A 72,089-nucleotide genomic window follows, 5' to 3' on the forward strand; every position below is an offset into this window, starting at 1 on the left:
CCATCTGATAATGACCAAGCTCTTTGTTGCTTAACTTTTCCGATCTACATAAAGCATTTTGTATCCCCAAGTAGTTACCCCTGTGATAATGACCAAGCTCATTGTTCCATGACTTTGGTGATCTTCATAAAGCATTTGATATTCCCAAGTAGTCACCCATCTGATAATGACAAATACAATGTTGCTTAACTTTGGTGTTCTACATAAAGCATTCGGTATTCACAAGTAGTAAAACATCTGATAAATAGGCAATCCAAACTAGTCACTCATCTGATAATGATCAGGCTACACTTAACTTGATGCTTAACTTTGTTGATCGACATAAATTTTTGGTATTCCCAAGTAGTCACTCATCTGAGAATGACAAAGCTCATTGTTGCCTTACTTTGGTGATCTACATTAAGCATTTTGTATTTCTAAGTAGTCACCCATTTGATAATTACCAAACAATGTTGCTTAAGTTTGGTGATCTTCATAAAGCAGTTGGTATTCACAAGAAGTCACCACTGATAATGGACAAGACAGTGTTGCTTAATTTTGATGATCTATATGAATCATTTACTAGTAATAACTTATCTGATAGTGACCAGGCTATATGTTGCTAAACTTTGGTGATCTTCATAAAGCATTTTGTATTCCCAAGTAGTCACCCATCTGATAATGACCAAGTTCATTGTTGCTTAATTTTTGTGATCTATATAAACCATTTTGTATTCCCCAGTAGTTACCCATCTGATAATGACCAACTTCATTGTTGCTTAACTTTGGTGATCTACATTAATCATATGATATTCCCAAATAGTCACACATCTGATAATGACCATAATCCATGTTGCTTAACTTTGGTGTTCTACATAAATCATTTCGTAATCACAGTTAGTCCCCAATCTGTGAATGACCAATCTCTTTGTTGCTTAACTTTGGTGATCTACATAAACCATTACGTATTCCCGGGTAGTCACCCATCTGATAATGACCAGAATCCATATTGCTAAACTTTGGTGATCTACATAAAGCATTTTGTAATCCAAAGTAGTCACCCATTTGATAATGACTATACTACATGTTCCTTAACTTTGGTGATCTACACAAAGCATTTGATCATCAAAATAGTCACTCATCTGATAATGACTATACTACATGTTCCTTAACTTTGGTGATCTATATAAAGCATTTGATCATCCAAATAGTCACTCATCTGATAATAACTAGGCTACATGTTGCTTAACTTTGGTGATCTACATAAAGCATTTCGTAATCCGAAGTAGTCAGCCTTCTGATAAACACCAAGCTCATTGTCGCTTTACTTTGGTGATCTACATAAAGCATTTTGTATTCCCAAGTAGTCACCCATGTGATAATGACCCCACTCCATGTTTCTTAACTTTCGGGATCTACATAAAACATTAGGTAATGTAAAGTAGTCACCCATCTGATAATGATCAGGCTCCATGTTGCTTAACTTTGGTGTTCGATATACATCTTTTGGTAATTTCAAGTAGTCACTAGTCTGAGAATGACCAAGTTCATTGTTACTTAACTTTGGTGATCTACATGGACAATTTTGTTTTTCCAAGTAGTAACCCATCTGATAATGACCTGACTCCATGTTGCTTAACTGTGATGATCTACATAAAGCATTTAGTAATCCAAAGTAGTCACCCATCTGATAATGACCATGCTACATGTTGCTTGATTTTGTTTATCTACATAAAGCATTCGGTTGTCCAAAGTAGTCAACTATCTGATGATGACCATGCTGTATGTTGCTTAACTTTAGTGATCTACATAAAGCATTTTGTATTCCCAAGTAGCCACCCATCTTATAATGACCAAGCTCATTGTTGCTTAACTTTGATAATCTTCACAAAGCATTTTATATTCCCAAGTAGGTACGAATCTGATAAAGACTAAGCTCATTATTACTTGTGATTTACATACAGCATTTGGTATTTCGAAGCAGTCACACATCTGGTAATGTTGCTTAACTGTGGTGATCTACATGAAGCAATTGATAATCGAAAGTAGTCACCCATCTTATAATGACTAGGCTACATGTTGTTTAACCTTAGGGGTCTGCATAAATCATTTGGTAATCCCAAGTAGTCACCTATTTTGTAATGACCATTCTAATTGTTGCTTAACTTTGGCGATCTATAACAACTATCTGATATTCCCATGTTGTCACCCATCTGATAATGGGCCAGACAATGTTGCTTAATTGTTGTGATCTACAAAAATCATTTAGTAATCCCAAGTGGTCACCCCTCTGATAATGATTAAGCTTATTGTTGCTTAACTTTCGTGATCTACGTAGAGAATTTTTTATTCACAAGTAGGCACCCATCTGATAATTACCGCTAATAAGCTTGACATCCCATGCATAACCTCGCCCTTATTTTCAAGTAACGTTTGTTTCTCTAAAGCTTGACATTCCAGGCATAACCTCTTCTTTATTTTCGAGTAACGTTTGTTTCTCTAAAGCTTGAGGTCCCAGGCATAACCTCCTCCTTATTTTCGAGTAAGGTTTGTTTCTCTAAAGCTTGAGATCACAGGCTAACCTCCTCCTTATTTTCGAGTAACGTGTTACTCTAAAGCTTGAGATCCCAGACATAACCTCTTTTTTTTGAGTAATGATATATAGCGCAAGTATATATATATATAAAGTAAGTATTATATAGCATAATTTATTACCGAACAATATATTCTATAAAAAAGATGCACACACACACACACACACACACACACACACACACACACACACACACATATATATATATATATATATATATATATATATTGAAAAGTTTGACTCATGCCCAAGTAACCTACATCTAAAATTTCAAGTGTTTAGACTAAAATTTGCGGAAGAGTTGGTAGAATATGCAAAGGTCAACTCTTTCAACTCTGACCTCTTGGCAGCCAAATTGTCGCCCAAAAACTGATTAAAAAGCTAGCTACATACTCTTTATGTAAAATTTTAAATGTTTAGACCCAAAATTGGCTGAATAGTTTGCTAGAAACTAAAAAAAGTAAAATCTTTTTAATTTTGACTCCTTAGCAGTCAACATTTCGGCTAAATACTGATTAAAAAGCTTGCAAATTCTCGGCGAAATACCGATTAAAAAGCTTGTAAAAAGTTTGAATACACTTTATGTAAAATTTCAAATGTTTAGACCAAAAATTGTAATTTGTAAAGATCGCAGAGGTAAAGTTGTTTTTAACTTTGACCGAATGTAGACCTCTGAACATTTATGGTTTTGAGCTCAAATCAAATTAAATTTTGAGCCACGTGCAAGTAACCGGCATGTAAAATTTCAAATTTTTAGACCCAAGATTTTCAAAGGTCAAATCGTTGAACTTTGACCCGTTAACGGCCACCTTTCTGGCTGAAAACCGATTAAGTAGATTTTCCCAGATCTCAGTACCTCTTATGTCGAACGTCGAGTCTATAGACTGAAAATTGACAGAGTAATTTTGTAGAGAAATGTACACCCGGAGACGCACGCACACAGACAATTTCATTTTATAGATAGAAAGGTTATAATAATATTCTATAGTTAAAATTGTATGATATTTGATAAAAAAGAACTTATATTTTAAAACCAATAAAATATTCCCAAATTTGCTTACATTTGCAAACATATATAGTTTCCAAGCAGGCAAGCTTTAGTTTTGCTGTTCCTGTTGTCTCCCCTGTAGCATTGCCAGACCGTGTGTGTGTGTGTGTGTCTGTGTGTGCGAGTGTGTGTCTGTGTGTGTGCGTGTGTGTCTGTGTGTGTGTTTAGCAAATTGTGTTTCCTATGTTATAACAATTATTTATATCTTTATAGAACAGAAACTAATGAATTTTTTCGTGTTGTGCTGAAAAGAAATTGAAATGCACATTCCGAAGCCAACCAGTTTCCAACAGCATCGAAGTCAAAAGCGGTTGCTTCTAAAATCGCTTCGCTATCTCCAACCTCCGCTCTCACTTTGCGCGAACGGCTTAGTACATATATCGGTAGTGACATGTAATTGATTTGAAGAAAAAAATCGAAACAGGTATTCACGGCGCAGCATAACCTTCGCCGATCCGCTCCATCTCTTCACTCATGTTCCCTTCCCGCCAGGAGAGTCTGTGTTGGACACGATCTGAATTGTTTCGAGGCTAATATAAGAGGAAACTTACACGTAAAACGAGCGGGTTGAGCCAGAAACCACTGCAGTGCGCGGCGTCGTTTTACATTAAAATAGGCGTAGGTACCTTAAGCTCAATTCATAGACGAGCAAGAAATAAGCATCAACATAGATACATATACAAGGGCACAATACACGATATATTACAGAATAAAATGAAGTGGAGACATCATGTATGAAAAAATAAAACAAAAGGAAAAGAATTACACACAGGAATAAATCATCAAAACGAAAAACTTCCCGGTTTAGTTTTGATCAAATAAAGGTTTTTTTTTTCAGAAGTACTGAAGTATTGAATAACGGTAGCGCATATGAAAAAGAATAAGGTACGATCTGAAAAGAACAGGCAGAATTTTTTTTTTTTTTTTACACGTGCGTACCTATTTGAAAATACATCGTGTGCGAGAAAGACGTTCAGGGAAAAATAAAATAAAAACATTCAAAAGAACAAACGGTAACATGACTGTGAGGCTATGAAAAGGTGTGATTCCACCGAGTTACATATGCGCGTGCAATTCGCGTAATAATATAAATGTGATAATTAAACAATAAAGTATTATTTTTATTTACTATTCATCGAATATTCATTTTATTATGCTGGTTTCTTGATGTTTGAGGAGTAATATAGATAAATAAACGCGGCTCGTAATAACACAGAAACACGTACATACACTCATATATATATATATTTATATATATATATATATATATATATATATATATATATATATATATATATAGTAATTTATAAAATATATATGGCGATTAAGCTACACTGAATATTCTGCGTTTCATCCACTATAGGATTCGTCAGGCTTATGCGCGAATTCTGTGGTTGCTTCTTGTTTTATATATGTTGAGGATTTCTAGTTAGCCAATCAGCTTTCTAGTATCCACCGCGCCCCTTCCTATCAGCCAATGGGCATGTATTTTATCAAACAAAGGATCTGTTTTAGAACTAGGTTAGTGGTTTAAGGTAGATCTTTTCCTTCCTTTATATATATATATATATATATATATATATATATATATATATATATAAATATACCTATGTGTACACACACACATGCACATACATATACATATATACATATATGTGTGATCGTTTATGTATATTCCTGTTTGTTTAATTAATTTATTTGTTTGTTTTCTATTGTTATTGTTAGTTTTATAGCTATTTTGTATCGCTATTCTAGAGTAAGTTTTATTTAGTGAACACAGTTGTTTGCTATTTCTCGTCTACATTTTAATAGATTTTTAGGTTCTTTAAAGTACAGGATAGCAAATTTTTCATGAAGGCATAAATTACATGGGTCGTCTAAATGTCTGCACGTGGATGCTTGTCTCATTATTTTCCAGTTGACTACCGGCGAATGTCCGCTTTCTTTGGGTTCCGAGTATTTATTGGCTAGTGTTGTTTTTATACGGTGTTTTTATTTTTGAATGTACTTTTGTGGTCATAGTACTATTATTTCTGCTAGTGTTGGTTTTATGTCTGTCATTGTGTCTACTTTTTATTTTGTTGTTGTTTACATTGTTTTCATTTAGTATTTTGTTATTATGTGCTTTAATTATCATCTCTAAATTTTCGCAACAACTGTAAGATAACTTCAAGGTATTTTTATTGAAGATTTTGTGTAAGGGGTTGGTTGCGGGAAAGTGTTTTTCAATAAGATCTAGATATTTCTTACCAAGTTTTGTTTTTAACATTTGATTGTATGGGGCCGTATACCAAATTATAGTTCTTTTGCTTCTATTTTTAATTTTATTATAGTTGTTGGTGTTTTGTAGCTTATATTTGATATCGATATTTTTGTATCCACTATTTTTTAGGTCTGTTTCGTAGATATTGGTTGACCTGTTAAATGCATTTTCATCGCTTGATAATAATAATAATAATAATAATAATAATAATAATAATAATAATAATAACAACAAACAAACGCCGGACAAGAACAGCCATACCATAAATAAAAATACTAATAACGAACAAGATAAATGCAATTGTAGACACCGAACACTTTGCCCAGTCCAAAATAAATGTCTAAAAAAAAGTGTAATTTATCAAGCAACAATATTTGCGAAAGAAAACCCGAATAACTAGAAATATTACATAGGCATGACTTCCTTAGATTTCAAAACCCGATAATATGACCACAAAAGTACATTCAAAAATAAAAAAAAACACCGTATAAAAACAACACTAGCGAATACATACTGGGAACTCAAAGAAAGTGGACATTCGCCGGTAGTCGAATGGAAAATAATGAGACAAGCTACCAGGTGAAGACATTTAGACGACCCATGTAAATTATGCCTTCATGAAAAATTTGCTATCCTGTACTTTAAAGAACCTCAAAATCTATTAAACTGTAGACGAGAAATAGCAAACATCTGTGTTCAAAAAATAAAACTTACGCTAGGATAGCGATACAAAATAGCTTTAAAACTAACAATAACAATAGAAAACAAACAAATAAATAAATTAAACAAACATGAATATACATAAACGATCACACATATATGTATATATATATGTATATATATGAGCATGTATGTGTGTACACATAGGCATATTTATATATATATATATATATATATATAAAGGAAGGAAAAGATCTACTTTAAACCAGTAACCTAGTTCTAAAACAGATCCTTTGTTCGATAAAATGCATGCCCATTGGCTGATAGGAAGGGGCGCAGTGGATACTAGAAAGCTGATTGGCTAACTAGGCATCCTCAACATATATAAAAACTAGAAGCAACCACAGAATCCGCGCATAAGCCTGACGAATCCTATAGTGGATGAAACGCAGAATATTCAGTGTAGCTTAATCGCCATATATATTTTATAAATTACTAACTAGCTCTACCTACGTATTGAGCACTTTTGAAGTAAATACTTTAAGTTTACGCATAAATCTATACTTTCGTATATTAAATTCATGTGAGTAAATGAAGTAGTTATATATATATATATATATATATATATATATATACAGGGTTACCCCAGAAAAATGGGCCCCACATCTAATTAGGCCCTGTTTCTTAGTGCTTTGTCCGATTGAAATGAAACTTTGGTCATGACTAGTTTATTATATTCAAAACATCACCTCAAAACACTAGGGTTATTTGCCTTTTTTACTCCGTTCTAAAGCATATTTTCTAGATGGCCTCCAGTTAGCTTTTGTCTTAGTTTGGTCACCCTATATATATATATATATATATATATATATATATATATATATATATATATATATATATATATATATATATATATATATATTACTTTTCATGCTCGCATTTTTTATGTAATATATATATATTTTATTATTCTATTACATAGAATATATATATATATATATATATATATATATATATATATTCATTTCTGAAATATAGACGGCGATTAAGCGACACTGAGTATTCCGCGTCATCCACTCTAGGACTCTTCAGGATCATGCATAAACAAGAGTCCTAGAGTGGATGAACCGTGGAATATTCAGTGTAGCTTAATCGCTATATATATTTTATAAATTACTAACTAGCTCTACCTACGTATTGAGCACTTTTGAAAAGAATAATGCAACATATTCTAGTAAAAACATAACTTAAAATAGTGCAAGATTAAGAAAAAAATCGATTTTACATTATATAATCGAATTGTAATTAATACTGCAATATTTTAAATTATAAAGTTATCATATTTTTTACTAAAAAAATTTGTCTTTTTCTTTTCCAATTTAAACAACTAGTGTGTTTACTTTTCCATGTTTAATATAACCATATTAGTTTTAATGATCACATTTTTCTATGAAATCCATGATTTTTCAAGGATTTTCTTTGAAATAATATTTTCTCTCTGTTTCTAATGTTACATCTCTCTTTCGCTACTTTTGACCTCTCTCTTTTCTCTATCTGGATTGTGGCCTTCATTTCGCAGTCATTTGTTTGCTGGCGAGCAAAGGTTAGGGCTTGAGCACAGCGACGGTAAATTATCAGTGACATACAGCTGAGCGACAGATTAGGACAGCGGTAACATATTCGCGGCAGTTTTTAAAAATATTTTGTTGCGTCATAATCTCTGCCGATCTCAATCGATTTGAAGTAGCGTAACAGATTTGGTTGCTGTGGTAACCAACACCCTATTGGAAAAAACCGTCGCTACATTCCTTACAAATTTGGAGAATTTTTGAACAGTAATTTTATTAGAATTTCTTTTTACTGAACGAAAATTGAATTTTTTCTAAATATAGCTGAGAAGTTGGCCTCTGAACTGTAAAATTATTTGAAATATGGTCGCAAAATGAGAGATCACTGAAGCTTTAAAGCAATTTTAAATGAGTAAAACTAACGCTTAATCATATATTCAAACCGATAGTATATGAATGATATATATATACAGTCATATTTATACTATTCCGAATTTAACTGTGTTTATATATATATATATATATATATATATATATATATATATATAATTAATGTGATTGATAATTTAAAATTTAAAAATCAAATTATAATTAAATTAAAAATCCGTTTCATATGAAGGAACAACAACAAAATCAATTATCTGTACGATCGTTTCGGAAAACAATGCTTTTTATTGTGGTAAACATCAAGTTACGTACAATAATTACATATAGTTTTTTAATAAGCAAGGTCTCCTCGTCAGCAAATTTTGAAGGGTTTTTATTAAATTTAAAAGACACCATAAATAAACCTAGCATTAAAAGTAAGGCAGATGTATCTTTTAATTTTTGTTGAAGTCAGAAACTATGGTTAAAATACTCATTTAGATGTTTGCTATAGCTGTTTACCTTATTGAATATATATATATATATATATATATATATATATATATATATATATATAAGTTAGTTTTAGTATGGGTTTAGAGAGCATGTTTTCGTTTACGTAAATGTTATCAAATGACATTTATCCGTTTAAAAGCTTACTGGAGAAATGTATGTCCGACAATAAATAAATAAAATAACAATCACATCGGTTTTACTACCACATCCCCTTTTTAGTAAGCTGAAACTGCATCTCTTCGACACTAGCTTAACTTTCCAATGACTACAAAATATGACTGTTTTTTCTATATATAGGCAACTTGAATTAAAAACAGAAATAAAGAAAATTAAATGAAGAAAATATTTTTTCAAACTCCTGCTTTTCCACGACTAACTTCAACTGTAATTTCTATCACCCGTTCTCTTTCTCTCAACTGTTTAACAACTATAAACAACCTCGTGCTTCTAACTAGTCGTTTACATAGAAGTTTCTATCCTCCCATACAAATTAATGCCATATGTTTATTACAAACGAAGATCTTTTTTTTTTACTTCCCTTATTCAATCACCAGACAGAATAAAGAGAGTTTGTGTAAGTCTTATTCTTAATTACTTTCACTACGTAATCAATTTCCCTAATGCGATTTTTCAATTCAGCTATACAATATTTAGTAAATAATGCCAACACAATATCACAATACGAGCTCGTCAAACCATTTATCAATAAAAGTAGATATGCAACAATCAAAAATATTACTTAAGAAAATAATAACAAAATTTTAACTGCCTAACGAAGTAAATAATATTGAAGTATTCTTGGTAGTCAAACAGCTTCTTTTTAAATTTTGTATCCGTATTTCATCATAAAATTACTAGCCATTAAAAAAGCTCAACAGTAAAAGATACAATTGTAAACACACCGAGGCTGATGATGGTTTAATGATTGTAATCGATGATTACAGGGTTGGAAGTCCCCTAAGCGAAACCATAACTCACAGAAGCTTGTTTGTTTTTTAGCAGGCATTTTCTTCGACATGTACCTCAATTCAGATGCTATTTATTTCCCTTATGACAAGTTTAGTGCTTCTTCTGGAATCCATTACAAATCATCTATCTTTTCTTTCAATTTATTAAACATACTCTGATTCGATTTTTATTGACTAAGTGCGTTTGTTATCGCCTTTTCCGGGACATTGCGGCAGTTTACGTCAGTTGCCGGTTTTACCCGAACAAACATTTATGGAAATCTGGTATGCTAAATGCAGGAGTACTATTGTAACAATAGGTATTAAAGCCATTCATTTATAAATATTCACAAAACGTTAGTTTCTTTTCCGTATCCAATATGGTTTAAAAAGTCTAATATAGATACACCCTATCATGTAAAAGTCTAAATATATCAGATTGTCATTGATTCATAGTTATGAGGCAAATTTCAGTTTCTTCTGCTTAAGTCTGAAATTTTAGATATTTTCTACAGAGTAGAACGATAATAACAAAATATTATTATTATTATTGCTATTATTATTATTATTATTGCTATTATTAATAATAATAATAATAATAATAATAATAATAATAATAATAATAATAATAATAATAATAATATGTGGTTAAAGGTTTGCACGATTTTTTTTTTTTTTTTTTTACTACACGCCCCCATGATCATTAAAGATCATTCACATCTCATAATCCCGTGTCCAGATCGGCGCATTGCGTTCTCTTTGCGGTCTCTGCATCGGCACCGGTTAATCTTCATCACTCCCTGGCTCAGTACCACCATCCTCATCACCTAAATGGACCACACGCCTTAAATCTAAAACATGTCGTGGCATTCCATTGACACTTAAGTTGTTTGGGGATTGCACTCCTGTTATCACTCCTCTTCCCAACTGCGTTGTGCATCGGGCATTAGGCGATTTCACCCAAACTTCTTCTCCTATTTGGATTCTGGCTGGTCCTTGATCATTAATTTCCGGTGACATGTCTCTAGGATGCCTCCATTGGTAATTAAAGATTGCTCTATGTGGTACTGTGTCATCTCTTTGCCCGACCTTAGGGGACATGTTGTACCAAAATGTGGCCTCTTCAGGCGATATTCTTCCTCTCTCAGCTATTGCTTTCACGGTCCGATGATGTCGCTCCACAATGCCATTTCCTCCAGTTCTGTAGGATGCCCTGTAATAACTTTTTATCTTCCATTTTTTTAGCATCGTCTACAAGATTTCTGAGCGAAAAACAGTGCCATTGTCCATTATCACCTCCCTTACTAGACCTTGTTCAAGCATCACCTTTTCTAATTAAGTTGCAACTGCAGATGCGGCTTCCACTCGCAGTTCCTTCCATATCGCCAGTCTACTTGACCAACAATCAATTATTGATAAGTGCGCTCCCCCTCGGTAGTATGCTATGTCAATAGCTAGTCTCATCCAGTTCGTTAAAACTCCAATTTCCCCAGGATTATGTATATTTGGGGCAGGATCGATCGATTGACACCGAACACAGTTCTTTACTATCATCTGAATTTCTTCCCGTTTTACATTCGGATCCACGTGCCTCACCAAATATAATGTGCTCTCCACTCCCATGTGATGCATGTCATGCAACTCTTTAATTCCTCCAATTCCAAGACAGCATATCGGCGCCTCCTCTTTCTCAATTAACCACTGTTTTTTTATCCGTGTTAGCGCATCTGCCTTGTTTCTTTCAGAAGGCACAAACACTGCTTTTATTTGGAGTTTCAATTCAGACATCAACTCTCTAAGCATCCCTAATCTCCGCTTTATTATCACTTCTCCGGCACCCTTTGTTCGTGTTCTGCCATTCTCCTCCACAGTAGAGTTCACCTAACTGAGTACAGTGGCTGAATCAGTTCTTATTTCAATATTTGTCAGTCTCCATTTGATAGCTAAATTGACACTCTTTAGAACAGCATCTAATTCAGCTATGTTAATGTGATTAAAGTCATCACTTTTCCTCAGCCAAGATGCATCTTCCGCCACCACACCGCCAATGTCGACAACCACGCCAGTTGCAACATTGCTTGCATCACACCACACGACTCCTGTACTCACTTCAGGTATGTGCAAAGCGCCATTAACATGGTCTTCTTTATTCACCTCAGCTAGAACCTCCTGCATCACTTTCATGGTTTTGCAATCAACTTTTCCTTCCCAATCCATTCCATTTGATCTTCTTTTCACATAACTGCATGCTAATCGCAGCCATCCAGTAATTGGATAGTGCCCCAATAATTTACCACAGATCGAAAATAGCTCCCGCCTACTAATTTCTCCTTCCATCTCTGGGATCTCGTTGCCTCTCCTGAACATTAGTGCACCCATCTTATTTTTCATAAGCTTAAGGCCCAATGCCGCTCCTCCGTCCAGGGATTCCGGAGATTTTGCTGCTAACCCAAGCCCCTTCAAATGTTCCACAACTTCCTGTGTCGATATTTTCCTTACGTCTACCATTATATCATCAATGTATGAATCAGTGGCCTCTTTCATCCTACTTCCTTTCTTTAATACTGTTTTTAAAATGGCGGCCATAATCTTTGGTGCGACATTAAGTCCGAATCCTAATCGTGTTAGGCAATAGGTTTTTCCTTTATAACAGACCAGTAGGTACTGCCATAGTTCCTTTGCCACATGTAGTTGTAGGTAGGCAGACTTAAGGCCCACTATTGCGGTCCCTCCTACCAACTGTCTCCACTTTCTTATCTTTTCATCACACACATCTATTATGTCGCTCCCTGTATGACACGCCACAAAACGGTTCAACTCACGAAAGTCGAACACTAGCCTAACTTTCCCTTTTGTGGCCTGAAATACTGCCATCAATGGCAACACGCCTTTTCTTTCTCTTTTCTATGGTAACAGAATACCATCCGATATCCATCTTTCCACCTCTTTCTCGAATTCTAATTTCTTATCGCCTTCCAGAGAGTTTTTAAAATATTGGACTTTGTTCTGCAATACTGGAGGGTCTCCCTTCCATGTCCATCTTACTGTTCATTTATCTCCATCGAAGTTTGCTTCAAAGTCTTTATCCTCGATTTTGCAAACATTCAGCTGATGGGCAGCCACGGCACATTGTATATCTCCAAACTTCACTTTGGCTTTCTTTATAGTTACAATTCCAAGCTCATTAATCACGTCCATTTACATTATGACGTCGACCCCATCAACGATGTGATTCATCAAGATTGCCCTCACCTTTACGTGCATTCCACAGACTTTTATCTCCACTTGTCTGGCTCCTTTACATTCTATATTCCAGTGCATATAGTGCAGTCGGTATCAGTTTGCTGACATCCATTCTCTCTATGTTCGGTAGCTGCTGTAATACCACAGATACATCGTCTGGGAATCCAGTTATGAATGCCAGTTTGGCTGTATGTTCCAGCCCTCTTCCCAGATATCCCGACAGTCCAGCCAATCTTTTGATTTTATTAGCATAAACATCCACCGATTTTCCTGTCCACTTGAATCGTTGCAGTTTTTCGTATGCCCCAAAAGGCCCCTCAGTGAAGGCGGTCACGAGTCTCATCTCTATCAGTTCTGCATCTTCTTGTTCTGCATTATTCATCTCAAGATAGAGAGCGAGTGCATCTCCCTGCAAAAAAGTAGAATAAAACTGGCAAGGTCTAGCACATGTTGAAGCTTAGCCACCAGTTTTACTTTCTTTATCCATCCGACTACATCACCTTCTCCACTAAAAGGTGGTATCACATCTTTTCCCAATCTCAACATTCCAGCTTCCATGATCTGTTGTTAGCCGAAATAGCTTGTGGTTAAAGGTTTGCACGATTTTTTTTTACTACTACTACTACATAATAATAATAATAATAATAATAATAATAATAATAATAATAACAGCACTACAACTTTATTTAAAATCGTTTGTAGAAAAATCAATTCAGGTAACTTGATTATGTGATTATGTAGTAGAGCTGACATATATTCAGTGTAGCCGCCTTCAGCCTCAATCAGTGCATCGACATGGGTCTGGAATTGGAAGCATGCCTTTTCACAAACGCCAGCGGAATTTCGGAGAATAATTGGCGAATACTCGGCGATTACTCGGCGTATAGCAGCGATCAGACTGTTTTTGGTGTTGTGGAACGTAATCTTGGACATGCTCCCGACGTATGAGAAAACAAAGTAGTCTAGCGGGTTAGGTCGAGAGAGGACGGGGGCCAGTAAGAGAAGTGTACAAAGTACCTAGCACTAATTTTGAAGCCAAAATTAGATCTCTTGGGATTTGTGGATCGGCGCCGAGTCCAGCAGCCAACTGATTGCACGAGGGGACTACCACACTCTTCAGAACATCCAGGTACAATTTTATGTTAACTCTCAAGCCGACTTCGAAGATGTGAGGTTGCATGATGTGGCCCCATTTTAAACCACACAAACCCCCATATCTGTGGCCGGAAACCTCGTTGAACTGTTCCCTTAAACGTTGAACCGTCCGGATTTGCATTGTGAGAGTGCTAGCAATGACCGGCTTGTTATAAATAGGGATATGACAACAGCATTTTCTTTTCATTATTTTGACTCTCGAGTGTGTATCCGACACAGTTAGACACAGTTAATCGACCGAGAACCACATCTATATAAAAGCATATAAGATGCCAACGGGTACGCACTCGAGAATCAAAAACAATGAAAATAATATGCTGTGTCCTAACCCTAGTCATAATTTGGATTGAAAGAGAGCATGAGTTTTACAGCGGAACATATCCGATGTAACTCATTGAACATTGTGTCATTTTCGGACATGATAGAAGGCTCATATCCCACTTGGGATTTGTACACAACTATGCATCTAGTTGATGATCGGCAAAGAAAAAGGAAACCCGGTTTTCATCAAACGAAATGGAATCACATCGTCGTTTCTATTGCAACAAGTTTATCGTTCCATCCTGTAGGATCAAAATCGCATTATAAATTTTGATTAAAATTGATACAAGAATCATAGACGAAGGTTCGTAATGACTCAAAAAGCTGGCTCAAATAAAGAAATTTATTTTACCCATTCAGTATATATTCACACACATATACATACACACACACACACACATATATATCTTTCTCTCTCTGTATATGTATTTATGTATATATATATATACATACATATATATATGTATGTATATAATTGGTAAAGGGAAACATCTTCATGTATACCCCCCCCCACACACATATATATATATATATATATATATATATATATTGGTAAAGGGAAAAGTCCTTGCACATGCTTTGAATACCGGTTTCGTTTTTGGATATAAATTATGGTATTCTCATTAGATAGACGTCGTACCGTTAAATTTCATGAGAACATTTAATAGTCACTACGGCTGACTAGTTAACGAAATATATAGATGAGTGCGTAAGTAGGTAAATAGATGAATTAATAGATAGATGGACAGCTAGCTAGCTAGATAGATATATTGATAGGCGTGCTAAGAGACAAATAAGCGATGACGGAGGGACGAGCGAACGAAAAGTGAAATATACAAAGGAGTATAACGATAAAAACAGAAAGAAAGAGAGGAAGGAATTTGCAATAAAAGAGATGTGATTAGACTATTTAGAATGGCTATCCCACAAAGGGGGAGAGAGGGCAGTGGCTATCAATGTTTATAAATGCATTAGAAATATGATTTATTGGCGCCAATTTCATGAATTAAGGGTGGAACTCTCGACTATAAACTAAATGGTTACAGGTTCGATTCCTGATTTGGGATGAGTGCCAGTGTAGCGACTCTGAAGGTGTGTAATACTATGAAACAGACTGTCTGTAGTCGACTGCATACATAATGACATGAAATAATAATCGGATAAACAGAAAAAAAGCTGTATGATTTAGTTTTAGACTAGTTTCAAAGCACAGGGCCTGGGTGTCTAGTGTCCTCTACTATTTCATTAATAGAGGAAGGGGAAATTTAGTAACATATTTTTCCCAATTATATTAAAGTGATTCAGTAGACCTGTAAGTCTGAGGCTAAGAGAGAGAGAGGGAGAGTGAGAGAGACTGTGTGTGTGCATGACTGTGTGTGTGAGTGTACATGTGATTGAAAGAGAGAGACTCAGAAGAGGAAAGAGAAAATGAGAGAGAGAAAGAAAGAAAAAAAAGGAACAGACAGATAGAGGGAGAAATATGTTGCGACTCTGGAATATTGATTGCAATTGTCGCAGCAGAGTACTTTCACCAAGAACAGCATAGTGAATATATTAACACAATTTTATATAGCGGTAGCAGCATCCGAGAGACTGGGAAAACAGGATGAAGCTAACATCTTTTCTAACTTTCTGTGTTTCTGTTCATCCTCTTCTTTCTCTCTGTTTCCTGGTTCTATCTTTCTCTCCTTCCTGCGCGTGCACTCTTTGCATTGTATGTCTGTACGTAGGAATGTGCATAACTCCACGTCTGCATGCGTGCATGTGCATACCCGAACCCATCCCTGCTTTCAATTTTTGTCTCAATCTTCCATTCTTTTTCTCTCTCTCTCTCTCTTTCCATCTATCTCTCTTTCTCTCTCCTTGCAAATCCTCCCACGTAATCTCACGCAGAATAGAGAGGGCGATATCAATAAGAAGGAAATTATTTCGAACTTTACAGTTTCAAGACTAAAAATAAACGGTTAGGATACGCGAAATGTGGCCTTTTATTTACATTATTTCAAGGAATAAACATTATAAATGCAAATTCGAAATGAATAGTTGTGGAATTTTCCTTATATATATATATATATATATATATATATATATATATATATATATGCATGTATATATATGTATGTATATATATATATATACATGTAAACATGTATATATGTGTATGTGTATATATATATATATATATTTATGAACAAGTTGAATGTGATAGACTGGTAGATACGAACATTTTAACAATATTAATATATACTCGTAAATATAGAGATATGTTACTGATTTTTTTTACTTACTCGTATGTGAAGAATTTTATATGCATATATATATATATATATTCATTTCAAAAGAGTGCGATACAAAAGTTGTTATAGATAGAACTGGTATATACGCTCACCCATCCATCCAACACACATACGCTCTCACCTCTTATACCCCCTACACACACACTTTAATAGCGTATTATAACAAATCGTATGATCGATATGTGAAACTACGTATATATAGAAAAGTTTCATCACACACACGCACACGAACACGCACACACACGCATATATATATATATATATATATATATATATATATATATATATATATATATATATATATATATGCAAAATGAGGGGAAGGGACATAGATACAATTAAGTAAGGTTTATTCTATGTCTACAGTTTTGTTTAGCTTCTACTATTAAATAAGTTTTTGAAATCATTGAAATTGTAAATTTCCAGTTTTTCACTTAAACATAATGATCCTCTAAATATGTGCACGCACCATTGTGATGTATTCCACTAGATTATTGGCCTTCTTTGAATGTAGCTATGGCTGCTATAGATTCGTATTAAGATGTGCTGTTTCTATATGGTATTTAATGTTATTTACATGTGTATTGGTTAATAGTGTTGCTCTGTAAACGATCGTTTATGTAAACCAACTATTTAGTAATACACAGCATGCAAGCGTTTTTTAGGTGATTGTTATTATCGCTTGAGTTTTCTTGTACTGATATTGTTCTTCTTCATTTTATTGTTTTGTTTATATGCGTATATATTTTTTCACGTATCTTCTTTTACTCTTCTCTCCTTATGTTTTAAAAAAATAGTGTATTCAATCGCGGTTATGTTTGCAAAAGTGGTACAAGGAAAACAGAACAGGTGAATAAAGTAGCAAAATATATTAATAAGAAAATACAAAAGTAAGGGCTCTTCGTTGACTAGAGGAAAAAGCTTAGCTAGTCCACCGGATTATCGACTGGTTATTTATTTTTTTCCCACGAAACAAAATGTGCCAAAAGGTCGGTTTTAATCTGTAAAAATATGATTGCCTCACTATAGAAAGGTCCCCCCCATTGACCGAGGATAATTAATTTGAGTGTAGCATCTGTGCAGACACCGCACTTCAGTGACCACCCCAGTAGAACTACCGGATTATCGACTGTCGATTTACGTCCTTGTATCCCGGAATTTATTGTGTTTGGATCAATTCATTCGTTGGTAACGCAAGTAGTTTCGCCACAACATGAATGTTACTTGCATTCTCGTAATACAGTCTTTGCTGCTAGAGTTTTTGCTAAACCTACGTTCCAAGGTAACTAGAATATGCTTTCTATTGAGTGGAGTTTAGGGTCAGGTATATTTTGTTGTTGTGTTATTTACATATGATTTGTATGCATTATCATTTTAATTGAACGTGACATAACACAGGCTAGTCTTACGTTAGCCTATACGTCGATCTAAAGGTCTGATGTCTGCAGTTCTCTCTCGATAAGGTTTTGCATTTGACCTTATGGAAATCCCTGATTAATGCTCATCTATCCTTTCCATACACAGTAGAACCCCGGGATACAGCATTAATTTGTTCCAGGCTTGGGATCGTAACGTAAAATCGCAGAAATTTGGCTATTAAGGGGTTAAATTTCAACTAATTGACCATTGTGAAGTCTACAAACCCCTCATACAATTTTTGGTCTAAACACTTGAAATTTTATATATATAGATCACTTGGACATAGATCTAATTTAATAATTTGATTTGAGCCAAAAACAATAAATGTTAAGGGGGCATAATAGGGCCTGAAATGTTAGCATATGTATATAATCAAATAAGATTATGAATAACACCGTAAGGCGGGGTAAATTCTGTAACCAGACGCTGAAAAACACCGTATTCCACATCATCGCCTGAAAAAAACAAACAAACAAACAAAAAAAAACATATCGGAGGGTCACCGTATCCAGAGGTTCTAGTATATGTCGATATTTGCATTACCAAATATATTTGGGGGAGTTTATAGAAATTATAGCTTCGCAAGACCGGATGTCTCTGGAGAGACCGAAGTACCAACCGACAAATGTAAGGGACTTTCTATTTCAAATAAATATTTTACATTTTAATAAAGAGATAGATCGGCGGACTCTAGAGCGACATTAAACGGTTCTTCAGATATAAATGGCTAGAAAGCTACGATATTGAATAATAGAAGGTACATTTAATTTATTTTCGACTTTATTAGACCAGGCAATTATATAAGCGGTGCTAATCCATTTATTAGATCAAATATAATTTCCTATTGCGGGCCTTTTTTAAATTAAGGAAGCAAAAGTAGAAAACAGTCCATATTCTTAATTCCAAGATGTTGTTCCTCTTAACGTTTACTTCTTTAAACATGTTAAAATGTTCAATTCTTGACAGCACATGTGCCGTAAAGTAAGACACAATCATATAATTATTATTTTAATTTTTGAATATTTTCCGCCATGACTCATAGAACAATAACAATTTACTATGAAACAAAATAAAAAGGATATGGACAAAGCTTCTTTCTTAGAACTGCACGCCTCTGAAATTTTTTTTCATTTTCCTGCTTTCTAGCTGACTACAACAATGTTGCCTTCAAGTCCAAAGTAAACAAGTTCTTGATGAGCCGTTCCACTTAAGTTAACAAAATTACCGAATTTCCATTACTAACGATTATCATATTATCCAATTGACTACTAGACACTCTTAACCCTTATCCTCGAGTGGTCTCTGCGCCTTGATAAGAGGTTATGCCTATGTAAAAAAAACATGATTATATAAATTAAAAAAAATGAACATCAGAAAAGTAGTTGCAATTGTGTTTTATGATATTTAGGTCATCTTTGATTTTAATTTTATTTGATTAAAATTTACAACATTTTTTATTATGATTTTAATTTTATTAAAATTTACGGCATTTTTATTATATTTTTCTTAAATGTACGCCATTTTTATTGTAATTTTAATTTGATTAAAATTTACGCCATTTTTATTGTAATTTTAATTTGATTAAAATCAAAGATGACGTTAATATCGTAAAACACAATTGCAACTTTACTTCCGATTTTTTTCCGATTTATGTAATCATAGCCATATTCGTTTTCATTTTCCATTTTTTAGGAAGAATGTCTAATTATTTTTTACAGAAGATGTGGTCAGTAATTTTTGTTTTACTGTTATTTATGACTTCACTTTTGATACTAGGCATATCTAACGTTAACAGAATTAAAAGTGCATCTGTGGGTTGTGTTCTTGTAGAAAATGTTGATCTAGTAATTTAGAATGGTTTACTTATATTAGATTAAACATTTACGGAATATGACACAGTATTCTTCTTTTAAGTGTGTATGAGTTTATTTTTTGTTATTTTCTCGGAAATATATTCAATATTTTAAACACAATATCTCAGACAGCTTTATAGTATTATAGAGCGGACATTTATTTTGAATTCATATTTTAAAAGAAAGGCCAGAAATTCCAAGACTAACATTGAATTACATACAATTACCTAATAGTATATGAGAGTAGCTTAATTTAATTCAATAGATTTATGATTTAGGCTTATGGACGCTGCATGTGCACTAATGTATATATCTAAATAAATGTAAATCTAGACATATTGAATATTCTTTTGTAAGTTTAGAATATATAATAAGCGAAGCGGTGCACTCCTATTGTAACAGAGTGTCGACGAACGACTAAATCAGTAGCAGCCGAAAGATAGCTGACTAGCGAAAATATTAGCGGCAGCAGCCATCTTAGCACATGTGAAAATGAAGCAAGTGTGTATGCACTGACATAACGGGAAAAGAGAGAGAGAGACAGACAGACAGACAGACAGAGACAGAGAGAAAGAAAGAAAGAAAAGACAGCACGTCGTTGGGCAAAAGAAAATCAAGTTGCCTCAACGCGGAAAATGGACTGTGAAGTCGAGGGGAGAAAACGCTGGCTATGACCGCCTTCAGGTGTCGAGGAAAGAGATTTTGAAAAAGTACATGTTATATGACAGCACAAGTTAAATATGTGTGTGCGAAAAGACTTAGAATTTATTGAAATGCGTTATTGTTGGAAGAACCACAAATAAACCAATTTCATTTGAAGTTTAAAAAAAATGCCGAGTTCTATTTTTATTTTGCTTCCTTTCTTTGTTTGATATCTTGTAACGAAGTACTAGACAGCGTGTAAGCCCGAGAAGTTGAAACGGTTAAAGTAGTCACGTTATACATACAGACGCGCGGGCGCTTATATATATATATATATATATATATATATATATATATATATATATATATATATATATATATATATATATATAGTATTTTGTGTACAAGAAGTTGTTAGATAAGATAAGTCATTGGTACCGGCGATTCAAGCCCGATAATTAGGACCGTTTTAAATATCCATAGCAAGCTCCTTTCAGCCAATACACATCTCCCTCACTAACTCACTCTTTCTCTCTCTCTCTCTATATATATATATATAGATATATAGATATATATATAGAGAGAGATAGATAGAGAGAGAGAGAGAGTCATCCATCTACAGTACTGGTTCGTTGTATCATCACTCATCAGTGCGGCTAGACTAGCACCTTTTCCTAGCCGAGAATTGAACCTACAACCATCACATTAATATTCGACAGTTCTAACCATCGGTCTATGGAATGTGTTTGCAAATAATCTTAACAAACGTCCATTTAAATAAACAGTCGCCCACTACTTTTACAGTGCCGGAGTTTGTTATTTATTTACAAACAGCGAGCCTCGCTTCATCTCCATAATATTACCGGGTGAAATACATTTACGACAGTACTGTACCCGAAGAGGGAGGACTTTAATCTCTCTCTCTAGTTATATATATATATATATATATATATATATATATATATATATATATGTATGTGTGTGTGTGTGTGTGTGTAAATGTATATGTATATATATGTAAATTTATATATATATATATTATTAATTAATTTAATCACAAATTAATATACGAAGATACAATTTTATTCATAAAATTTTCAGTATTTACTTAAACAGTGCTCAATGCATGGGTAGGGCTAGGTAGTAAGATACGAAAATATATATGGCAATTTAGCTACAGAGAATATTCCGCGTTTAATTCTCGTGAGAATTCGTCTGGCTTGTATGTATGCATATTGAAATCTATACAAAAACAGAAAGGAAATAGACACGAAACATAGATATAGATTGATAGAAAGATAATAATAGTTTGTGTGAACATATTTAAATGCAATGTTAGAACGTGAATAAAGGCTGACACAAATTGAATTGAAACGACAATGAATATCATGAAAATCAAAGCGAGTGAAAGAACTTCGTTTGTGACATGAATGGAAAATTGTTGAGTGGATTGAAAGAATGTCCAGAAAAAAAGTCAACACAAGTAAAACTTAAGGGAAAATAAAGTCGGAAATAAGCGTAAAGTGAGATAGTGATAGTGAGAGAGAGAGAGAGAGAGCGAGAGAGAGAGATAAAAAATACTGTCATAGCTAGAGTCACAGACAGATAGATAGATAGATAGATAGATAGATAGATAGATGAAAAATGAGAAAACGGGATTTATAGACAAAAGTTAATAATAATTGAAAGAAAAAAAGAAAGGAAATCGTAGAAAAAAGCAAAAAATCTAAAACAGAGAGAAAGAGTCAAGAAAGGAAACAATGTTAAAAATTCAAAGAAAAAAGCACAAAATAGATATAGAAAGGAATGGTTCAAAAAAGAAAAACACGTAGAAAATTTTCAGATACGAATGTTGATTATAATAAAAACTGTAGGCGAAAAGTGTTATTAACAAAAAAATAAAAAAAAACCATTAAGAGAAACTAGTTGGTCGTGGACTCGTTAGATCTGTATTTGTTAAAAAGATTTTAAAATGCAAATAAAGACCTGCAAAATAATGCTAAAATTTTCTGTAGAGGTTGGAAATTATTGATCACAGCACCGGAACTCTATAGAAGGTGGACTTCTTTCCTTCATCGCCGCTTTGTTCCGTACGCATGCGTATTTCTTGCTGGTAGGGTTTTACTCATCAAACGTTAGCGAAAAACTGTCTTCGTTCCATAAGAGTTTGGCCGTTTATGTTTTCAACTCTCACCATTTCACGCGGTCTTTCTCGCTTCCCCACCTCAATAAAACATGCTATGCACTGATTTTTCTGCGCTGGCATCAGATAGCGCATAACTTTTGCTTTTCTGAAGTGAGGTTAGGTTGCTTGTAACATTACTATTGCAGTATTTAAGAATGTAAGAAATATCTATCGGTAGAAATAATGAAATTAAAATCGAAAAAACGAGAATAAAACGTTAGGTGAATGGTAAGAAATACAGAGAACAGTAAAGTGAGTAAAAATGAGGGAAATAAAGATTGAAGAGAGAAAATATAGAATGAAGACAGAAATGATAGAAATAAAGGAAGAGAAAAAGTGAATAAAAAAAGATAAAAGGTAGAATTAAGCAAAAAAAAAAAAGCATGGAAAGAAAGATAGAAAAAAAGAATAAGAAAATAAAATATAAAAACGGAGGCATCAGTAATGAATAGAATAATAACAAAAATCAAATTGAATATTTGAAACATTGGGAACAGTAGGGATAACGAAGCTAACAGAAATGATGGATAAAGAAATGAATGTAAAGACAAAAATGGAAAATGAAATAAACTAAAGAAAGCAAAAGAAAAAAAAACGAAATAAAAAGACATTAAGAAAAATTAACAGAAATGATAGAAGCTAATGTATAAATGCAAGAAAAATATTTTAAGAAATAAAAAAATAAACGAAAAAAATGAAAATAAAGAAAAAGAATTGCGTTAACAAAATAATAATGAATGAATGTAGGTAATTGAAAAATGAATGTAGGTAATTGAAAAATGAATGTAGGTAATTGAAAAATGGATGTAGGTAAGTGAAAAATGAATGTAGGTAATTGAAAAATGAATGTAGGTAAGTGAAAAATGAATGTAGGTAAGTAAAAATGAATGTAGGTAATTTACAAATGAATGTAGCTAATTAAAAAATGAATGCAGGTAATTGAAAAATGAATGTAGGTAAGTGAAAAATGAACGTAGGTAAATGAAAAATGAATGTAGGTAAGCGAAAAATGAATGTAGGTAATTGAAAAATGAATGTAGGTAATTGAAATATGAATGTAGGTAATTGAAATATGAATGTAGGTAATTTAAAAATGAATCTAGGTAATTTAAAAATGAATGTAGGTAATTGAAAAATGAATGTAGGTAAGTGAAAAATTAATGTAGGTAATTTAAAAATGAATGTAGGTAATTGAAAAATGAATGTTGGTAATTTAAAGGTTAATGTTTGTAATTAAAAAAATGAATGTAGGTAATTGAAAAATGAGAATAAATTATAATCTGTGAAAAAGAAATCAGCAACACAGAAATTAATTCTCAGTAAGAAAAGATAATTATTTTCAGTAAAAAATAAAACACACACAGAAAAATTATCTTTTTGTGATAGTGGTAAAACTGCTTTGAAACAGCAAACAACTGAAATGAAATAAAAAATACAATTTCGTGAAAGATGAGTTGAATGAAAAACAATTGGATTAAAAAATGATTCAATAAAGTGACGTATAAAAAAAGCAGGCGGATATATAATGTGAGTGAAGGAGAAATAGTTGATTGCGGACAAGAACCCCCCCCCAAAAAAAAACAACTTATATTGGCTTTTTCTCTTTCTTTGTGTGTGTCTGTTGAAAAATATATGTTGAATAAGAGATACACATTTATCTTTTGTGTCCATGTTTGTAAAAGCGATTGTGGGGAGATGTTGGTAAACACGAATTAATGAAGACACATATAAACGCAATAAATAATTAAAAATAAAATATTACAATACTTATCGTATATACATTCTCATATTACTACTAAGATCTGCTCACGTCTTTATATATATATATATATATATACATATATATATACATATATATATATACATATATATACATATATATATATATATATATATATATATATATATATATATATATATATATATATATATATATATATACCAAGTTAAAGGTATTCAGAAGATAAAACCCATGGAGTAAAACGAGGTTATTAAAGTTCTCAATAAAAAAAGAACAAAATATATTATTTTCATTTATATAGACAAATATTACATAATCGTTTCACTGAATATGCTAATGTTTCGGAGCTATTGTTATATGAAAAGAACAAAAGTTTCTCGTTAGCCGACATTAATAAAGTTTATCTGTCATTCAAATCATTTGGTTCTTAAATAAAAAAGTGAGGCATATTGTTCTTATTTATAAAAATTAAATATTAAATCGCTAACTTGAAGTGAGAGAGGTGATATAAAGTGACTCACATGTTTGTGTAGAAAGACAATCACCCATCAACCGCCACATTGTAGATATCCAGTACCTAAGTACTTCTTGTGATATCCTCCACCTGTCCTCATCGACCTCAACCAATCGTCAATGGACTTCTTACATGTGGGACAAGGTAAAAAAAAAAAAGAAGATTTTATGTTGTTGTCAGAAAGCCCACACAAAAGATTTGATTTAAATGGCGGAAGCCCGTATACAACTATCCACACTTTTTGGAGCGGCTGATAAAAAAAAAACCTCGGTGCAAAAATTTGCAACAGAAAGGATGAACAAGTCCTCAGATTTGACGTTACAGTTTGCTTCTTCTAGGTGCATGCCTTAACGAAGACTAAGAATGCATCACTCCTTATGGTTTAAACACGCTCCCAGACACCAACCTGGATATTTCCATGCCCCGGCGCAAATATATATATATATATATATATATATATATATATATATATATATATATATATATATATATATATATATATATATATATATAGAGAGAGAGAGAGAGAGAGAGAGAGAGATATTCTTACAACGAATAGATAGTCTATGTTGATCCTGTGATTTTTTCGAATACGGTTCAAGAAATCATGCCCCCCCCAAACCTCACCAAAGTTGTTAGTTTTCAGTTGGAAGAATAGCTGCTAAGGGGACACATGAGAGAAATTGGAATGTTGCTAGCACGTTGCATCTACTGTGCGGGGGCTACTTTGATCAGTAAGATGTCAACATAACCGAAATTTACTAAAATAATTTTAGGGTTACAAAAAAAAATATTTCAGTTTCCAAAAATACGGATCAAAATAAGCATAAAAAGGCATCAAAGCAGCCCCCGAGCAAGGCCGGGAAATACTGCTAGTCTATATATAATAGCATTAGCCACTGGGTAAGTTTAAAGAGTTTTATTAGTATATTAGACTCACAAGGATTTGGACATTTATCTAGTATACAGACATAAACTGATGCTAAAACGTTCATATTTAGGCGCCTTCCCTAGAGGGCAGAGTTAGACACAAGGTCAGTTTTTAATGAGGGGCACTCTGGAAAAGAACAAAAGTAAAACTTGACTCAGTCATGAAAGATTTCCTCTCCACTGAATAAGAACAGAAAAGGTTTAGTGTAGTATCCGAACAGATGCTTTATTGTTATCTTGGCCCGGAGGTCAAGAAACATCGCAGCGTTTCTTGAAGTGCATCATAATAAAGGTCCTAATTAGATTTTTTAAAAATTTATTCATAAAAAAAGTATCAGGATTTTCTCGAACACTTTCTATAAAAATGCGATACAAGTAAACTATAACTTTTTAAAAACAATGACGGCCAATATAACTATATCGGTAATAGAAAGTCATTCCTAATGTAAGGACTCCTAGTTTTTAAACTCAAAAATTAAGCAAGATAACAAGACCATGGCTTATTTATGTACGATTTTTATTTTCATTTAGTTAAGTGGAAGTTTTTAGAAACCAAAGCGTCCATTTCTGGAGCGAATATTTGATCTTTATATGAGATACATAGATAGATTCAAATTTAAATTTATAGATTAAATTCTTATCTGGTTAACATCCAATGTTCTTAAATATACATCTGTATATAAATGTATATATGCATAATGGCTGTTTTTGCTATTTGGAAAATTCGCATGAACCGGTTTGATTTTGCCATATAAAACTACAGCTTTTCCTGCGGACTACATAATACCAAAACAAATGGGATTTATTACCCCCAAGCTTCTACTGTTGCTAAAGAACTTTGGCATTTCTTCTGGATGCTGAATTCGACAATTTTGGACTTTACCTTCAATACTGTGACCATTAACCAGTTTGGAATATAAAATTAACATTCATCTCTATTCTCGGAATCCTACTCGAATTGTGTATCTATCCTTTTTTCTTATTTAAACCAATTGTCCTGTTGCATCACCTAAAATGATGTTTGTTTCTTTGTTCCTATAAAAATATTTACATTAATGTTAATATTTGTGCTAAAAAACAAAAGTATGTTTATCCATAAAGAAATATTTGCTAAAGCCATTTTGTCCGAAGAGGTGGACCTTACATCAAAACTCCATGGATAAAGGAAAGAACCTTAAATGCCGTCTATTCCTTGTTCAAACAAGATTTATTTTGTTTTTAAAATTCTATATTTTACTGCAAAAAATTTAAACATAAAACTTACAATATATATATATATATATATATAGAGAGAGAGAGAGAGAGAGAGAGAGAGGGAGAGATGTTATTTGTTTTAGCGATATGTTTTGAATGAATGCAATTGTTTACAAAAGTGCATTTGTACCTAAATGCGAGTTGGGAATAATTTTCCCTTTAACCAATTTGGTACCCTCATATGGACAGCGGCATATACATTGCTTTTAAAATATAATCATCCACTGATGCGTTTCGTTGTCTACGACTAATCAAAGTGGCTGAATCCAGCGAGTTTCGAAACTCTTACCACTCGTCCACCGCGCTGACTGTTCGGATATATCGCGATTTACGTATGTTTTTTGTTTTTGCTTTTGCGATATGCCTTGAATGAATTCAATTATTTATGAAAGTGCAATTTTTCCTTAATGCAAGTTGGGAATAATTTTCCCTTTAACCAATTTGATACCCCCATATGGGGAGCGGATTCATTTGATATTCGGTATTTTGGATTTTCTCTTATTGGTAGAAATAACCACTATTTCACATTTTTGATTTGCATAAATGTATATCTATAAATATCTCAACACTCGATATTTATTATTTCGACCTTGAGCCAGAATATGGTTCGCATTTAGATTGCAGTTTCCAATATCTTTTCATCTCCACTAGTGCAATTTCACCTTTTGCTGACAACCAAGAGCATAAACTTGATTTTCAACGCCCAAGGCTAGCGGAAGCCTTTAAGAGACATTCGACTTTAATGTCGATGTATCCAAAACCAAACGAGGTTCAATAATCTCCTTATGCATCTAACTCGCGACTTTCATAGTTTTTATTTTTTTCGTTCTTTTCTTTGCATCTGGCGTCGACAGGTCGGTGTTCGTGCCTAGGTCGATGCAAATATTCTCGCTATGATAACCGTCGATTTAACCTTGCCAGGGACAAAGGCGTGAGCTTCATACACATCCATGTTTATATAAAGTTTACGGCAACAATATTCTACAGTCTACTAGACAGAATGGTTTTTATTGTCTAGTTAAACAGCATACAATCCGCCGCACCAAAAAGGCAACAAGCTGCTGTTCAGAATATGTAAATGACATCACTAATAGAGTAAATACCTATATCCTATGATACATACTTTTTATAAATTCATTTATTATTTTATTTGTCTGTTTGGTAAATTTTACAACGTGCTCAGCGTATTATAAGCACCCTTGACCTCTCCATTTCGGCTTTCGGAATAAACAATCCTCAATTTTTAAAGCCGTTCTTTACATAGGGAGATTGGGGGTGTTTATTCCGAAAGCCGTTCTTAACATGGGGTGGTTAGGGGTGCTTATAATATGCTGGTGCATGTCGCAAAAATTACCGTCTGTTTTATTTATTTATATTTGATCGCTGGCATCCGGTTATCGCAGGAGTAAAAAGGGGTTAATAGCTTCGGTTTAGTCCTTTGTAATACTATAGTTTCTGGTATGACGGTCAAGCCATTGCTGGACGAACAGTCTCTCTGGCCATAGATATAAATGGTGTTTGGTTGCGACAGCTCGATTGCTGCTCTCTGCAGCCTTTACTCTTTTCTCTCCTTCGAATTTTAGTCTCTCCTTGTCTCACTCCTTTTAGGGCATTACTTCACAATTCTTCTCCAGCGAGCATTGTTTGAAGCCACGAATTTTTAGCCTGACAGGTCTATACCTCCTACCTTGTTTGCAGGCATCATTTTAGTGTACTGTTGCCTTGCAGTTTTCCTTAAAAGGCTATGGAACCTCATCCAAAACAAAAAAGAGTAGTAGCCGACACGATAGGGCGACTGTTTACCTCGCTGAGATTACTTTCGGCCAGAAGCTGCGATCTTATCTGCTGTCAATCGTCGCGGGTTAGCTCCACTGGACATGAGCATTGTAGACCCAGTTGGTGTCTATCTGATACGCAACAGATACTGCAACTAAACTGCGCAAGCAAGTTTGGAGCCGAGGTAGAAAGTCCTATGCTGATGCAGTGAGACTACGCCAACACCGAGGGATAAAGCACTAAGGTCCCAACTAGTCATCGGACTGCATGATGATGATGAGCGTAAGATTTTTCCTAGGACGGATTGCGACCTCGTAATATAGAATAATCACTGCGAATATTAACATACGTTGTATATATTATTTTATTTTACAAACATTGTTAAACTGAACAGATGTATTCTGCTTACTTATAATTAAAATAATTTTTTAAATTTTTTCTAACAATCAAGCAAAATATTGTTTCAAAATGTCAAAATATTACTAAACACTCTATACAGAGAACGCGCAATTCTGATTATTTGTCGAAGCACATCTGCAGATAAAAAGATGAATATAACGGTGGAAAAAAATACAAATCAAGAACAACTGAGAACATCGTAAATTAGCCTGTTAAAGTCATCGACAAACCGGTGTTAGTTCCAGATTTAACCTTTAAAATTATGTTACTAGAAACCGACGGACTTATCTTCCGCAATATTCTTCTGGTTGTGTTTATCGATAACTTAACGTATTGCCAATTAAAAAGATAATTTTTCGAACATTATCTTCGTGTTGGCTACTAAAATTTGTATTATTAAAAGGATTTTACAAAATCACTTTACTCTAATTAACATCTCTCTCTCCACACACACACACACACACACACACACACACACACATATATATATATATATATATATATATATATATACACCGCTAGTTTCTTGCTCCTAGACAAGGTTCAAAAGAGAGTCGCCAATCTGATAGGTCCTGAACTGTCATCTAAACTTTAGCCCCTGTCCCATCGACGAAATATTGCATCCCTCTGCCTGTTCTACAAGTACTTTAACGGTGAATGCTCTGACAAACTGCAAGCACTTGTGCTATCTCGACGTAAATACTCCCGACAAACGCGACAAGCAGCTAAACCCCCCCCCCTTCACAGTAGAGATCCCTAGATGCAAGAGAGCCTTCTACTCCAGTAATTTCTTCCCCAGGACAGCTAGACTTTGAAATTCCCTGCCGGGTCCCTGCTTCCCCAACTGTACTGACATGCAGAAGTGCAATAGAAAAAGGCGAATATGAAAGTAATATGGGTAAGCTTAAACATGGAAAAGAAAATGACAAGATATTCTAGTAAAAATATAATAAATTTATAACTAAAAATATTTCAGCATTAAGAATTAATTATAAATGTTATAACTTGAATTAAAAAAAAAATTATGCTGCAAAAGTTTAATATTAATTTATTATATTTTTTATAATATCTTGTCCTTTTCTTTCCAGTTTTAACAACTAGTCCCGTACTTTTTCATGCCTAAGCTTAACCATATTACTCTTCATGCTCGCAGTTTTCTATGGTAATCCATGATTTTTCAATGCTTCTAATAAATTCAATTGTTCTTTATTTAATTTAAGTTATTTTTTTGCCCCGATAAACACATATGTAAGGAAAATCTACGGCACTCGTTGGCTTTCAATAAAATCCATCCAATTACCTCCTTTTCATGCTTCATTCTCTGTGTTTCACTTGTTTCTTCTCTTTTATCGATAGCAGTTAATTAGTAACAACAATAGTCGCTGAGCACCGTGGTTGCTATGGAAACCAGTCATAAAACGCGTCGCCCACCTCCTTACATTTTTTTTACGATTTTGAACACCAAAAAATTCATCATAACTTTTGTTTTACAGAACGAAAATTGAATTTTTTTTTTTTAAATATAGCAAAGAAGATGATCTATAAAGTGTAATAATTGTTTGAAATTTGGTTGCAAAAATGAGTGAGCGGTAAAGCTTTAAAGCAGTTCGAAATTACTAAAACTGCCACTTAATAATATATTCAAACATTACTGTGTTAGAATGATATATATATATATATATATATATATATATATATATATATATGTGAAAGGAGTTTGTTAAATCAGATTAATAAAAAAAAATTAGTTACCAACAGAAAATATTGTATTTAAAAACTAATTTTTAAATGTAACACTGAATTAAGTTATCTATCTCGATAAAAATAATATAGCTAATGGAGTCAAAGGTTGCGCCGTGGCTGCGTTCAAATCTCTCAACCGACAGAAATTGTCGTCTTACACTGATGGCCGTGTAAGCATTAAACACTAGTGTCTTTAGGTCTAAAAGAATGATTCTTATTTAATTATAATTATGAAACCCTTTAAGAATACATCAGAATGAAGACTGTCTTGGAGGCCAGAATGAAGACTGTCTAAGAGGTCATTAACCTTCATGCAACGTTCACGACTTCTTTCGTTTGAACACTCTCGATTGTCTAATGTCTGTGCAAAAATTAAGCGTTTATTAGTTGTTAATTTCCTTTATTTTCGTTGCAATTAAAAGGCTTAGCTAATAGAGTCAAATATGGCTTCGTTTGTTCGAATTCTTTCACCGCAGGTGTTGCCATCCTACACTGATGATTCCGTAAAATAGAAAACTACTTACTAGATATAAAAATAAATATCATTTAATTAAATATATATATATATATATATATATATATATATATATATATATATTAATATATATCGTGGATATTCTTGGCCTGGTGAGGTGATTTTGCCTGGCAGACTGGTCACTGAAACATGTTTGCCTATGTGTAGCCATTAGTTATCACATCCACCATATATATATATATATATATATATATATATATATATATATATATATATATGTATTTTTTTAACAATCAATTTTAATACCTTTTAAATGGTATTTTATTGATAATTGTACCAATATTGACTTCGGTTTAGCTCGATGAGAATTCAGAGCAATATAATTTATATAATCGGAAAAACAACACCTTTTATTTATTAGTACACAATTTTTGTTTTTATTATTTTTTAAGACATGTTATTATATTTTTTTTTTTTTTTTTTTTTTTTTTTTTCCTTAGTCTGACAGCTGTTTCGAAGGGTAAAAAGACAAACGGTTGTTTTAATTATAGCATACCGAATCTTCATTATTTACCGTTCTCTTCAGAGACAATTAAAATCAAATTAATTACAGTCAAAATTTGTTTTTTAAAAACTCACATGGGGATGGAATTTTTTTATCGAGGTTGCCATCTTTAAAAATTTTTCCATGGGATTTTTATATATCTATATTTTCTTTTTGTTAGCCTTATTTTCGTATTTTTTTGGTTTTTTAATTTCTTTCCAATTTATGTATCTAATATCCATTATGTTAATTCTGCATTCTTATTTTGTTTCTTCTTTTATTACGTTTGATTTATTATTTACGAAATTATTTAATTAATTTTTTAAACTTCTTCTTAAGCTAGTAATTTTTTCTTATTTTTAATTACGTTTGATTTATTATTTACGAAATTATTTAATTAATTTTTTAACTTCTTCTTAAGCTAGTAATTTTTCATTTTTTTTTTTTTTTTTTTTTTTCGTATCTCTTGGGTGTTTACGTTTCATTTTATTTTTTTGGCCGTCTATACATATTTTTTCCTGTTATTGTTTTTTTTCTCGTATTTATTTTATTATTAGGCTAAAATGGTTATCATTATGTACATATTTATTATTTCTTATTCTTATATTATGTTTTTTGTTAATTATTTTCGTTGTTTCCAATTTATAATTTTTAGTGTCAAGTTTACGGTCTTTTCTGATTTTGTGATTAAAGGGAATTAACTCTATCAATTCTTTGTTTCTTATTTATTCAGTCATTAACTTACATCTTTTAGAATTTGTGCATTTACCTTATAATTTAGTAGTCAAAGGGAAATAACTTATTTATTTTTTGTTATTAATCTTTGTCATTTTTGCTAATTTTAATTTTTTTATTAATCATATTATTATTTATTGATCATGTGTATTTATGTTGTGTTGACTTGACACTAAAAATTATAAATTGGAAACAACGAAAATAATTAACAAAAAACATAATATAAGAATAAGAAATAATAAATATGTACATAATGATAACCATTTTAGCCTAATAATAAAATAAATACGAGAAAAAAACAATAACAGGAAAAATATGTATAGACGGCCAAAAAAATAAAATGAAACGTAAACACCCAAGAGATACGAAAAAAAAAAAAAAAAAAAAAAGGAAAAATTACTAGCTTAAGAAGAAGTTAAAAATTAATTAAATAATTTCGTAAATAATAAATCAAACGTAATTAAAAATAAGAAAAAATTACTAGCTTAAGAAGAAGTTAAAAAAATTAATTAAATAATTTCGTAAATAATAAATCAAACGTAATAAAAGAAGAAACAAAATAAGAATGCAGAATTAACATAATGGATATTAGATACATAAATTGGAAAGAAATTAAAAAACCAAAAAAATACGAAAATAAGGCTAACAAAAAGAAAATATAGATATATAAAAATCCCATGGAAAAATTTTTAAAGATGGCAACCTCGATAAAAAAATTCCATCCCCATGTGAGTTTTTAAAAAACAAATTTTGACTGTAATTAATTTGATTTTAATTGTCTCTGAAGAGAACGGTAAATAATGAAGATTCGGTATGCTATAATTAAAACAACCGTTTGTCTTTTTACCCTTCGAAACAGCTGTCAGACTAAGGAAAAAAAATATATATAATAACATGTCTTAAAAAATAATAAAAACAAAAATTGTGTACTAATAAATAAAAGGTGTTGTTTTTCCGATTATATAAATTATATATATATATATATATATATATATATATATGTATGTATATATATATATATATATATATATATATAATGTAAATGAAATAGTTATTAACGGACACGTGTTTTGTCGCACCTTTGGCCCATCAACGCATCCGACTATATCCAGGTTCGATCTTGCAACGACCTTTGTCCGTCTGTGTTACGCTACGACTTGAAATACATGCTAATTTTCAATTTTTATTTGCGTCGATTCTTTCCTTTTTTCTGGCGTAATAGTTTGGGGTATCAGTACTTCCTTGCGAAATTTTTTAGGAAAAATTATCTGTCTAGTCGCCGCACATTCTATAGATATGTACGAATACACACACACACACACACACACACACACACACACACACACACACACATGTATATATATATATGTATATACATTTGAAAATATGTCACAATTATGAATTTTGATTAATTTGCGTTATCGCAACAGCAGCTTACCATTGATATTTCTTTGGCTGCAGCCATTGGTCTTTACTGGAATTTGCTTGATAATAAACTTCTCCAAGGTTCCAGGCCAATTTTCACTTATCCAATGGAGGTCTGGCTAGTGCTGTCTCTCCTAGATCTTTCCACCCTTCTTGACCATGTTTACTTATTTAGCATGGCGCCAGTTTCTGATGACATACACACACAAGTAAAAAGGGGCTGAAGGCAGGGGCGCAAAGGAGTTAACTTACAATTATCATAAAACAGTTTCATGATGATGTGATATTTCATTGTGTTTTATATCTGTAGAAGTTTCTGTATCCTCGGCTTGTACCTGTAGCTCTCGCTACAAGCGTATTACTTGATATCTCAGCCGATTTTATTGTTATCTGTTGTATCTGTGGCTAATCCCTCTGATCTAATCTGTCACTTTCCTTATTCCAAGTTTTTTTTTCCTATTGCTCTCGCTATTAGTGGTGTTATCTTGATTTTCTTTTCTCATATATCTTTCATCTCCCTGACCAGTCCCATATATTTTCCTCACTTTTCTGTCTCCTTGAGCTTCACCCTGTGGTCTACTAGAACAGCAAAGGCTATCATGTGGCAGGATTTTTCCTTCTTTTTAATTATTATGAGATCTGGTCTTCTTGCCTGAATGGGTTTATCCGTTTGTATGTCCATGCCCCATAGTATTAAGTGACTTTCGTTTTCAAGTACTGCTGCCGATTTGTGCTTGCACCATTTGTCAGGGTCTGCAGAGTTTCCAGTGTACAGGTTTTCCCACTTTATTGTGGCTCATCATCTTCTTCTTCTTCTTCTTCTTCTTCTTCTTCTTCTTCTTCTTCTCAATATTCTTCTTCTTCTTCTTCTTATTATTATTATTATTGTTATTATTATTATTAGTAGTAGTAGTAGTAGTATTTATTCACTAGGAGTAGTCATACAAGGCATCATCAAAGATTACTCTTTGAGAACAACTTGTGCTGTTCTCTGAAGTCTGAATGACAACAAGTCAAGTACTCCGCACCTCTTTCAAGACTATTTGCAAAAGAATTCACGTTATCGCAACAGCCGCTTACCATTCATTTTTGCTTTGCAGCGACTATTGGTCTTCACTGGAATTTGAGTGACATTAAGCGTCCCCAAGGCCCCTGTCCTCTTTGCACACATCAAGCGGAGATCTGGCTAGTGCTTTCTCTCCTCAATCTTTCCATCTCCCTTGCCCCTCATTTATTTGATTTAGTACCAGTTTATGGTAAGAAAAAAAGCGGGGGCTGTATCTTACAGTTATGCTAGTGATTCGATGTGATGTTCCTTTCTCTTTTACATCTGTAGTCGTACCTCTGTGTCTAATTAGTGTTTGTAGTTCGGGTGTGTGTCTCTCTACATCCAAGGCTGTTCCTTAATATTTATGCAGTTTTCATTGTGATTCGTTGTATCTTCTCAGCCATTCCTCTGACTCCGATCTCTTCTCATTCTTTCTTTTTTTTAATTTTTCTGTATCGGTCAAAAATACACACACACACACACACACACACACACACACACACACACACACACACACACACACACACACACACACACATATATATATATATATATATATATATATATATATATATATGCACACTAGCAAAAGTACCCGTCGTTGACTGGGTTTAAAAACAGCCTACAGAAAATGGAGACTCTGATTTATGAAAGTATGATAGCTTATGAAAAAGAAGGGTTGTAAAGAGATAGCTTCGAATTTGGGGGTATCAAAACCAAAGCAAAATATGATGAAAGTAAAAATAAAATAGATAACCCCCATAATTTATTATACCATACCTGTTCACACTGAAACACTTATTACAATATTCTGTGGATCTATATTAAAAAACACCTTGTTAAACTTTGTAACATATTTCCATTCTATGGAGGTCAGATGCGAACGGACACACCATAATTTTATTATACAACATTTCATCAAACTGAAACATAATTATCAAAGTATACTTACGCAAATAGGTATGGGAAGTCTTTATTAAAGTGTGCGCCTATTTCCATTCCATGGAGGCCAGGCGCGAACGCTGACACCACAATGTTATCATAACATCTCTATTAAAGTTAAAAACACTTGTAAACGTTTTTTTTTTTAATTTTTAATTTTTTTATTTCCATACTTTCTGGACCAGGCCCGAACGCAGAGCCCAAAATTTTAATGAACCACCGTTCTGCCAGATCAAACATACCCATTCCTATGTCGCGATACATCTTCTATTATCATATGTAATCAGTTTTTTAAAATAGTCAACCATATAAGAGCCTATTCGTGACCACACACACACACACACACACACACACACAAATTCAGCTTTATATTATAACATATATATGTATATATATATATATATGTGTGTGTCTGTGTACATTTCCATACGCAATAACTTTATATAATAATAATTTTTAGTCTACAGACTCGAAATTTGATATTCAGTGTTCTGAGATTTGGGAAACTCGATGTGAACAGAAATTTGTCGATTAAGGGGTCAAAGTTCAACGATTTTACTTTTGAGAACTCTACCAAACTACTCCGACAATTTTGTAGTCTAAACACTTGGAATTTTAGATATAGATTCCTTGGACGTATATCTAACTTAAGAACTTGATTTGACCCCAAAACAATACATTTTAAGGGGTCATAATAGGGGTCAAATTTAAAAAAAATTGACCGCTGTTTTTTTTTTTTTGCTCAACATACACCTCCAAATACCCGGGCAACGCCGGGCTGAAATGCTAATATATATGTATATATATTAACGTTTACGTGTGCGTTTGTATGTCTGTGTGTCTATGTACATTTCCCTACGTAAAAACTCTGTCAATTTTTGACCTACAGACTCGAAATTTGATATACAAGGTATTGAGATTTGGGAAAATCTTTGTAATTTGTTTTCGGCTGTTAAGGGATCAAAGTTTAACGATTTGACCTTTGAGAACTCTACCAAATTCCTCCTGCAATTTTGGGTATAAACAATTGAAATTTTAGATATAGGTTCTTTGGACATGGATCTTAATAATCTGATTTGAGTAAAAAAAAAATAAATGTCTAGGTGTCCTAATATGGGTCAAAGTTAAAAAAAGTTGAACTCTGCGGTCTCTACCAAATTACTCAGAAAATGTCTGTTCTGAACAATAAAAAATTTACATAAAGGGTATTCAGAGATAGGGTAAGATTTACATCGGTTTGGGTCGAACATTTTTAGTTACCAATGTATGTATGTATGTATGTATGTTTTGTATCAGGTCATGTCATATGCCACTGGTACCATGTAACCCAGTACTACCTGCCTCATGGTCGGGTCACCGGCGACTAAACTGGTTCCCCACCAGACTTGTTTGGTGAGGAGAGCGGCTAGTCTTTCTGGAGGATCAAAAACGAGACCTTCCAAAGGGCGAATGAACTCTTTTTCTGGGTCAACGGCCAACTAGCACCGTGTATATTTGTGTGTGTGTGTGTGTGTGTGTGTGTGTGTGTGTGTGTGTGTGTGTGTTGGGGTGGAGAGGGCTCCCGTAAGTCGTGGTGAAGGCAACCTTTCTAGGAGAAGCAAATCTCTGATTTAAAAAACTATGAAGCGGGAGACCAGTACCCGCATTAAGCTGGTCTGCAGTTTAATTTGTTGCTGGCTATCTTGCTCTTGCTTGTTGCTGAATCTCAACATTTTGAACCGAGAGAGAGACTTAGCTGTCGTACAAAGCTAAGACTCTGTAACATCATCTTTGTATAGATACTCCCTCAGGCATTTGCGCTCATGGATTTTAAATGTCTGAGGAAGTGGCACTCGTCTGACAAGACGTTGCAATCATCATGTTTGCATGCCTGCCAAAACATTCGACAGACGCGACGGATTTTACCAATATTATTATCCTATTGAACTTCGACGTTTAAGACGACAAATATCGAAAAAATGGCTAAAAACATTAATATCTTCACTTTAAACTTGACATTTTCTACAGTGGGTGTCGCCAATATTTTTGAAAGTCATCCTCTCCTTTCGATTATCTAGCCTTAATTTCCAATTTAGCGGTGGTCGTAACAGCAAAGACGTCAGTTTGTTCCGTTCTTTCCTCCTTTGCGGTACGGGTTCGAGCCTTTCTTCCTACTACCATTTTTCTAACGCTGAACATACACATCCAAACACCCGGGCAACGCCGGTCTGAAATGCTAGTATATATATAAAAGTGTAAGTGTTTGTCTGTGTGCCTTTCTGTGTACATTTCCCTACACAACAACTCTGTCAATTTTCAGTTTACAGACTGGAAATTTTATATAGCGTTTATGGAGATTTGGAAAAATGATTGTAATCTAATTTTTGCCAGAAAGTTGGCTTTTAAGGGGTCAAAGTACTACGATTTGACTTTTAAGAACTCTACTAAACTTCTCCGCCAATATCGGGTATAGCCACTTGAAATTTTAAATATAGGTTCCTTGGACATGGATCTAACTTAATAACTTGATTTGACCCCGATAAATGTTAAGGGGTCGTAATAGGAGTCAAAGTTTTAAAAAATTGACCTCTGCGGTCTCTACCAAATAACTCAGATAATTTCTGATCTAAACATTTGGAATTTTACATGAAGGGTATTAACAAATAGGGCAAGTTTTTTAATCGGTTTGGGTCGAAAGTTTGAGCTACCAATAGATAACTGTATGTGTGTATCTTTGCATGTCTGCCTAAAACTTTTGACAGAGGCGACGGATTTTCACTAGACCAGTATCGTTTTGACGTTCGACCCTTCAGACGATAAATACCGAAAAATTGGCTAAAAACATTAATTTATTCACCCTCAACTGGAGACTTTTCTACAGGAAGGGGTCGCTTTTTTGCCGATATTTTCGAAAGTAATCCCCTCTTTTCGATTGTCTAACTTAATTTAAACCTGTGTCACTTTTGCAAAGACGTCACGTTTTTTCTCATTCTTTTCCTCCTTCGCGGTACGGGTTCGAGCCTACCTGCCCACTACCACATTTTTTTTTTTGCTTAACACCCCCCAACACCCATGCTAGTATATATACTAGTAGCCGAATTAAATATAAAAATGCTCATATCATTGGTTGTGTGGAACAAAACTACATGAAAATTTGCGGTCTTTTGGAAGATTATAATGTTATTCTGAAAATTGGTAAAAAGGACCTGCATTTTATAACCGATAAATATGCCCAAATTTACTTTAATTTGTATATATAATGCCCTGCAATACCCCTCAGTTGTACTCTTTCAGTTGTCTGTCCCATGGTCTTTTCAGGCAACTTATATATATATATATATATATATATATATATATGTGTGTGTGTGTGTGTGTGTGTGTGTGTGTGTGTGTGTGTGTGCGTGTGTGCATGTGTGCGTGTGTGTATGTATGAAAACATATATTAACAAATAGAGTATAACTTTTATAATTTGAACATCCGCTTCTTTCAAATTAGAGGATGCTGTTCAAGTTTCCTGATAAAAAATGTGCTGCAGTTAACTTTAATTTTCTAAGAATTAAGAAATAGTAAATGAACTTCATTGCTATATGATACTTCAAGTATATATTAAGTTTAGTTTACGATATATTGCAAGTAAGAATTGTAAAATATTATTACCAGGAACAAAAACATTGAAAATAAATTAAATCTACTCCTACTTGTTAGGTGTTTATTACCTAAGTTATCATCTACAGAAATCATACATTTATGTAAAATACAGTCTTTTTTTTATTCATTGAATGAGTCGCATTGCAGTTTATATTTTCATCGATTGAGCTCTCGGGCGCTGCCATCGTATTCCGTAAGTGATCACAAAAATCTACAATTTCTTTGTTTTGTAGCTTCTTTACGATTATATCTCTTCGGAGTGACAGTGCTTGCAAAACATAGTTGTCACTAAAGTAAGGACTTTTTTTTCTAGACATTTTATGACCGTCTCCATAAACTTTTCTGCATCATACCATGATATTGCTTTATCAGAGTGTTCTTGTTTATTTACATTAGGGTCAAGAGAATGGGAGCTGTCGCTATTTTCATCGCCATTACTGCCTTCAGGATATTGATCAGTAGTTTCCTCATCTTGTTGCACCTACATTTCAACATTATTTGCATTAAGTGATTTAAGAACAGCGTGGTTGGTCAGTAACCGTTTGGTTTCAAGAATTTTTTCTAGAGCAGATTTATTCTCTGATTCTTTCAGTTCAGAAGCATAATTTACCCCATGCTTTAGTTAATGTGCTTGCTCGAACTTGATTCCATACACTTGCGAGAGAAAATATGGCATCTTTGATAGTAAAATGACGCTGAAAATCGCTTATACTCACAGTACTATTCATCATATTCATCATAAAATCAATTATGTAGAAACATTTTAAGTTCCAAATAATCCCTTGATCCATATGTTGGATGAGAGAAGTCACATTAGGTGGTAAGTTGCACACGAAAATAGTCCCGCAAGATGACACTAGTTCTGACTCAGGAGGATGTGCACTACAATTGTCCAACAGAAGCAAGCCTCTGGACAACTGGCACAAATTCTTGCAAAACACATTTTTTAAACAACTGGGGATTCATCCATCCATTTTGTGAAGAATAATAGGATACTGGCAAAGGCGAAACTCCTTTCAATGCTCGGGGACACTTTGATTTGCCGATGTCAAGAAGCTTAAGTTTATGAGTTCCAGAAGCATTAGTGCATACCATCACTGTTAGTCTTTCTTTATTTAATTTGAATCCTTTTATTTTCTGCTCCTCGGATCCGGCTAATATTTTTGTAGGTACGCACTTCCAATTTACGCCACTTTCATCAGCGTTGTAAACATCCTCTGGTGTTAGACCATAATCGGCAATTATCGTCTTGAATTTGTCACAATAACTTGATGGTGCGTGTGTATCAGCAGACCGTTGTTCGCCTGACATTGTTAATTGTCTTATACCATGCCTACGCTTAAACTCCTAAGCCAGCCTTCACTGAATTTCATATCTTCTGCGATATTCAACTCTTCCTTAAGAGATTTTGCTTTAGCAATTAAGATGAGCCCAGATATTGCTACACCTTTATTCCGTTTTACTTAATATGCAATATTTGATCGAATTCAATTTGCTTTGGTCTACGAAGTCCTTCTTTTGACATGTATTTTATTTGAAGAGAAAGGAGCAGCCTTCAACATTTCCTCCATTTTCTTTGTGATGTAAAACAGTGTACTTCTTCCAATCTTATAATCTCTCAATATAACACTATTTTCAACTCCAGCATCTAATTTTTCTATAATTTGACGTTTTTCGAGTAAAGTCAGTGTCACTTGTTTTCTTTTAGAGTTGCAAGTCATTGTAATGGGTTGTTTTATCCTTCTTAGATAAGAGAAAAATCCAGATTGTCCTCGACGGTCGTACATCTAAACAATATGATATAAATGCTGGAGTGCCCCAGGGGTCTATCCTTGGACCTCTACTGTTCCTGATATTCATAAATGACTTCCCCGACAAAATTGCCTCTGAGATGGGTATATATGCTGATGACACTACACTCTATAACAGGCACGACAGGAAGACGAAGGAACACATTTCTAAAGAAATCGCAAAAACACTAGAGGAAAACCTCCAATCTGTAGTGGAATGCGGACAAAAATGGTTGGTCACGTTTAATGCCGCCAAGACTAAACTAGTTTCATTCAATAATTACAAGAAACCCTCTTTACCACCTATAGCAATGGCCTACGACTGTTTACCTGAGAGTGCATCTTTCAAACTGCTTGGCCTAACGTTCACAGGAAACATGAGTTGGAACAATTACATTGAAGGCATTGCCAGGGCCGCTGCAATAAAGGTGGGCTCTCTCTACCGTGCTAGACAACTACTAACACCCGAAAGTATCCTGTTCCTCTGTAAAGCCACCATTCGCCCATGTATGGAGTATTGCTGTCACATTTGGGCTGGTACATCTGCTACTAGTCTCTCGCTCCTTGACAAGGTCCAAAAGAGAGTCGTAAACCTGATAGGCCCTGAACTGGCATCTAAGCTTCAGCCTCTGTCCCATCGACGAAATGTTGCATCCCTTTACCTGTTCTACAAGTATTTTAGTGGTGAATGCTCCGACGAACTGCAATCACTTGTGCCCCCACGACGTGAGCACCCTCGACAAACCCGACAGGCAGCTAAATCCCACCCCCACACTGTAGAGGTCCCTGGATGTAAAAAATCTCTCTACTCCAATAGTTTCTTCCCCAGAACCGCTAGACTTTGGAATTCCATTCCAGGTCCCTGCTTCCCCAACAGTACTGACGTGCAGAAGTTCAAGTGTAACGTGAACCGACATCTAGCTACCTAAATCCCAATATAGTACCCCAGTAGTTGTTGCCCCTGATAGTAGCCCCTACACTGAAGTGGCAATTTGCCTTGTTTGGGGTGAAAATGTAAAAAAAAAAAAAATTAAAAAATTAAATATAGCAACCTAAAAAAAATTACCGTTAGTGTAAATTAATTATCAATAGCTAATCTACATTAAGTACATAGTACCAATATTAACATTTCTGCGCAATTTCTGACTAAACCCTGTAAACAGTTTTACTACAACTCCGCATCAAATATGCTAATACAATTCCAATGACGAGACAGTTTAAGTTTAGAGAAAGTCCAGGTTTAGAAGAAGTCCAAATGAGAGGAAGTCCAATTTTAGAGGAAGTTCAAATTAAAGGAGTTTTACTGTATGTATATTCTTTTACAGGGGAGTCATCAGTGATCAAGACGGAAGGCCACTAGGGGATATATCTAGTGTATGTGTGGTGATGGAAATTGGATATGTAGGGGATTGTTTATATTGATCTAGGAGATATGAACAAAGGATTAAAAGTGTGTCTCTTTGAAGCAATCATTCTTATGAATGGAAAACTGGTTGCATAAGATTTGACAGTTTCGAGCCAGTCATCCATCGTGAGATGTATATGAAACAAGCCTGTCTATTGAGGGTCGACAGTCGGACTGGAGACGCGGGTTTAGATGGGAGAGCGTATAATAGGGAACAATGCTGTTTAGGCAGACACATTGGGATGGCGAATGTGTCAGTATGACAAACCTTAAGAAAAACTGACATGGACAAATATGGAACAGGGAGTAGGGAAGTGGGGGCCTGGGAAATAGAAATGATGTCGAATAGAAAGTGATGAGGTAAAATAGTTTACTTAGAAGAGAGATGGAGGAAGAGTGAGTTAAGAGATACCTATAAAGAGAAACGCGGATGGAGAAAGAGAGTAAGAGAAAAAGTGTGTGAGAGAGAAATATAGAGTGAAATATAGAGTGAAAGAGGTTGGGAGAAGAGTAAAATTAGATTCCCCCTCCTCCAACCTCCTGCTGCTGACGTCATCAGAGTTACCTTCTCTTAGATGAATGGCTTAAATAAGAATACGATCGCATTTCTCCCACTGGATTAAACTGCTTCCAGATGCAATTTTTGAAAATTTCTTATGACTCGGCGCAGTACACCTAGCTTTCCAAAATGATCACCCATCTGGTACTAGCCAGGTCCATCGTTGCTTAACGTCGGTGATCTGGAGGGAACCGGATTTTATCGCATAATAGAGATAAAAAACACACTTCTCAATACTTACTACTTAAACAGCAATTTTTAGGCAACATTTGATTTCATTTACCATTATAGTTCTACTCTCTGTGTATACCGATTTCAACACTTTGTTAACAGTACGATGCATTTTAGAAAGATTTCTCTTTGTACTTAAAATACGCTTAAGTTTCTAATATCACTTCTTCACTGGAGCCACATCTCGTCTCTAGATAATTCCTTTACGTTTTACAAGCATCAACTTGTCGTCCATATTTGGAACATAACTTGATTGCAGAAGCAATTCAAAATATAATTTACGCAGTTTTATCTTCATTGCGATAACTTCGGAGGCGGGGTTATAAGCTTGATGCTTCCTTGCTCTCGAGGCCTCAATCTGCAGATTGGTGATCTTTTAAACCGACGCATTTCAGGTGAAATCATTATTACCTATTTCGTGTCTAAGGCAAAGTAAGCTACTTTTGTATTTGCATGAATAGGTTTTAACGTTTCAACTTATTTAAAGCGTTTCACTTACAAATAATAAAAGTAATATACAAAATATTGCTGTTACTTTCAAAATGCAAGATAATTTGCTTTTAAATACGCAAATAATATAATTGTGTAGAATCTTACTTATATGAAGGAAACAAACAAAACTTTATTCCTGACGGAAATAAAACGTAGTAAAACAAACAAAAAAAAACACCCCATAAAATCGTCGAGTAGTTTCATATTTAAACAAGCAGCGACCCGGCAGTAACCTGCCGTAAAATAGACTAAAATATTATTAATTTAATTCGTGCAGATTTCGTATTTATTATATTAAAGCGAATTATTTATTCACTAATCTATTAATATTTATCACCTTCCATACTTCTATTTTTATATTTATCTCTTCGTTTTATTATTCTCTTTATTTTTACATTCTACCCTTTTCTTTCCTAATATATTATAAGCAAGATATTGTATTTCCATATATTTGGTACCTACCTTATTTTTCCTATTCTTCTGATGAGAAGCATTAGGCTTCGAACTGCCTAAGTATTAAAAAAAAACATTAACATAGCTTCCTAGCAATTATATCTTCTTCCTCATTAGACGAGAATAATTGTCTAATTAATCAAACTAATACATACTCATATTTACTTCATCTTGTCTATAACTTTCTATGCCTATGCCCCCCCTATCATATTGCGCTTCTTATATCTGGATAAGTTAATATTTAACGAATATTATAGTATTCTTTAATCACCTATGATATATGTGTATATATAGAGAGAGAGGGAGAGAGAGGGAGAGAGAGTAAGAGAGAGAGAAAGAAAGAGAGAGAAAAAATAAAGTACAGAATTCTAAATATATATATATATATATATATATATATATTTAAATAAGGGAGTAGTCACCAAAAACCAAAAATACACATTGTTGGTGACTACTCCCTTATTTAAATATACATCTTTCTTTCGTTGGAATTTATTAACCCATTATATATATATATATATATATATATATATATATATATATATATATATATATATATATATAGATACTAGTGGCGGAAATAAAAGGACGTATAACAAAAATCACACAGTTCTCGAGTAGTTTCATTTTCAAGTAGGAAATAAAGTCCAAAATAGCAATCTTTGGAGCACTTGAATTTTTTTCCACTAAACACTTAACAAAATAATCTCTTTTCTATAATAAGGGAAACTAATGTAATTTTATTAGTGCTCAGATAGATTCCTTACTTTTATTTAATTCTCCCATTAGCGCCCTGGAGACCTCATGTGTGCTATGTTTGTTCATAGCTTACTTAAAATATAATTTCTCATCTGGAAGGAGGGGCTAAGTTTTACTTGTGTTCCGAAGGTCTCTTTAATCTTATTTAGTGCTTTCAGTAGCGCTTTAGAGATCTTCTGATGTAAATTTATATTTCATTACTGAATTATAAAATGGCTTATGTTTGATTCATTATATCTTGTTATAAAGCGGCAGGCAAGCTTGGTTTTAAAATAAATCTGTTCCAGGACAATTAGACCTATGTGAAAAAAAATAAATAAAAAATATGGTAAGCCCACTTTTTACATACTGCTTTTATATTTTTGGTCCCGGTCAACTATCTTCTCGGTAAATAATATATGCAACATAAATTGTACTCCATTTCATAGCCTTGCAAGACCAGTAGAAATTCTAATAAATGAGTGAAGTATTTAATTAACAAATACTTTTTAATGAAACTAATATTTTTCTGGGTGGCGCAAAAGATTAGTTTTTAAGGGACAGAGAAGCTAATAATGTTCTAATTATAAATTTATTTACATTTCTATGGGAATAGGTTCTATATAACTGAATTAAATTAAATAAATTAATATATACTAAATACCCAGAAGGTAAGAGATAATCTTTGATTTCCTCTTTCAGTTACCTCTTCGCAGACAATATTTTATTTTTCCATGTTTCACTCGGATGTCTCTTTTTTTACGTAACGTTTCACTAAATATTTTCTTCTGTGAAGAACTTTACACGTCGAAATTGCTATGTGGTCTATTTCGAAAACGAGGCTAAATGCAAGGGAGGTCACTCTCATTCCCTTGTCAGTTTCTGATTGCCATTTTTAAAGGCAAATTTTGGCACTTTTTAAAGCAATTTAACCGTCAAAAAATGTATATGGTATATTTCAAAGCGTAACATATGAACTAAGAAAGGAACAACCTGACCATTTTCTAGATGGTAACAAATCAAACGATGGAATGAAAATAGTTAAAAGACGAAGAAGAGCAAGAAAAAGTGGGCATCGGCGATGGATTAAAGAAGGTAAAATGTAGAGAGATAACAAGGATAAAAAAAAGAGGAAAAAGTGTGTTTAAACGATAGGTAGATCAAAAGCGGCGTAGTCAGTCTAACCTCAAAGGAGCTGCAGACGTGCTATACTATAAAGGTCATTATCATTTAGAAACAAAAAATCTGCTATTTCTTGTTCTGCAGTCTTCCTACGCACACGGTTTGCAACGAATGCATGTCGGTATGCACTCGACCATTGAGGTTGCATATATTGATTTGCTATTTGAGAAAATCTTTCTAAAATGAAAAAAAAAGACAGAGAAAAATAGTCTATTTTGAGCTGTAGTTAGACGAAGTAGATAAAGTAAATAGTTAAAACGTATATGTTTATGGGAAAATACAGCTTTTCAGTTATATGACCGATATTTAATTTATGAAGCTGGATGGAAGTACATAGCATATACAAATAAATAACAAAAGTTCTATATTCTAAATTCCAAATTGTCCATCTTATCGTTTATTACTTTCAGTATGTAGAGTGTTTAATTCTTGACAGCACCTGTTTCGTAGCGCAGAATCATTTAGACATGTATTTATTATGTCAATCTTTTAATCTGTTCTGCCCTAGTTCATCAGAAGAATAGGAACTCATTAGCTTTAAATAAATATAAAAGCAATACGGGCATGATTAAAAAAAAGGAAGGTTAGTTGCAATTGTGTTTTATAATAGTTTCACCATTTTGAATACATACATAAATATATAAATGTGTTTTACATGATAAAAATGGAAAAAAGTGTTTTGAGATTTAGTTGGGCAAAGTCTAACCAGCTAAAAACGGGAGGGGAGCTAAATAGTTAATATTTAAAGATATCAAGAACACAAAGCATAAAACACTTTACCAAAATTCCCGAATTAGAGATTAAATAAAACGAAAAGCGTTGATATCCCGTAAAACAAATCAATAAAATAAAAATAAAATAGCACTCTGCCTAAAAAAGTCTAAATTGTTTATAAACTACAAATATTCTATTTTTTAGATCAAACAGTTGTAACGAGCTACGAAGACAAGAGAATCCGAACCTCCTAACTGCATTCTCAACAATCACTGCTATCTATAGTTGTTGTCGTCTCACCACGTTTTGGCCAAGTAAGCCTCTGTTCGGCTTTGGGTAGGATTGAAACCGCTATCTTCAGACAATTCTCACCTGGGACTGTAGCGATGCAACGTCTCTATCATCTGCGCCACGGGCCCCGAAGGCCTGAGGAATAGTTGGCCGAAACGTTGTGAAACAACAACTAAGAAATATGACGATAATAGTCCGCAATAAATAAATTAATTAATAATATTCATCTCAATAATGAATTCCAATTAAATACTATAAATACCATTCGGTACGGACCCGACCATGGAAGATCAGACAATGAATAAACGTTGATTTATAAGACCAAAATATCCAACCTTGATCGTCCTTCGGGGCCCGTGGCGAAGTGGATAAAGACGTTGAATCTCTAGTGGTTCAGGTGAGAAATGTCTGAAGATAGCGGTTTCAATCCTACCTAAAGCCAAAACTGGTGAAATGACAACAACAATGGATGGCAGAGATTGCTGAGAATGCAGTTAGGAGATTCGGAATTCCTATCCGTCGCGGTTACTACCTGACGAAAGCCAGAGGAATATTTGGCCGAAACATCGTCAAACAACAACTAAGAAAGATCACAATAATAGTCGGCAATAAATAAATTAATAAATAATACTCATCTTAATAATGAATTCCAATTAAATACTATATAAAAGCATGTTACTTTCGTGAATTAAGCGGTTCAATTCGAAATTCCATGCGGATTCTAGAGTTTGGCAAAAGACAACTGAAAAAAATCGGATATTTAATCAACTGAAACGTTGTGAGAATAATCTTCAAGATACAAAATTAGTCTAAATAATCCAAATAATAAAAAAGTCACAACTCTTTAGAAAATATATTTTCCCTGAAGTTGTTACATCCGTCCTGCCATATTTAGAATTTTATTATAACTGTGTTTCAATGTGTTTGGTGTATTGTTAACCTTGAAGAGAAAACGTATTTAAAAAAAGAAATAAATAAAATATAAACTCATTCAATGTATTTTCACGAATATATTTTATTTGAACTTGTATATTTATATTTCTGTCTATGTAAATAAGTAAAAAAAAAGATATTCCTACACCGAATTCATGTAGATAAATTATATAAAAAAAAAAACAAGACTTTCTCCTTAGATCGGATGCCTTCTAGATAAAACGTTTAAGTCCATTTACTTCCTTCCGCATTAGTGTGTTCGAATTTTGAACTAGGCAATTGTTTTGTTATAACGTTCCAGGTATTTTCTCGTCGATATCGATCATCATTATGCACCTGATTAATAATATTTTTTTTTCTTGAAAAGTGGATGGACAATATTTCATAGATTTTGTTAACTTTTAACCATCAATACAAAATTAAAAAAAAATCTTAATTAATATGGCGTAGACATTACTAACGATTACTATATTGTCCAATCTCTAATGCACACTCTTTAACACTTGTCCTCGAGTGGCCTATCGATCTTGATAAGTGGTGATGTCTATGTAAATAAAGACACATGCTTTGATCTAGTAAAGTAATATGTTGAGTTTTGATGATGACGTCACAAGATTGTTTTGCTATGAGGTCGCTACTTATCCATGTAAGGAGCCATAGCGAAATAAAGAAATTATTATAAGCTGAAAGATGAGGAACACTATGGAAGTGCTGACATTTATTCACGGTATGAACTGAATTTGATAACTCAGATTCAGTTTTGTCCAATTCAATTTATTTGGCAAAAACATAAAACAAACATGCTTCGGTTGTCATTCGGAGAAAACATGGTAGAATGATGGTAGGGTCTTCCACAACACAAAATAGAGTTGGGCAAAATCTGTTCAAGTTCGCAATCAATTATTGAACTCTGGGTGCATAGTTCCTCTTTTGGAATTCTATTCTAAGGACACACGGTCCTAATTGAGAAAGCAGTATTTCTCCAGTTTAATTGAAATCGACGGTGAAGTATATTCTTGTAATGTCAGCGTAATATTCTATCTAGTGTAGAAAGTAATAATAGCCCCGCATCTATATCATAATTAAAGGGAGAAAAATGCTGCGCTTACCTTTGCCGAGTTTAACCGGAATTCCTTTGTTTTACGGAAGTATGAAATTCACACGCGGTTCGCAGTCACATGCATATTCCCGTTAGTGGAGATGTCGCCGTTAGGTGTTTTTTTTCCAACTCTTTCAGTGCTGTGTCGACGTCCTGTTACATACAGCACCTGGTATTCCCAAATAGATCACTTATCTGGTGTTCCCAAATTGTCACCCACCTGATACTGACGACGTTGCTTAACTTCCGTGATCTAACGAGAACCGATGTGCCAACGTGATTATGCCGTATATTATCATAATGACCATTGTAAATTTGTAGACCGCTAATTTGTTGACAGTAGATTGGAAGACCAGCAAGTCGTAATCAGTAGGAGAGCATCCCGCGATTCTTTTGAAACCATTGCCATTATTTTTTCACTATTGATAACAAACTTTTTAAATTGCAACCAGGCAGATCCGACGATTATTTCACAAGTTGAATGGCACCATATTGGATAATCAATCCTCTTACACGTTTATCAGTACAAAGCCTACAGTGCCGTCACTTAGTTTACCTTTCTCTTTTTCTGTCTGATATTTAGGCAAAGGTTTACACAGCTCTAAGACAATGACATGTCAAATAAATTGACTTTTACTTTAAAAATCTGCATTTCTCGAAAGTTCTCTAAATAAAATAAGTTAAAGCACTTATGATTTTTTATTTAATTTCATATACGCAATATTATAAAACACGCACAATATATTATTGGCTATTTTAATATAAGCATCGTCATAGCTAGTCGATTATATATAAAAAAAACATAATCGTTGAGTATATATGTAGACTCCAGGTTGAAATTTTGATAAAATAATTTTGCTATCGTTAATTACATAGATTGAACGGGCGAATATTAACAATAGTCGTCCTTGTTGCTTTTATTATTTCATTACGTCTTAACTGACCACTTTTCTGTCTGCCTTGCATAGAATTGGTTGCACAATCTTTTAACACAACTCTGCAGATCTTTTCTGTTCTACGAATGTAAAACGCAGTTTATATTCTCCACACAATAACACTGATCGGGTCAGAACACTTTTGTCACACTATTATCTATTGTTCCAAAGGACAGTTCGAAAGTTGTTGGGCATTTCAAGCAAAACCAACACAAATGCTTGTATGGCCTGTACAGCTGTCAGAAAATGCTCCCTTCACTTGTAACAATTATTCACTTGAGAAAGAAACCATTGTGCATTTCATATGATAGCCTGACCGGAAAATGTCCAGGAGTTTCCAACGCGTTCAGAAAAATACAACAATTGATCTGCGGGGCGTGTAGATAAGATTCATTCGACATGTACAACACCGACAAAACAGACGGGAAACAAAATATTCGCCAATGATACGTTTCAAAAGATAACAAAGCTTAATACGGTATTTTTTTTTTTTACTTTATCTTTCTAAATCCCTCCGTCTCTTTCAGTGTTATGAGATATATATATATATATATATATATATATCCCTCCGTCTCTTTCAGTGTTATAAGATATATATATATGTGTGAAACAGCGAAACAGTACTGTATGTGGATGACTATATATATATATATATATATATATATATATATATATATATATATATACTCTGGAAAAGTACCTGTCATTGACTGGGTTTAAAAACAGCCTACAGAAATTGGAATATGGAGGCCAGGCACGAACGCAGACACCACAATTTTAATGAATCACCGTTCTGCCAGATCAAACATACCCATTCCTGTGTCTCGATACATCTTCTATCATTATATGTAATCAGTTTTTTTAAAATACTCAACCATATTCATGACCAGACACACACACACATACACACACATACTTACACACACAGACAGACAATCAGCTTTATATCATAGATATATACTAGCAAAAGTACCCGTCGTTGGCTGGGTTAATAAACAGACTAAATGGACTCTGATTTATGAAAGTATGATAGGTTATGAAAAGGAATGGTTGTAAAGAGATAGCTTCGAATTTGGGGGTTTCAAAACCAAAGCAAAATATGATGAAAGTAAAAACAATATAGATAAACCCCATAATTTATTATATCATACCTGTTCACACTGAAACACTCATCACAATATTCTGTGGATCTATATTAAAAAGCTTGTTAAACTTTGTGACGTATTTCCATTCTATTGAGGGCAGGCGCGAACGAACACCTCATAATTTTATTATACCATATTTCTTGAAACCGAAACATGATTATCAAAGTATACTTACATGGATATGAAAAGTGTTTATTAAAGTGTGTGCCTATTTCCATTCTATGGATGCCAGGCGCGAACGCAGACCCCACAATTTTATTATACCATCCCTATTTAAGTTAAAACATACTTATCAAAGTATTATTATGGACACCTATATAAAAATACTTGTAAACGTTTTTTTTAGTTTTAAATTCTTTATTTCCATACTTTGTGGACCAGGCGCGTACATACCCCCCCTTCAGTTTTAATGCATCATTATTATGCCAGATCAAACATACGTATTCCTGTGTCTCGATACATCTTCTATCATTATATGTGATCAGTTTTCTATAATAGTCAACCATAAAGGAACTTATTCGTGACCAGACACACACAGACGTTCAGCTTTATATCATATTTATATATATATATATATATAAATATATATATATATATATACATATATATATTTACATATGCCGCCATATTGTAAAATCAATATATATATATATATATATATATGCATACATACATATGCCACCGTATTGTAAAATCAATATGTATATATATATATGTATATATATAGGAGATGCCTCATTGGCATATATATATATATATATATATATATATATATATAGGAGATGCCTCATTGGGGACTGTTGTAGCACGGCTGCGCGTGTAATTGTGACGGAAAGTTTGCGCAATGCTCAACCACACCTCTCCTGAAATGGAACTGTTGGATCCAGTTGCAAAGAGAGCCTGAGACTGACGGGAAACATTGCAGAGATAAGGAGTAGCACACACAGTATCTGGAATTCCCAATAGTCACTCATTTTAGTATTGACCAAGCTCAATGTTGCTTAATTTCGGTAATCTGACGGGAATCGGTGTGTCAATGTGATTATATATATATATATATATATATATATATATATATATATATATATATATATATAAACACTGCCGTGTTTGAAGATGCCAGTTACCCACGTATTCAAACAATACCATGTTTCAATATATGGTTTAGTGGCAGTTTTAATTATTTAGATCTGCTACTGCTTTAAAACTTAACTGCTCATTTATTTTTCGACGTAATTTCAAACAATTATTACATTTTATAGATCACCTAATCAGCTACCGTGTGAAAAAAAATTTCGTCCAGTACAACAAATGCTATAATGAATTTACTGGTGTTTAAAATAGTAAAAAAAAAAAAAATGTGAGGAGGTGAGCGACGTTTTTATGACTGCTTTCCATAGCAATCACGTCGCTTCAGCGACTATTTTTTTTTTTTTTTTTACAAAGGCATCACCACATTATCAAGGCCCAGAGGCCACTCAAGGATAAGGGTTAAAGAGTGTACAGTAGAAATTGGTCAATATAGTAATCATTAGTAATGAAAATTTGGTAAATTTAATAACTTATATGGAACGGCTCATCAAGAACTTATTTACTTTAGACTTGAACACAACCATATTGTAGTCAGCCGGAAAGCAGGAAAACGGAAGACAATTCCACAGGCGTGCAGTTCTAAGAAAGAAGCTTTGTTCATGGAATCTACGTTTAGGTTTAGGCACAGATAAAGAGTGGGGGGAATTATTGATAGTGTTTACAGCTAGACGAGTGTTTCTTGTGAAAGTTTGGCGAGGGGGGACCAAAGATTGAAGCTCAGTTGAACACTTTCCATGAAAATAACGATACATCAGAGACAAACTCGCAACATCTCTTCTGTGAGATAGAGGTTGCAAGGAGGAGAAAAGGACCTCTCCTACGAGGCTACGAAGTCTATTTTGAACTCTATCAAGGCAGGACAAGTCCTTTCTAGCAGCTCCTGCCCAGATGTGGCAACAGTATTCCATCCTTGGACGTACCTGGCTCTTATATAGGTAGAGAATAGCATCAGCAGTGAGATATCTACTGGATCGATAGAAAGATCCCACCATTTTTCCAGCGGCCTTGGCAACAGATTTGATATACGTGTTCCATTTAAGATCAGGAGTAATGGTCAAGCCCAGAAGCTTGTCAAAACTTGAGGCCTCCTGAAGACGAGAGCCATTCATTTCAATTGATGACAAATGTGGATTAGAATGTTGATGATGTAAAGAGAGAAGCTTGGTTTTAGATGCATTAAAAGTAACCAGCCACTCCTTTCCCCATTGTACTACGTGCTCAAGATCAGAGGAGAGAGAATTGGAGAGAACTTGGTCGTTTACTGTCTTAGATGTGGTACCATAAATGGTAGTGTCGTCAGCATAAATGTCTACAAATGATGTAAGGATATGATTTGGAAGATCATTAATGTAGATCAGGAAAAGAGTTGGGCCCAGGATGGATCCCTGAGGGACACCGGCATTAATACTGTGAGCTTCTGATTTTTGCCCCTCAACTACTATTGTTGCTACAAACTACTGCTGCCGCGAAGAGAGAAGAAACAAATAGAACCAAGAGAATAAAACAATTAGAGGGAGATAATTGGGGGTATTTTATTGAAAGCAGACAAGTGCCGTGCATTGTTATTGCATCTGTGTGTATGTTTATAGGGGAAAAAAGTAAGAATGAAATTAAACAAAGAACAAGTGAATTTATTAGAAATCTGGAAAATCATTTATTACAATGGAAAAATGCGTACATGAAAAGTAATATGGTTAAGCTTAAACATGGAAAAAGTAAAGTACCAGTTGTTAAAACTGGCAAGAAAAGGACAGGATATTCTAGTAAAAAATATAATAAATTTATAAGTTAAAATATTGTAGCATTAAGAATGTTTTTTTTAAATTCAATTTGTAACATTAGATAATAAATTCGTAATGCTGCAATAGGAAAAATACAACCTCAGTTGTATATTTTTATTAGAAGTTGTAAGTCCGTATAAAGATTAGGAATTGATATTGTCGTTGATGAAACGTTACATCTCTAGAGAATAATATTGCAATTCCGCAATTTTGTCTGGACAAGGCTCATGATACGGAATAAAACTCTTCAAATTCTGTTCACTGATATATCTATCTATTATATATATAAAAGTGAACGCGCATGCGTGTGTGTGTCTCTGTGTACATTTTCCTACGCAATAACTCTGTCAATGTTTAGTCTACAGACTCGAAATTTGATATACAGGTTATTGATATTGTGGAAAATCTTTGTAATCTGTTTTCGGCCAGAAATTTCGCTGTTAAGGGATCAAAGTTCAACGATTTGTCTTTTGAGAACTCTACCAAACTCCTATGACAATTTTGGGTCTAAACACTTGCAATTTTAGATATAGGTTCTTTGGACATGGATCTAACTTATAACTTGATTTGAACTCAAAACAATAAATGTTAAGGGGCCATAATAAGGGTCAAAGTTTTAAAAAATTTACCTCTGCGTTCTCTACCAAATAACTCAAATAATTTCTGATCTAAACATTTGAAATATTACATAAAGGGAACTCAGAAAAAGGGCAAGTTTTTTAATCGGTTTTGGTCGAAAATTTTTAGTTACCAATATATAAATGTATGTATATATGTTTTCATTTCTGCCTAAAACTTTTTACAGAGGCGAAATATTTTACCATGATTAGTATCGTTTTGAAGTTCGACCTTTTAGACGACACATATCGAAAAATTGGCTAAAAACATTGATTTCTTCACCCTAAATTGTGTATTTTTCTACAGGGGGGGGTCGCTTTTTCGCCGATATATTTGAAAGTCATTCTCTCCCTTCGATTGTCTAGCCTTAATTTAAATATAAGTCACTTCCGATTTGGCAGTGGTCGTAATAGCAAAGACGTCATGTTCTTCAGCGTTCTTTTTCTCCTTCGCAGTACGGGTTCGAGCCTGCCTTCCTACTTCCATTTTTTTTTTTTGCTCAACGCACACATCTAAACACCCGGGCAACGTCGGGCTGAAATGTTAGTATATCTATAAAAGTGTGTGTGTGTGTGTGTGTGTATGTCTGTGTACATTTACCTTCGCAATAACTCTGTCAACTTTAAGTCTACAGACTCGAAATTTGATATACAATATATTGAGATTTAGGAAACTTTTTAAAATCCGTTTTCGACCAGGAATTTGACTATTTTGGGTATAAACAATTGAAATTTTCGATATAGGTTTTTTGGACATCGATCTAACTTAATAACTTAATAACTTGATTTGAGCATAAACAATAAATGTTAAGGGATCATAATAGGGGTCAAATTATAAAAAAAGTTTGATCTCTGCGGTCTCTACCAAATTACTCAGACAATTTCGTGTCTAAACATTTGAAATATATATATAAACAAAATTAATACATCAAAAATTGATTTATAGCAACAAAAGGTGTATTTCATCGTTCGTTACAGTTGTTTCAAAACCATTCGGACAAATTGAAACCCCATATCGTTCGAAAAATTTACCAAGAACAGCCTATCAACAGACGTTTTGAAAAAACACCTTTACAATAAACAATATGGAATCCATTTCCCTTTCAAAGAAAATTATGAGAAAACATTTTACCTACATTTCTTCTTTCTAAGTTTATATATATATATATATATATATATATATATATATATATATATATATATACTTGTTTATTGTTATATAAACATGCTCACATCCCGCTGCTACAAATAGCCACTTGTTTCAATCAAACAACAGATATCATCAGGCAGCGACTTGACTATTCAAAAGTTCAATGAATAATCTTATTCATTGAACTTTTGAATAGTCAAGTCGCTGCCTGATGATATCTGTTGTTTGATTGAAACAAGTAGCTATTTGTAGCCGCGGGATGTGAGCATGTTTATCTAACAATAAACAAGTATTATCAGCTCTTTTTATTGAGCACTATCTAACAACCTCGTTGAATTCATTAGTCTATTACTTTTGAATATAAAAAAAACCCGAATATATATATATATATATATATATATATATATATATATATATATATATATATATATATATATATAAACAGAGAATGGGAGGGAGAGAGAGAAAGAGAGAAAGAGAGAGAGAGAGAGAGAGGGAGAGAGACAGAAATGGCTCTGTGGTCGGGTTCGAATCTCCTGATCAGTAGTAATCGTGTCACTATGCAATGATAATTCCCGAAAGGATAAAACAGAAAACAGTAATGCCTGTAGGTATTAAAACATTATTATCGTAATAATTATGTCAGAAAGAAACTCGGTCCGTATTAGTGTGTACTTTAAAGTTGAAATAGGAAGTCTGTTATGTCAGCTCGAATGCATGGATCATTATGTTATAATCATTAGACCACTATGGGGAGATGTTACCACATTTAAAAAAAAAATAAATGTTAAAATTTCAGCCGTTCCGATTGCTAATGGAATCAGAGACGTCTTCGTAGCCGGGTTCGAACCCCCGACCGGTAGTAAACATGCAAACATGTCACTCTGCATTGATGATTCCCGAAATGACGAAACACTAGTTTCTTTAGATGTTTTGTGTTCTACATTTATACTAGTTATAGCACTTGTTAGCCTACGTCTTATATTCTAGAGAGTTACCGTAAAGATTTATATTGAGTCCCCCAGCAATAATGTACAGAATAAATCTAGGAAGAAGGTAGCTTTGTCGAAAATCAGATCGGATAGAGAAAGCGTGTTGGCCATGTTCCATACTCTTCTAGTGATGCTATCACAAACAAGTCACTTGCTTCTAATTTGTTAAGAAACAACAGGAAAGTAGTAAAACTTAAAAGTTGTCAACACCTTAAAAGCTTGTCAAATACTGTCAAAAATAAGGCTAAAAATGTCACGAGGATCAGGCACAACTGATGATATCAGAATATAGCGTGTGTTAGATTCAGTAGTTTTCAAGATAGTTTCTGTTTTTATACGACTGGGCCACCATGTACTAAAACTAAAATCTACTCGAAAATGGTAATTAAAGCACTTGTCAGCCTGGAGACGAACAACCTTGTGAGAATATTAGGAAATAATGAATTGAATTAAACAAAGAGTAAATGCTTTTGGGTACGCGTCACAATAGGAATCTGTTACATTAGCTTTTAATACGACCATGTACTCATATGCGGAGAAGCAGTCCCGTAGCAATGTGGTCGCTCAAATAATCTCACTTTCTGGGGAACGCATTGAATAATGTTTAATGATGAGTGTTTAATGACGTTCCTTCTTTCTCGAGAGACAACGGATACTCCTGAATGGTGTTTAACTTCGGTGATCTAACGGAAACCGGACTGTCAACGTGATTATATCGAATATTATGTTCAATGTATATCAAAATGCAAAATAATATAATTTTGGGGTAAATTTATGAAGGCATTATTATAACTTCGTAGTTCTTTATACATTGACATCTCTACTATTATATTGTATAAAAGTCACTTTGTGTGTGTGAATTCCTCGTTTATAAGTCCCGAAACGGCTGAGATTCTATTTTGCAAATTTCACACACAGCTAATTTATATCTGGCAGTGTTTTTACATATATTTAGTACAAAAAGCCATCCGACACATATCGAAAATTTAAAAAAAAACAACAACAGAATTATTGACATCTGGAGATGCAGCTCATTGGTAGGGCATTCGACTACATATCGAATGGTCCTATGTTCAAGCCGCGTGTATCTCTGCATTTTATTTTACTTATTCATGAATTCAATTTATCGTAATAGAAGAGGTATCATTTAAAATCGCCGTAAATTATTATCTTGGTTTGCATATTTTAAAAGTAAACAATTATTAGAATTGACTTTTCCAGGGTATTCATTGTCAAGCCCAATTATCAGTTAACATGATATTGTAAACAAAAACAGACATAATGTGATGAACGACATTATTATTATTATTATTATTATTATTATTATTATCATTATTATTATTATTATTATTATTATTATTATTATTATTATTTATTTATTTATTTATTTATTTTTGCAAATTAGTCCTCCGGGCAAATTTTTACTCGCAATATATGATACTCAATAAAAGATTGATGCTACAATAATACACATGTAATTTGCACAAATTAAAATATCAGGTTTAAGTTTATTGTATGACCGGGCAACGCCGGCCGTCCAGCTGGTATAGTATAATAAGAATGTTACAAAAACATGACAAATGTCTACGAAAATGTAGTTTTATTTTGATCATTAATCTCCGCAATTGATCTGAAAATATTGACGATAATGTTTTTACATCTGCAGCTTCTAACTCTGTATAAGTGTTTTTTTTATTTAAGATACTAGCGGAGGTACTCGGCGTTGCCCGACGTAGCCCTGGTTTTAGAGGCGTATGTGGATGAAGGGGGGGGGTAAAACGAAAACAAAGCGAAGTCATAATCCTATTTAAATATTATAAACACAAACAATGTTAAAATTATTAAAAACCAATCGTCTAAAAAACAAAACAATAAAGAAAATGAACGTGATGCAATCATAACGGTCCGGCGGTGCCCGTGTGTTTGAAAAATCCTCAAAAAATTTGAAAGAGGTGGTGGGCTCGGACTCGAATCATTGAGGCAAATACGCCCCTTCCCCCCAAAAAAAACGTGATGAAATAACTAAAAAGTGAATATCAATTCCGCAGTTAAGTTTGTTTTGGTTCAGTTTCAGTAGTCACATCACACTCGAATTCTAAATGAATGTTTTTGTTTTCTCAAATTCTAAATTAATTTATTTGCTTTAATTTAAATTTAAGTATAATGCAAGTGAATTCACAATATCGTTGCGTTTTAATATTTGTGTATAAATAAATGTTTAGTTGAAAGTACTAATAAATAAAGATCATAGTTAGATTTCACGGTTGGAGTCGTTAAAACCGGAAGTAAAATCCGGTGAGTCTCGCAGATTGCGTCCTACACTAACAGAAAAAAAAAGCAAAAGGAAAACAATAACAGTAATCGCGTTTTCGCGTTTTATTAAAAAATAAAAAAAAATATTTCTATTTTATTATGGAAAAAACAGAAAGCATCAATTAGGGAAAATAGATTTTAAAAAACGGCATAATAAACCTAATACGATTCCAAAGCGGTATGTTTCCTCGTACTTTTCCTTGTGAACGCATCCGCTGCGGTGTAAATGGGGGGAGGAAATAGAAGGAATCTAATAGAGAGAAAAGATGTTGCAACTTCCATTGGATCTAAGCGATTTTGGCAGTGGACTCTCATCGGAAAAATATAGGAATGTACCATTCTCGAGGAACTGTAGACGTAATAGGCATGTATATAATGTGCTACAGTCTGTACGCATTAAATCTGCATGTAATGTCATGATTTTTTAATCCTATTAAGGTCAAAGTCGGAGCGAAAAATTAATTCATTTTATTTATATAGAGATTTATTTGTTACTAACAAATTATCAAATAATCCTATTTTAAAATCTTGCTTGATATATATATTTTTGGCAGGTCTTATTTTACGACAAAATCACATGCATGACTAAATAAAGAATAACAATGAAAAGCGATGCTGAAATACAAGTAAAAAAAATCAACTACTGAATAATGAAGGAAAAGAGAAAGAGATAGAGAGACAGAGAGAGGTGGAATACACATAAAAAGTGGGAAATAAAGTAATATAAAATATAAAAAAAGAGTAGACAATGTAAGAACCGCATCTCTTGTTATTTCTCTCTTTGTAAGTCAGCAATCTTATTGTCAGATATCATAGGAAAACGTAAGTTATAGAAACTAAAGAAAGCCTACTCAATAATTCTTCCCAACGAAGGCGATTCCATCCCCTCCCCTACACAAGCACAAATTTATACAAGTTAGAAAAGCATTTAATCCAAGGCATGAAAATTGTTAAACAAAATGTTTTAAAAAATAATAAAAATTGTTAAACAAAATGCTTTAAAAATAAAGGTACAAGGTTCAATTTGAAATTTATTTATCTTTAAAGTGCACTTTTATAAACTTTAGAAAGTAAGGTACAAATATTTAATTTAATTGAATCAAAAAATTACCTTGGATTTATTTTATGTAATATACATTCTGTTACACTTTAAAAAAATCATTGAAAATTGTATATCTTTCTCATTAATTGCAAGATGAAAGATAATGTTTTTACAGTGCACCAAAATGCACATTACAAGGTCATTTTTTGATTAATTTAAATTAAATTTTTATACCTTACTTTGTAGAATTTATAAAAGTGCACTTTGAAGATAAATAACTTTCAAATTGAATCGTGTACCTTTATTTTTAAAGCCTATAGTAATAACATTTAGTTTAACAATTTTCATGCCTTGGATTAAATGTTTTTCTAACTTGTATCTTATCTTTTTAATATTATATTTTAAAACTCTCCTTCTTTCTATTTCAGTTTGTATTTCTCCTCACACCAGAACTCATTTTTGCAACCCCCTCCTTGTATTATTACAGGTCTGAATATTCTTTCCATTTCAGTTTGTAATTCTCCTTACACGACAACTCATTTTTTGCAACCCCTCTTTGTAATACAGGTCTGAATAATGCGAAAATCTGATTAAAAAAAATCTTTAAAATCTAATAAGGCACATATTTCATATAGGTTTCATCAACAGGTATTCAGTACATAACGAGAAAAATAGAGATGAATATTTCAAAAGGAGTGTATAACTGGTTACGGTCAATAGTAGTCCTCGCCAGCGAAAGTCTTTGTTATTATTATTATTATTTAAAACATTTTGTGTCCTGCCGTTTCGCACGAGGACTAATTTCAAGAAGAAAAACAACAACAAAATAAAAAAACACTTTGAAACATTTCGAATGAATTCCAAACTAAAACTTAATTAACTGGCAGCGACCAATTTTTGCTGTTAATTAAATAATATATTAATTAAACAATCACATTTTAAATTTAAGTAACTATGATAGCATTCCCATAAATACAGAGCGATTGTAAAAACGTTGATATAACTTCAACATTATGTTGAGTACATTCTATTCAATTACAGAAAGGTTTATTAGGGGTGAATTTATCCGGTTTATGACGTTCCTGAATTTTTTAGATGAGGGTTGGTTATTACTATTATTTGAAATTATCGAACTACTGTTCTCATTATGACTGGGAGTTTCACAACATTTCCGTCGATGGCACCTCCGACCTTCTTCAGGTGTATCTTGTTGAACTCGGGAATGATTATGGCGAACTTGTAAATTTAGACGGAATTTCGAGCAAACCCTTTAGTTGCTTCATGGAGGTAACGAAGTAGTTAAAGTACATTGGAAAAATCAATCGTAAAAAGTGATATTCTGCTGAAGGTTGAAGGTTCAATCCTCAGTGTTGGCGACTGAACAATGCAATTGCGAATTACTTAGGGCCTCTATCCAGTCATGGCTGACGGAACAAGAGCATGCTACCCCTATGAAGTAAATGAAGGGTTCCGCTGTAAATTCCGCCCCAATTCCCGAACTCGACAGAAACATTCCCGAGTTTAACAAGATACACCTGGAGAAGGTCGGAGGTTATATCAACCGAAACGTTGTGAAAATCATACTTAAGATGAGAACAGTACTCCGATGAACATAATATGAATAACCAAGTTTCATCGAAACGGTTGCGTAACTCATATGTCTGGCAGAGTGGTACCAGTTTGACACTTCAAGGAATTGCAATATTTTGCATGACATGAGTGTGGTCAAACTGTTTCTATCAGGTGTTGCTCCACAATTACTAATTGCGTGTGCGCGTCTTTTCTGTGTTGCCCATACAATTTGAGGTGAAGATAGGGAGATAGGACTCGACCATGGCATGTCCATATCACCTAAGATTGTACACGTAGGAGCGTAAGAAGGTGGGATTATTTTCCCGACTAATATTTGATAATTTAAGCTTTCTGTTTATATATAAAAATCACTGTTCGTTTTATTTGGAAGGTTTTCCAAAACACTTCTTAAATTGCAATTTTCATTCCCAAAAGTGAGAACAAAAAGAAAAGAGAAGTATTTCTATTGCGTATTATCATAATTAATATTTTGATTGTTAAGTGTATTTTTTTATTAATTATTTAATTGAGTGGAACATTCTCTTGAGTTTACCGTTCACGTTAGCAAATTAAAGGACAGTTATTCTTGGGTTAAGAAATAAAATGATTTCTCAAAAAAATAAATTGAGAAATACTCGGCTTTTGAGTTATAGGGTATCGAATCAAATGTTATTTAGCATTGTTCCGCACACATCAAACGAGTATAATTGTGTGCTGTTAATCCAATAAATGAGATACGTAACGTAACATGCAAGCGAAACAGGGATTGAACTCACTACACGAGTTGTTAGTGTGATTCAAATCTTGTCGTTAGCTGAATACCTGATGCTTCGCTGCGGCTATCAATGGTAATTTTATCGTGACGCAATCACTAGATGTGTTGCCTATCACGGTTTAAAAGATGCCCATCTACCCTCGAGAGAAGGATAGGCCGCCCTATTTTCCCAACCTGGTATTTTCCCTCCCGGTACATACAGATCTTCGCCTTCCTAAATAGTCACCCGTCTGGTACTGGTCAGGTTCGACGTTGCTTAACTTCAGTTATCTGCCGAGAACCGGTTTGTCAAAATGATTGTGCCGTATAAATGAGATAGATAAACACTATCAATACAATTGGTCCACATATAAAGGGTGGAACAATAAATGTGTCGTCCAAACAAAACAACACTACAGCTACATTTTAAAACTTTTATGTAAAAATAAATTCAGGTAACGGAATTATGTAGTAGAGCTTATATCTATTTAATGTAACCGTCTTTAGCCTTAATTACCACCTCCATACGGGCCCCGAACTCGGAGTATTCTTTTTAAATAAGCAATGGCGGAAACTCGGCGAATACTCAGCGGATGACGGCGATCAGGCTGGAATTGGTGTTGTGGGAAGTCGTGTATGTGCTGTTCCCGACGTATGATCAAACGAAGTAGTCCAGCTGGTTCAGGTCGGGGAAGGAGAGGAGCCATCGAGAGAAGGGAGAAAAAGTTGAAGCACTCCTGTATCTCTTTGCACTTGTTGACTGGCGCCGAGTCCTGCTACCACGCCCAGGGTCTGCCAGCGACCACCTGATAACATCACTGTATAACCACCCTCTTCAGTATATCCAGGTACAGTTTAGTATTGACTTTCAATCCGACTTCAGATATGTGAGGTGGCATAATGTGGTCTTTACTCGAAACCACACCAAAGACAATAATCGTGGCCTGAAACTTTGTTTTTAGCAACCTTAGCACGTCTCTGTTATTTGCTGCAATCCACCCATTAATTTTGATGGTTCTGGCAATGATCCAGTTGTCATAACTTGGAGCTCTAGTGAGTATGAGTTGTGTAATAGTATTATAATAAGATTAAGAATTGAAATATTTGCTCTCCTACGTTTCAGTCACAACGCGTTGGACAGCACCAAACAGACGGAAGTCAGCCAAAATAACGATCCATAGAGAAGTAGTTTGTTGCGGATCGCTGAAAGTCAGAAATATAAACCTTGTCAAGCAGACCCTGGTCTGTCAATCAACAATACTCAAAACGACTGAACGAGAAAAATAAAATTTCTGTGGCTAAAATATAATTTCAAAGCATACTGTACGAATAAAAAATAAGTCTGTAGGCTTTCCCGCAATCAATCTCCTACATACGACCGTTCTCCTTCCGTTCAGAAAGAAGCGAAAGACTTTATTAGCTAATCCGCTGTCAATAGAATCCCCGTCTATGACGTATATTCTTAAGAATATACTTTGTTCTTATCTTTAACTTCTGATAGAATTTGCCATTTGTCCTACTCTAATCTTATGCGATAATTGCTTTCATAACGTTATTTCAATATCCCACTTTCAGTCGTGCTACGCAGATATATACTGAACACATACAAATCTTATAAAAAAAGGTTTCACAGCATCGAAAATCAAATGACACCGTTGCTAAAGGTTTTCGTGATTATAAAAGGGATTTCATGTAGCGATTGCCATGAGTTATGAAGACTTTAAAATACATTTCTATCCACAAGGTGACAAACACGCTATGCAAGTGTTGGATGCAATTGCCACGAGACATTTTTTTTAGAAAAATAAACGAAGTTGATGAAAATGACATTGTATAAACAAATTATTGCAGAATATTATTAAAACGTTTGAATGGAATTCAAAGAAAGTGCGTGAATAATCAGTGCGGAATTCGTTTTGTATAACAATGAAAATATACTTGAACTTGTCAAAAACTGCTCCAAGTTGTCGATAAGCTAAATTAAATAATCGGTCTCAACTTCCCGATTCTTTTTTGAAATGTTGAACATATTTTTAATAATTAGGATTTTTACAATTTATGAAGCGAAAACTATCGTTTTTTTTTTTTTTGTAAAAAATGGGCCTTAGACTAATATTAAGATAAAATATATGGTCTCAAAGGATATATATGCAATAAATTAATTTTCTAATGCAACGTATTTTCCGGTGAAGGTAGGCTTGCGATATACGGATATCTTAAACCCATATGAGTATATCAAGGAAGGCCAGTTGGTTATCTTTTTCTTTCTCCATTGTGAACTCTATCGATGGTCTTATTGAGTTCACATGGTCTAGGAAGCCTAGATGTCTTCCTGATGGGACCAGAGTATGAAGGTGTCATCACATGGGTGGCTTTAAGGGAGCTGAACCTAAGGTCATGTCTTCGAAGTATCCCATGTATATGTTCGCCATCACTGGTGATAATGGCGAGCCCATAACTAGCCCCTCCTCTTGTCGATATAGGTCAGTACCCATTCTGAAGTAGGCTGTTTCTATGCAGAATGTCAGCATTTCCATAAGGTTTGGCAATGGTACACATGTGCACTCTTCTATGGAGAGGTCCGCAGCTATTTTGTCTTGAATTACTGCTAGTGCCTCACTAGTTGGGATTTTAGTGAACAGGCTAACCACATCTAGGCTTACCATTTGGTTTGTACTGATCGGTGCTTCCTTGATCAGTTCCGTGAAGTGGGCAGAATTCTTTATATGTGTTGCTGACTTGCCTGCTAATGGGTTTATTATATCAACAATGTACCTGCTCAGTGGGTGGCATGCTGATCCTCGGCAGCTCACTATGGGTCTGAGTGGAATACCGTCTTTGTGTATCTTGGGGAGACCGTACATATGTGGTAGCTTACTGTAATGCTAGACCAGCTGTCTATATCTCACTGGAGCGATGTGTTCCTTGTTTTTTGGTAAGGATTTGTAACAGCTTTCTTTCGGTTTTCAAAGTTGGGTCCTTCTTTATTTTACCGTAGCTACCATCTGCGATTAGGCGTGCCATTTTTTCAGAGTACTCCGGCATGTCCATCACCACAGTAGCATTGCCTTTGTCTGCTGGCAGAATTATTATACTGCTGTCACTCTGTAGGGTCCTTATAGCCAGCCTATCTTCCCGAGAGATGTTTGATTTAGGAGGCTTGGCTTTCTCGAGTACTTGTCTCACTTTCCATCTTGTTTCATCACTTTGGGTTGATGGAATTCTCAAGGCTATATCTTCCATGTGTGTTATTATATCTAAGAATGGTACGCGTCTGGTTGTTGTTACGAAGTTGAGACCTTTATTTAGTACTGCTTCCTCTGAGCGACTCAGTTGGCGGCTGCTGAAGTTGATGACCGCTTTCACAGGTGAGCGGTGTTTTGATGTTACATTCCTCTGGTCTTTGAGCTTTGTGAGCTTCTTGATTTGGCGTTCTTTGATCTTCTCATATTCTTGTCTGTACGATTTATCCAGATCTGATTGGATTCTCACCCTGTCTTTCTTTTGAGTCACTTTGACAAGGAACGATGTTAAGGTGTCGGAGATTTCGTTCCTTAGTTTTTGTTTATTCCAGCGGGTGTGTTGGATCCTTTTTCGAACGAGGGCATGCCCTGCCCTTTCCGCGACTCTACGTGCCTTCGTAGAATTCACTGTTGTTTGTAATGTCAACCCTGTTGGTATGAGTTTTAAGTCTCTAAATCTGTACAGGAAGGTTAGATGGTTAGCGAGTCTTGCTTGTTTCACATGACGCTTTTTCAGGCGTCGCCATTCAATCCTAATGTCGGGTCCGTACCGATTGGATAGCAATTGTCTGTATTTTGGAGATGAGGTGTTTTCATTGATTGAGATTGTCGGACTGAATTCCTTATCTTGGTTGTTATAGTCACAACTAAAGGGGAGACGGAAAAATCGGGTATAGCCAACCATGTCTGGATGGAGAGGGGGGCCATCGCCCCCTATGGGATGAAGTAAAAATAATAAACACAGAGACCCACTGGAAAGTGAGAAAACTTAAACAGTTCAGATGCTCGGACATAACAACCTACTGAGAAAACCAAGCGAAGAGCTGAATGCAATTTAGACACCTAATGGAGAGAGAAAACCTTGAATAACAATATATGTTTAACATTAACAAAAATAAGAACTTTTCTAGTGACACATGGCTGAGTGGTCCTAGACGTTGTATCAAAGTTAACAGTTACCCAAAGGTGCTGAGTTCAATCCTGAACGAAGGCAGTTAAAAGTAACATTCAAAACAGAGAGTTAGCAACTATGTTACAAAGCCTAGCTGGAGTCCGAATACGGTACCCCAATAATAATAATAATAAAGAGTTGGGTTCGAGACTCCTAACAAACTATAACCCAATTCGATACAAAACGCCTAATGAAGGCCGGGGGGCAAAACGGCTGAAACGTTGTGACTATAAGAACCAAGATGAGTGATATTATGGACTGATCCAACACCCCTCAAATGAATGGACTGTTACGTCTATAAAAAGACAAGCAAACTCTCCTAAGGTGGGAGACAGAATTTAGTACTAAGCTGTCAATGGACGCTTAGAAATGTGTGTACCTTTTTTACCTAAATAAACCCTTTCTGTACAACCCCAGTAATGACTTGTTATTCATATAATCTACGATATAACAACTGGCGACGAAGAATTCGAACGAAACTCACTAAAAAACAAAGCGAAGGAAAACGCACACAAGAAGATTAACGAGCTGAAAACAAAAGAAATCCAAAGAAGGAAGAAGGAAAAAAAACTTCGACAAAGCCAACATTTAAAAAGTAAGTGTTTCAGTCGGTTACGGTCCTAAAAAAAAGAAGAGAAATTGACATTTTGAAGCGAACATTTTTTTGAAAAGAACATTTTAAAAAAAAAAGAAGTGTCCATTTCAAGTTTTATTCGGCTGGAAGTGTTTTTTTTTTCTCTTCGGAAGGAAATTGTGCTTTTAATTCATTGAATTTATAGGACATTTGAGTGAATCTTTTGTTTAATTGTGTGGTTTTGAAAAAAAAATTTTTAACATGGAGCAATTAGCGGAATTCACTAGAACTATGCAATCGGCATTGTTTGCACAACAAAAGCAAATGGAATTACTTCAGCAACAACAATTGAAGCAAAGTGAAATACTACAGAGTATTTTAACGCAGCAGAAAGACTGTCGTTTCACTCCTGAAGGAATAGCGAATTCTTTATCCGAATTTGTATACGAGCCGACAAATGGGTTAACTTTTCCGGCATATTTTCGGAGATACGAAAATATTTTTGCTAAGAAATGTCAGTCTTGGACAGACGAAGAGAAGATTATCCTTCTTCTTCAAAAACTTGGATCTCAGGAAAATACAAAGTATACGAATTTTATCCTTCCAAAGAAACCTGAAGAGATTTCTTTTAGTGAAACAATAAAAATATTGTCAAACATTTTCAGTGAACGAGATCGTCTATTCTATACACGTTATAAATGTTTAAATATCACGAAGCAGGAGGACGAATATTTTGTTACTTATGAAGGGAAAGTGAATGCTCATTGTGAATCCTTTAAATTAAAAGACCTCAAAGAGGATATGTTTAAAAGTCTAATCTTTGTGCAAGGTTTAACAACCTCTAAAGATAAGGATATTCGTTCAAGGATATTATCTATTATGAACCAAGACACAGAAATAACGTTACAAAAAGTTACGGAAGAGTGTCAGAAACTGTTAAATTTAAAGCAGGACAATACAAGCATCGAAGGAAAAAATTTTGAAGAAAAAATATAGAAAAAAAATGGAAAGGGTGATGAAATGTGCACACGAAAAATCCTGTAAGACATGTGGGGGAAAAAACACTTCACTAAAGATTGTTATTTTAAAAACAAAATATGTAACAAATGTAATAAAAAAGGCCATAAATCAACGGTATGCAGGAAAGGAAAATACCGAAAAGCAGAAATAAAGACCATTGGTTCTAAAAATGAGTCTAGGTGTGATAAAAGAAAATATATTGAAATTAAAATTAATGGCTGTAATGTGAACTGTCTTCTAGATACGGGAAGCGACATAAGTATAATTGACGAAGTAACTTGGAAGAAAATTGGGTTTCCAAAGTTACAAAATACAAAAACAAATTGCCAGAAGTGTGTCTGGAAATAAACTAAAATTTAAGGGTGAATATTTTACCAATGTGTCTCTAAAGGAGAATGCTGTGAAAACAAAGTTATATGTCGTACCGGGGAAAAATTATAATTTGTTCGGTATAGACTTAATGATTCTTTTTAATTTATGGGGAAAACCCATAAGCTCATTTTGCAATAAAGTAAGTCGGGCGGGTTTAGAAAATTTTAAACTACCAGGAAAGTTTATTGACGAATTAAAAAAAAAACTTTAAAGAGGTATTCTCTGAATGGTTGGTTTGCTGCACGAAAACGGAGGTGAAATTTGAACTAAAGGACGAAGCTAAACCAGTTTTCAAACCCAAAAGAAAGGTTCCATATTCAGCATTAGAAACTAAAGAGACTTCAAGATATTGTAGTAATAGAAAAAGTGGACTACTCTGAATGGGCTTCACTCACGGTTTACGTTAAGAAGAAAAATAATAAAATCCGGGTATGCGCTGACTTTTCGACAGGTCTAAATGATTGTCTCAAGGAGCATAACTACCCGCTTCCTACCCCAGAGGAAATGTTTTCGAAGTTAAGCGGAGGAAAAATTTTTACAAAATTTGATTTGTCTGAAGCGTATTGGCAAGTAAAAGTCCAGGAAGATTGTGCTAAGTACCTGACATTAAATACCCATAAGGGACTATTTTCACTAAAACGTTTGCCTTTTGGTTTAAAAGTAGCCCCAAATTTGTTCCAGCAAATTATGGCTAGTAGGTTTGGATTTTGCTATGGCTTATCTAGATGACATCCTTATAAGAAGTAAAAATGTGGAAGAGCATAAGATCCCCATTGGCAAAGTATTCGAGAGAATATCAAACTATGGATTGAAAGTGGCTCTCGAAAAATGTAATTTTGGGATGGACAAAATTGAATATTTGGGACAAGTGATTGATCGAAATGGTAGAAAACCTAATCCTAATGGGACTGAAGCAATCAAAAACATGCTTAGACCAGAAAATATAGTGCAGCTACAGTCATTTTTGGGACTAGCAAATTATTATAATTCTTATATCCCAAATATGCATGAAATAAGAGCACCTTTAAACGAATTATTGAAAAAGAATAAAAAATGGCTCTGGACAAAAGAATGTGATGAAGCATTTCTAAAGATTAAAAAATGTCTGTTATCGGATTTAGCACTAGCTCACTACGATCCGAAAAAAGAATTAATTGTAGCAGCAGATGCGAGCGAATACGGTTTAGGTGCTGTGCTACTACACAGACTCAAAGATCGATTGACTAAACCAATTATTCATGCCTCAAGGGTTTTGCTACCCGCAGAAACAAATTATAGTCAGATAGAAAAAGAAGGTCTGGCAATTGTATACGCCATGAGGAAATTTCATAGGTTCATCCATGGAAGATTTTTTATCTTGGAAACGGACCACAAACCTTTGCTATCGATTTTTGGTTCCAAAAAAAGAGTTCCTACTCATACGGCTAATAGGTTACAAAGATGGAGCATGATTCTGTTAAACTACAATTTTAAAATGAAACCCCTAGCATCCAGCAAAATTGCACACGCAGATGGTTTGTCCAGGTTGATCCCAAATAAAACTGAATTACTTGAAGAAACTGTTATAGCTGCACTAAAAGAAGAAAATGAACTAACAGATATATTAATAAATTTTGTTAGGGAACTTCCGGTAACACCTGAGGAAATAAAGAAAGCAGCTAGAACAGATGAATACATTAACAAGATAAAAAAAAAACAAGTTGGGCAAAAAGAAAAGAAGAGGAAAGGATAAAAAGTTTTTCCATTTTCAAAGTGCGATGAAACTCTAATGTACGCAGATAGAGTGGTAATACCTCAAGTATTACAGAAGAGAATTTTAAAAGAATTCCACATGGGACATCCTGGAATCTCCAGAATGAAAGCACTAATGAGAGCATATACGTACTAGCCTGGAATGGATCAGGGCATAGAAAAAATGATAAAATTATGTAAGGGTTGCCAACTAGCAGCAAAAGCGCCGCCCACTAAGACGCAACCTTGGCCTAAAACAGATATACCATGGACGCGGATCCATATAGATTACGCAGGACCTCTAAAAGGATATTATTACCTGGTAATAGTAGATAGCATGTCGAAATGGCCAGAAATTTTTTAATTTAAACATCCTACAGCGGCAAACACAATAAAGGCGTTGGACGAGGTATTTAGACGTTTTGGCGTACCAAAAACAATTGTTAGTGATAATGGCACCATGTTCAAAGGTCAAGAATTTAAGATCTACTGTGAGTTACTGGCCATAGAGCATATCACAACACCAACTTTTAGCCCTCGATCTAACGGACAAGCTGAAAGATTTGTCAATACTTTTAAACGAGCGTTAAAAAAGAACGATAACATCGACACTGAAGAAAAAAGTCTTCAGAAATTTTTAGCAGTGTACAGGATAACGCCTAACCCGAATACAAATGCAAATTTATCCCTAGCGGAAATAATGTTTGCC

The sequence above is a fragment of the Euprymna scolopes genome, chromosome 6, assembly GCF_053919585.1.
Source record: "Euprymna scolopes isolate OS-2025 chromosome 6, ASM5391958v1, whole genome shotgun sequence".
NCBI lineage: Eukaryota > Metazoa > Mollusca > Cephalopoda > Sepiida > Sepiolidae > Euprymna > Euprymna scolopes.